This window comes from Rosa chinensis, chromosome 3, assembly GCF_002994745.2.
Source record: "Rosa chinensis cultivar Old Blush chromosome 3, RchiOBHm-V2, whole genome shotgun sequence".
NCBI classification, from domain to species: Eukaryota; Viridiplantae; Streptophyta; class Magnoliopsida; order Rosales; family Rosaceae; genus Rosa; species Rosa chinensis.
Window position 1 is genome coordinate 41,175,313 of NC_037090.1, and position 72,089 is coordinate 41,247,401.

A 72,089-nucleotide genomic window follows, 5' to 3' on the forward strand; every position below is an offset into this window, starting at 1 on the left:
TTCAGTTTAGGAAAGTTTCTATTTTTCATTTTTAGAAAGTTTCTATTTTCAGTATAGTTTCTATTTTCAGGACCTCCGAGCTAAAAAGTGGAAATGAACTCACGAATGGAAAGAGGAGCTTACGAACGTCAAGACGAGCGAATATGAGATGAAAAGGGCCACACAATTGAGCAGAAATGAAGAAATAAGCTTTCCTAGTCCAACCAGGAAATCCTGCGAAATGGAGGAAGGCTTCCCAAGCAAGTTTCCAACGCAACCATGAAAAAGAAATGGAAAAATAATGTGTTTTGACGTTGGAGGGAGACAAGGCTTGAAGTTGAAGCAACAAGGCCCAAGAACCCTACGAATTGAATTGGATTTTCGGCAAAATGGATCAAGGCCCATGAAAGCCCATGAAATTAGGGTTTGTGACGCAAGGATGAAACCCTAGAGATGCTTTTCTGTGAAAACCAAAAGGAGGAGAGAAAAGTGGCGTGAAAAATCAAGAAGAAATAAAAGATTACGCAAGAGATTTTCTAGGGTGAAGTTTATGGAAAGAAAAAGTGTGGACATCAAGAAAAGGACCAAATGGCGTCTAGATTCATTCCTAGTAAGTATATTTTGGCCGAAATAAGAGAAGAAAATCAGAAAATATTCAAGGAATTTCGGCAAGAATATATTAGGGAATCATCTTGGAGTTTTGTGATTGGTTGGATGACACACTAGGGCTTATTTGGCAATTTCTCATTGGTGGAAGCTATGTGGAATTATTAAATTAATTCCTTGGAAAATAAACAGAAAATACACGGCTTGGAGACCAAGTTTGGCCGTCCCCTATATAAGCTCTCTACCCTAGACGTCTCAAGCATCATCTCATCATCCCAAAAATCCGAAATCACTTCAAAAGCTCTCTCCATTCTCTAGTTCATCTTTTGGAGTTTTCAAGCAAGGAAGGAAGAAGCAAGACCAAGCCGTGTTCATCTCTACCATTCCACCTTGAAGCCGTGAAGATTGAAGCTTGCTTTCAAGTTTCATTAGTTCATCCTTCGAGTTATTCATCCACATCTCCATTCACGGTGTAATTCAACCTTCTTTCTTGTAATCACTTTTGATTCTCCTTGTTTGATTTTGTTAAAGATTGTTCTAGTTAACGTTATGTTTGAATAAGGTTTATAATCTGAAATTTTATGATTGAATAAAGGATTTCGAATTCTGTGTTGTGATTCCAAAGTTGCTTATGTGTGATCGTTCAATTGAATTTGCTTTATAGATATCTTTTGTATTTTAATCTTATGTGGTTCGAAACACTTAGGATTTTGATATGAATGGTGCTAGATTTAAGAACATGATTCAACTTTTTGTGTTATGAACTTAAATCAAAAGTAGTAAAGGTTTGGGACAAAAATCGAATTCAATTGAAAAGGATTGCAATTAGATGAACTTATTCATACTAAGTTGTACACTTGAGTTGATAGCCTTTCTATGTGTTTCATGCGTTGAATATGTATGACTGACTAGCTTTCTAGGGCTTGATTACATGTTTGATAGGATTAGTCTTTGTGCTTTCACTTAGATTAATTAGCGTTGAAAGTAAAATATGGGAAATCGTTTGCTTTCTAACGTTTCACATGATCAACTCCTTTCACATGACTTGGAAGAACAATGTAGGGTTAATTCGAATTTAATCATGAACTTGGTTTTAATCTTTGTTTCTTACATTTCATTCTTGTATTTGTGTTTTTGTTTATACTTAAAACCCCCCTAATTTTCGAAAAAACCAAAAACCTAAAACCCCCCTAATTTCGTGAATAGTGTTTATATGTGTAAATATTATACTTTGTTTTTATTTTAATTGTTTAAATTGTCTTACATTGACATGTGTACCCTCAATCCCCGGAATAGAACGATCCTTACTTGCTTATACTACTAATGATATTTCTAGGGTTAAATTATATGCTTGCTTTGAGCGTATCAAGCGTGAGTGGACAAAAATAAACAATTTTAAACCAAATGGATTTTATACTTTCCCACATTTATTTCTTTAAAAATTCCCGATGCATGCAATGATTAACAAAAATAAAATAAGAGGAGTTCCGCTCATGAAAGCCGACTAGCCCCGCTAGTCACAAACGAATAAAAGAAAAGGTTGAAACTCTGATACTCAAGGAAATAAAACCAGCCCCGCTGGCTAAAATAAATCGGACTTGCCCCGCTAGTCGAAAATAGTATAATGAGTAGGGGAAGACGATAGCCATACGAGTGAGCCTCCCAGGCTTGGGTGATAGCCTCCCAGGCTAAAGTACTCTCATTACTCCCGTAATATACCCTAACGCTACTATGTGTAGCGATAGGATACTGGGCTTCAGAATTATTGTCACAGAGACAGTAACCAGTGCCACAAAGGTGGAGGGCTTCGGTGATCCCATCACCTCGCCACAAATGCGGAAGATCAAAGCTAGCAAGGATAAGTCACCCAAAGTATGGCAAAAGAAAATACGAAAACCTCATAAATCCATAAAACTTCCCCAACTCTCGTAAATAAATTTCCAACGACGTGTCCCACACGCCAAGATAATCTCAAGTTCAAAATAAATAGGAGATAAATAAATATAAAGATTTACTCCATCGAAATCTCATTTCGAAAATCTCATAAAAATCTCAAATCGCCGAATATAAATATAATATAAATAGTATAAATCCAGAAATCACATCGGAAATAAATAAATAAATAAAAGAAAATAAGCATAATCCAATGACGTCACCCCGCACGCCATAAAACCTTCAAATAATCAAATATCCAAAACCATTCCTGAAATTAACCGTATGCTCGGGAAATTAATACGATACACAAATTATAACCTCGGAACCAATTAAATAAATGCATGCATCATTCTTTGAAAAATAAAATTCCACTCACAATATATGATCAATCTTGACGTCGCTCGGTATTTTCCTCGTACGAAGACTCCTCTCGTCCTGTACGAATAGCACTCGTAAAAATATATTTACAGGACGGAAATTAACTTTACGATAATTAGAAATTGAAATTCATAACGTCCCCCTTCAAAATTCAACTCCGTAATTCACATCGAATCCATCCATAATACTCCAACAATATTCATTCATCGATATATAAGTTCTAAAGTGAATTCGAAAGAAATTCGGCGATCGAATTCACGTAAATCAATAATTAACCATTTATACTCAATTCGTAATTCCTCCAATTTCCACCAAACTTCATGTATAAAATTCTACAATCATTATAGGATTTATGGAGCCAAAACAGTAATTAAAACTCAGTTCTACGCGCCACCACGCGCCACCCACAGTGGCCGCGAGTGGGGCCCACGCACTGGCAACCACCACCAATGGCCACCAAATTTTGGCAGCACCACCTACTCAACAGACCCAATCTCTTTCTCAACTACAACAAGTTCCAATTTTACCTGGAAGAGCTCCAATTTAGCCGGTGAAAAATTTCCAGAAACATTCAAGAACCCTAGGATCGGGTTTGATTGATTCGACCTCCACACTGCAAATTGGAATGCAATACCTTAGGGGAAATGATCTCCAGCAAAAACCCGACCTTCGACGCCGGTTTGGTGACCGGAGATGGCCGGAATCGCCGGAAATCGGCAAAAATCATGAACTGCTACAGTTACCTTCCCGGCTCAAAATCGAGCTCCTCCGGCCAAATCTTCACAAAATACCACCACAGATGCGTCAAGGGGGAGGAGACGAGCTTGGGGATAGCCAGATTTCGTCGTGGGTCGGCCGGAGGAGGAAGAAATCGAAGGAGAATAAACTCGGGCCGAAGAGGAAGGAGTCGGAGGAGAAGAGAGGGAGAGTTACCGTGGGTTTCCGAAAATGGAAACCTACAGTGGTAACTTTCCATATATATATTTTTATTACCATGAACAGTAACGTCCACATTTTAAGCTATAACTTTCACATACGAACTCCAATTTTTACGTACCACATATGCACGCGCTCGGTTTAACGTCCTTTACAACTTTCATGAAGGAAATTTTCTCAAATTGTTAACCCATAAAAAGTCAACTTCTAGCCACCCCCCCCTAAAAGATAAAACTATAACCGCGAATGGTAAAACATACAGTGATTCGTGTAACTCAGTAAAAGGGGTAAATCGGATGTGGGGTGTAACACATGCGGTGATGATAATAAGAAGCAGATTTGAATATTTGATTTCATCATCTGAGTTGTTGTTCTTTACTAGATTACGATGGATATAATGCTTTAATCACTAACTCTTTCTACCATACAAATGCACATATATAATGGTTGTGTTTTATGAGAAACTGAAGCCTATTACACAACAATCCTCAAACGTTAGCTACAATTAATTCTAATTAGCTTGTACCGCGCATACTACTTCACTAGCTGTGAGGATTCTTTAGTATCTGGCTTTTGTGAGGTTACTTCAATAGATGGTGTGTTCATGACTTCCTCACATTTTAGCTCCTTAGCGAATGCACGGTTGCTTCTTTCCTTACGTCTCTTGTTGATTTTAGAGTCTGTATAACTTGTTAAAGTGTAGTCAAGAAACTTTGGCCCATTTAATTGTCTTTTCTTCTTGTTCAACTTTGTTTGAGAAAGCCAGAAGCTTCATCTGATTACTCTTGTTGTTTCAGAGTTGTCATTGATAATGATTCTTGCGAGGATGTTATACATCATTGTCAGAAGTTAATGCAGTGAGATTGTACTTGGTTTTTCATATTTGCTGAAGTCAGATTGTTTTCCACTTGTTATGAAGTCAGTTGTGAAATTCGACTAAAATTGCCCAACCTAGTCACTTCTGAGCTGCTAGTATCGTATCTAAAACTTCATCGATACCCCTTATGTATTACATTGTAATATATCAATGTTGATACATGTTGCATATACTTTCTTTAATTTACATCATCATTGTACATTGTGGTACTATTACCATACTAGTATATAATTTTCAGTGATTGTCATGCTAATGATCGTCCTTGAAACTACCACCAGAGATGAAGAGCCCAATTTCACAAATGGAAAGCGCTTCATACGCACTTCTTCTGCTCTTTCTAGGTTTGGTTCTCTGTTTCTTTACCTGCATGAAAGCATTCCATTGTATTCTTCACTTCTTTTTTTCATTTTTTTTTTGTCTGCTATGATCATTTCCCATATCACCAGTTTTTGGCTCCAATACACTTTTAATATTAGAGCCGGTGCATGATTCTTTCTGCAGATATTCTAATGCTAATGTCAAGATGGATGTGTGGTTTAATTGAAGACACCATCTTTGTATTAGGCAAACCATTTTCAAAAATAAGGTAAGCCATTAGATCATTTGGTATTATCAATTTCCTTTTCAAAATATGTTGTGATTTGGTAGTCATATCACAAAGCTACATAGATAATGATATAATGAAAAGGGAGGTGATATTCACTCCCTTTTCCTCTAAAAATAGTAAAATACTATTCACATTTAAAACACAAAAGGGAGTGTGAATATCATCTCCATAATGAAAAATAAGACAATAAAGTTTATCAGGATCTGAAATATATTTATATTCCCATATATTCTAGACAACAAGAAAGTTTTACATAGGATTAAAAGACAGAACTTAACAATCCTTGAGTTCAAAATTTGGAGTCTTATGAACTTTAGACCAATTGCCTTAGAGAGTATCTCGTATATACAATGTTCTCGTCTACCTGCTTCATAAGATGTGATTTGATTATTCTTTAGAATTTGGAAATCTTTCTTCTCAGCTAAGAAGCAACTTGAGGAAGTACAACAGGTTTCTCCTCAGTGCAAGAGGCAATTTGATTCAGTATATGATGAAGTGATCAACTACTTAGCCTCTTCTTCAACTTGACTCAGCAGCGAGTTTCAAAATGCGATTTTTCTTATCCAAGATATCCTCTTCATTAGTGTTCATGACTCAGACACAGGTTAAGAATTGAGGATATCTTCTCCGCAAGGAATTGTACAGCCATCCAAATCTTCTCCAGAGGTGCTAAGCAAGTGTTAAGAATTGTGATGCATGTTTACATTACAATGAATTCTGATACTGCCTACGTGATGATCATATCCAAACTCTTCTTTATCCTCATCCCCCCCTCACTATCTTCCCTTTATGCTAAGAATTGTTTTAAATTTCTATTTTCAGTGTTCAATGTGATTGACAGTGATGGCAAAAAAATCAGAGACAAGGATATTGTCAATTATATACAAATTGTAAGTACTTGAACAGATTGTTCTAATGTTTACTGTCAAGTAGTCAGAAGGTTGTAGTATCTTGCTCTTTTGTTAAACCAAATTATTTGAAGGCCAGTTGCGTATTGCTTCTTGGGTTCATTTATATCCCAGGTAAAATTCAATTCACTTGAAAGTTCCGTTAATCATACCCAATGAGTTATGCTTTTGATTTGTTGGAAGATGCATGAATCCTTCAATCATGTTCTAAACCCTGTTTTACAGATTTTGTAGCTATGGATTTTATGATATTTTTGCCTGGAATTTAATCATTGATTTGTTGCTTGATAGTGTGTCTTTTTTCCATTAATATATTCTTCTTTCTGAAATTTATGTTTTGAAGCTTTAATGGATTTTGGCAATATTCTAGTCCCCTGATTGCTTGATAGGGGTTGGGATTGCTGATATTATGTGCTCAAATCCTCTTTGTGGGTACTTAAAGTTATAGCCTTTATGCAATAGCCTTGGGTTTGTCGCTGGGTTTCTGTTTTTGGGATTTGGAAATATTCTGTAGCTGTAATACCATATTCATGTGACTAAACACCACCTATATTTTAGCTCAATATGTGCTGAATGGGTGATCATGGAACATGGATGACACCCAAGACATAATTTTTTTCTTTCCAAATCAATGACTACTGCTTTTGATCTGCACTGCCATTATCTATTGCTTTTGAATGGGAATGGGGATTTGGTACTGTCTACAAGGTGAATTCATATTGTAATTGATAAGCATGTCTGAAATTATTAAGGTGATCTGAATGTCAGAATTAGTTGAGTAATTTTGTTATATTGTAGGCCGGACTTGTGAATAAAACGAGGCGAGTTTAAGTGGAGCTGCCAGCAAAAGATGTAATATGAAACCATTGTACAAGAAGCTGATTATAACTTTATAACCTTCTCTTCTCCAGACTGGCTTGTCTTTTTATTGATCCACTAGGAATTTAGTGTGTTAAAACTATATGTCAACTTGTTCAATTTAATGTAGTATGGCTGAATGGAAGAAAGTTATTATATGTAGATTCGAGGCTTCCTTAGTTTTGAGGCATGGAAGGAACAAATGCCTATAGTGTTTTTATGTATGGATTTGGGAAATACTCCCTATTTTATATCAAATTATTGAATTCATTTTATGTATGGTGGGATTTGAGTTAATTTGGTTGTTCTATATTGTGTAACAATTAGACAACAAGAATAAATGAAAAGCATTGTTCAATATGTTATAGCACAATGCAAAAGCTAAATGTGTCCTCTGAATTCAAAATAGAAAATAGATGCTTTGAAACCAGTTGTGTGAATAAAAGTCACACAACGGTTATAGAAAAAAAAACGACTTCTGAATCGCAATCACACAACGGTTGTTAAAATTGCCTGTTGTCTGAATAACATTCACACAACAGCTAATGCTATCGACAGGCTGCCTATATGCTGTCGATAGGCTACATACATGCTGCCGAGCCATTCACATGACGGTTCCCTACAATCGACCTTCATCAGACGGCGCCTCGATATACGACAGTTTGCCTTCATATCAGACGACGGTTTTTAGCCGTCGTCTGATTCAATTTTTGTAGTAGTGATAGAAGACTACCGATCATACTTCTGTAAAGAGTTTGATAAACAAATTTACTAGTGAGGTCCTCACTAAGTTTGGCACTACTGCTCATGGGATTGGTCACAATTCTAGCAGACTTAAGACCAAACTTTTTGATAAGATTTTCAGCATATTTAGTTTGAGACAGAAACATACTTTCTTTTAGTTGACGAACTTGAAGGCCAAGAAAGTAATTCAGCTCACCACACATGCTCATCTCGAATTTCTTTTCCATGATATTAGTGAATTCTTTAACATATATATCAGAAGTGGAACATAAACTTGTGCAATCATGACATGTTTCTTGTCCCTTTTTGACAAACAAGGTCCTATCAACATACCCTTAATAAATGAGTGGATAGACGCTCATACCAGGCTCTTAGAGCCTGTTTCAGACCGTACAAAACTTTCTTAATCCTGTACACATGATCGGGATTGCAAGGGTCTTTGAATCCTTGAGGCTGTCCAACATAAACTTCCTCTTGCAAAATACCATTCAAAAACACACTTTTCACATCCATTTGGTACAGTTTTAAAGTGAAGATGACAAGTTATTGCAAGAAGAAGTCTAACAGATTTGAGCCCAGCAACAGGGGCAAAGGTCTCATCGAAATCAAGTCCTTCAACTTGTGTGTGTCCTTGTGCAACAAGCCTAGCCTTGTTCCTAGTGATATTACCATGTTCATCACTCTTACTTTGAAAAATCCACTTGGAACCAATTACATTACACTCACAAGGTCTAGGCACAAGATACCACACATCATTCCTAGTAAATTGATTTAACTCATCTTACATGACAATTAACCAATCATCATCAACTAAGGCTGATGCGGCTAAAATAGCCTCACAATTTAACCCTGCAAAATGTAGTTGTTAGTATAGGATAAGCAGGGATCATTCAGTCCGGGGATTGTAGGGTACATCTAAACAAAAAGGTCAATTTAAATTAGTAATTAATAAAACAAGTATTAACAAGTATTTATCTACAAATTTACAATCATAAAAAGGGGGGATTCAACTTTTGGTTTCTAAGTTCCTACGAAATAAAACAAAAAGATAAATATATACATGTGATCGACTTCTTCACACTCAATCAGAATTTCAAACCATATCAACATGCATTGAATTATTTCAATCTAAACAACCTAAAATCGTGCCAACACTAAATATCAAAAATGAATTCGAAGTACAAGTCTGAAGAGATCGAGTACCACTTTAATTCTTCTTTAATCTCCTAAGTTAGGAAAAGTCCATAACTTAAAATATTTCATATAAAACATCACGTTAATACTGAAGAGCATCCGTCAACATTAAATATGAATCATTAAGTGTAGTTAGAATTCTGAATCCAAACATGTATGCATCCATAAGAAGTTACAAACGCACAAACATGTAGCATATAATCTCGACCATTGTACATAGCCTTTACCACTTCAATTTATGCCCCAAAACGATTAGGTGAATCAGAACACAAATTTAGCTTTATTAACCTGCAGATTAACATAGTTATTCAACCAAAATCATATGCTTAAAGATATAAAGGATGGCACAAAATCAGATTATAAAGATATCATAAACAAATCAAGAACATAAAGAAACAAATCTGAAAATTACTAACATAAACTCATTCTCAACAAAAATCCAATTACAATGATAAAGTTCATAAACGAAATCTGAAATTCAATACTAAAGAGTACGAAAACAAAAATAAGGGCCATGGATTACACTTTTTGATCTTCAAGGAAGCTTGGAGAACGTCAAGAGAACACAAGGCTTGGCCTTCAAGAACACAAACAGCCTTGGAGAAGTCCTAAAGCTCTTCACGACAAGAGGATTTTTCTGAATATTTAGAGAGGGTTTTGGAGAGAAGAGAGCTAAGCTAATGAACTGAATTTTGTATGAAGAAGTGGAATTCTCATCTCTTGTGATGAGAAATCACCTCTAAAGTGGAATTTTGGAGTAGAGAATGACTGCTATTTATAGTGGAATTCTCATCTCTTGTGATGCAATCATGGCCAATCATCTTGAGGTGATTTCTCCTCCAAATTTGCATGATTTTCTCATGACAAAGTCTTGATTTTTCTGATCTCCTTTCCCCTTAATGACTCATTGTATATTCCTTGAATAGTGACCAGATACATCCCTTATTCTTCTCCTTTGATTTGCACTAATATCTTCTTCCAATTGTGCACATAATGAACTCCTACAATCAAGAAAAATCAGATTTTAATTGGTGTCTATAATCAATAGGAAATAAGATAATCAAGAATAAATAATGATTATAAACACTCCCTTTGATCTCCTTCAATTCTTCATGATTTTTGTTTTAAGTTTTCCTTGAATTCATCAGTCAAGAGTTCTTAATGTGATGGACTCTCATTAAAATATAAAAATCAGAAATAGAAAAGTTCAAATGAAGAAAGTTTCCTAAAACAAAATAGGAAATATTTCCTAAAATGAAAGAGGAAAGTTTCTAAAATGACTTGTCCTTAATTTATGCTCATTTTCGCTTGTTTTCTCCATTTCAGTCCTTGAAGTACCTAAAAACATAAACTGTGTTATAATTATTAATTTTAAGAGAATAACTTAGCCAAATGAAGGAAAATACATATTAAAAATGTTACACTTTGTGCTCTTATCAAAGGCTTCTTTAAAATTTTTTGTCTCAATGAGTGAAACAAAACCACAATGTAAAATTATGTTAATGTTCACTTTATTATTAGTCAAGAAGCATACAAGTGCAGAATCATTACTTAACCCGGCTGCAGCTTGTCTTCAAGTTTGAATCCCATCATTCACATTACCAATGATGTCTTGAGATAGTGATCTTTTTGGACTTTTTTAAAGCCTATTCTCAAGACTGGTGGAGGGTCATAGATCGAGTCTTCATGTAAGTCATCTTTTTCCTCTTTTACCTCCATAGTTACTTTGCTTATAAAGGGTGGGTCTCCATTTGTATTGATATAAACTGTACTCACAATAAAATCATCAATAGACATATTATAGGATTCCATAACAGACATTGTTCGCTTATTATACAAACCTATTTGTTTTGCCGTTTAATGAGTAACCAAGAAAGATGCCTTTATCACTTTGAGAATCAAATTTAGCAAGATGCTTTCTATATATATCGATAAATGTAGCAAGGACTTCCAATGACACGAAAGTGACTTACATTTGGTTTCTTACCTTTCCATAACTCATATGGAGTTTTGCTACTACCTGCTCTTAAGAATGCATGATTTGAAGTATAGCAAGCAGTGTTAATGGCTTTAGCCCAGCTGAGTGTAGCATCAATCTTCCCATGTCTAGCAGAACCTTGTTCTTTCGCTCAACAACACTATTTTGTTGCGGAGTAATAGGAGTTGAAAACTCATGTGAAATACCATGTCTATGGAAAAACTCAGGAAAAGAAGCATTCTTAAATTCAGTACCATTATTGGTTCTAACTCTAACAATGCATAAATTTGAAGATTGTTTTTCAGTTGAAATTCTTTTGCATAGTCCTTTAGAACTTTCAAAGGTATCACATTTTTCTCTAATAAATTTACCTATGTAAAACGAGAAAAATCATCAACCACAACCAAAATGTACCTTTTTCCACCCATACTTTCAGTTTGTGAAGGTCCAACAATATCCATGTGTATAAGCTCCAAAGGATGAGTAGTTGTAGCAGAGTTTATTGCACTATGTGATGCTCGAATTTGTTTTCCCACTTTGCAACCTTCACATATCTTATCTAGTTTGCCACTCAAGGTAGGCATTCCTCTTACAGTTTCTTTGCTTGAAAGTTTTAGCAAATCCTGAAAATTTACATGCCCCAAAGACCTATGCCAAATCTCAAAAACATCATTTGATGTCCTGGTTTTCAAACAAGTTTGTGCATCAATAGATTCATTAGTAAACACATGATAATAGTTATCTTTTGATCTTAAACCTTCCATGATACTCTTGCCATTGTTATCAACAACCGCACATCTCTTTTTGTTGAAATAAACATCCTCATAGTCATCAGCCAACTGACTAACACTTATGAGATTGGCTTGTAGACCCTCAACATAAAGAACATTATGGAGATTCGAGATACCTAGAGTGTTTATAATCCCTTTACCAATAACCTTGGCTTTTCAACCATCTCCAAAAGTTACTGACCCGTTGGTGAATTCATCTGAAAATGATATGAACCAGCTCTTATCTCCACTCATATGCCTTGAGCAGCCACTATCTACATACCATGTATCACCTCTTCTGCTTGATAAAGTGGCCGGTTAGAGCTACAAGGCAAGTAGATTCCACATGTTCAACAACCTGACTCGAACTGAAAGAGGACAGTAAGCAAGTAGCATCAATAGTTTTAGGAGCATTAAAATGATCTAAATGAGCAGAAATACAATTATTAGAACCTTTTCTATCCAGATTTTGCTTCTGCCTCAAATTTCGTTCTTTGGAGATTGCAACAAGCTCTATAATCCTAATTATCAACTTCAGATGTTCTTTCAGCTCAGCTTGCAAAGAAGCTGTAGATCTGAGTTCATTCTCTTTCCTGAGTTTTTGAGATTCCTTGCCGAGCAGATTACATCTATGATGAATGTGTCCTATTTACCACAGTGATGACACATTGGTAAAAAAAAATTTGAGAGTTTATCATACCTGGGCTGACTCATAGAGATGGGTATGTCAGAACTTACCTGAGTTTTCCTTTGATGAGGTAGAGGTGCTAAATCAAATTTTGGCTTTTGAGGAAGAGTCAGAGCAGGAACTTCTTGGTCCTTTTGATGAAATTGAATGCACATTTGAGCTCACACCTTTCACAGAGCCAGAATGGTTGATTTTTACACTACTATTTTTGAATCTTTATACCCCAACCCTTTCTTGTTATTGTGTGGTTTTCCAATCCCAATCATTTTGGAAACCAAATCTGATCCTATCAAGAATGTTTTGAACTTTTCTTGAGACTTTTTAAGTTTAACCTGCAAATTCTCAATTTTTAAGCAAATTCTCAATTTGATTGAGCTTTGATTTCAACTTAAAGGGTTTTAATCCAGTCAATCAATTCAGCACGCTCCACCTCCTAATTTTAGGATTCATCTCAACTTGCAAAACATCAACTTTTTCATTGTAAGAAATCCGTTCACCTTCCCATTCTTTCTTGCATGATTCAAGATTTAGCTCGGCCTTTTCCTTTGCTTTTCTGATGTGCTCATTCTCATTCTCTAGCTTGAGATGACAAGACCCGCTCCAGATTTCACCCTGAAAATCCGAAGTGGCCCAGTGGGGCCCACCTTAGAAATTTGGCCAAACTTCCCCTAAAAGCGGACTACTCAAAACTTATAGAAAGACAATACACTTCTAATATCAAACACCATCGTCAACTCCTGGAGTCGCCATCCTCCATAAATCACAACATCTCCCAATTCACATTACACAAGTCTCAATAACATTAACCCCACAGGTTATTAGAGCAATCTAATACACAAGGTATACAAGAAAATAAAATAGAAAGGTAAAGGATCGATAAATCCTACAATGCGGAAGCAGTGACGGCTGTGTCTCAACTCCATGTACACCCGACCTCAAATAATCTAACCTGCAAACTGATCATTTGAAACTGAAAGGCCCAGGGGAAAAGCATTTAAAAATCTGTGAGAGTGAGTGGATGAAAAATAAGCAATCTTGAAGGAAAACAAATATAAAATTTAATGCTTTCCCAAATTATTCTCTTAAAAACCAAGCATGTAGTAAATCTCGTAGAAATACTCTTAACTAATCTCTGTACTCAAATCTCGAAATCGTATTATAAATCTCATTCAAAAATCTCAAATCATTTTGTAATCTCAACTCATAATACACGAATATCTCATAAACGTCTAGAAAACTCAGAAATATCAAAGATTATGTAAATAACTCAAAATACTGAAACTTGTCTCTTGGAAATAAGCAATGAGAAGAGGGAACTGCTGATCAGATGAGGAGGTGATGGCTAGAGGGGAATGCCGACTAACCGTACATAGATAGAGGGTATTGCCGGCTAACTATCTCATGCCATTTGCATGGGACTGCCGACCAGATGACGTATCGGAGCGGACTATTGACCGGAATATTCTGGTGGGTATTGCCAACCAGACTATTACCTGGAGGGGACTGCCGACCAGGTAATATGATTACACGTATTTCTATGCATGTAATTGTATCTAAAACACTAATAAAAGTTAATCTTCAAGTCAATTATTATGTAATTAATCTATTTTGTAGAAAATAAGCGGAGTTTGGGAAATGAGAGAAAATTGGATGAAATTAGAGCAATTCGAAACTTTCGACAAAAGGACAAAATTGTGGATGGCTTAGTTAAGTAATTAAGCTTAATTGGTTAATTACAAACATACAATGCATGCAGCACGCTAGGAATTATGGGTTGGTTGCCTAAGTTTATGTTGAGGCCATGTATCTTGACACGTGGCCTCCCTTTCTTACCAAAGCCATCAGAACACGTGGTCCTCATCTAATTAACCACCAACCCTAATCTTTTCTTGCTCTCACAAACAGATGGAGACTACTCGTATATATATGACCACATTCTGTTAGAGAGACTCAACGCCACAACTCAAAAGGGAAGGGCTTTGCCCTTTCCCATGCATCAGACCCATTCCTTCCGTTCTTCCCACAACAGACCACCACCATTCTCTCCCTTCTCCTATACCCACCTATACCACAACCTCAAATCCCATCAATTTTCATCATCTTCTCCAAGGATTTGGGATTAGGTATAGAGAAAGTATAATTCCAAGCTAGTCATGCTCACTCTCTAGTGTTGTTGTGACTAGTGTTGGTTTCTCTCTCTCTTCTCAATTCTATACTCTCCAAATTTCTCTCTCTTTTCTCAATTCTATACTCTCCTAATTTATTGTAATTTGATGGATTTTATTGTGGGTTTGTTGATGGGTAGTAAGCAGTTTCTTTGGAAAACTAGGGTTTGAACCTTAGCATGGATTTAATGTAATAAATATGTTTCGATTTAATGGTTTTCAATTTCGTGTTTGATATATGTTCTATTCTATAATATTTTGCTTAGACGCATGCTTAGGAGCTTGATTAACTCTTGAATGTGTAGATAAGCATATCTAGAACAAATTAGGGGACCTAATCACTTCTCTAATTTATGGCTAGGACATAAGTTTAGAACATGGTTAGTTACGATACTAATTTCGATTGCCGTATTGGCTAGCTTAGGAACCTTGATTCTAGGACTCTTCGCCTTTTGGTGCAAGTAGAGGCCCTACCAAGGCTCTAGATTGTCCCAACTAAGTTTCTACGGCCCTTGATCCAGAGTAGGAATACCCTTTAAGGAATCTATTGACCCATGAGCCTTGAAAAGCCTTGGGTACAGTTCTTGATGTCATTATGAATTGAATGACCATTATCAGAATATATTTGTGGATTGAATTTGGCTAGGATGATACCATATTTCGACAATGGTCAAACAATTCATAATGGCATCAAGAACCTTACTCAAGACTTTTCAAGGCTCATGGGTCATTAGATTTCTTATATGGTATTCCTACTCCAGATCAAGGATCGTAGAAACTTAATTGGGACAATCTAGAGCCATGTTAGGGCCTCTAGTTGCACCAAATGGCGAAAAGTCCTAGAATCAAGGTTCCTAAGTTAGCCAATACGGCAATCAAAATTGGTATTGTAACTGTACATACCAGCAACTATTTAACTACCACAAGGTTTGACACCATCACTAGACCCCGCTGGACTACCCAAATACCATACTGGGGGTCGGGTCCAGCTGTCACACCCCGAATTTTGAATAACCAATTCAAATCCGAAACATGAATAATAATAACAATTTCAAATAAACGTTCTGAATTTTTTTTTTTTTTTTTCTGTTTAGAATTTAAACACACCTCACATCACTCAATAATACATAAACCAAATCCTCAAGAGTTTAATATTACAGCACACTCTCTCCAAAATTAAATGTAAGCTCAAAAGAGCATAGCAACCTCACAACAATGCTGTAACACAAATACCACTACTCTAAGCAGCCTGATCACCTTCTCGACTCTTCTGACCTGTAGGATTTCCCGCTACACAATTTGAATAGTGCACCGGGATTGCAACAACACCAAACCCGGTAAGCTTTACAGCTCGTATGAGTAAATAAGAATGAACTGTTCATTTATTAAATTTCAACTCCTTTAACTCAAGTAACAACCAACAATCTCAACACTCACCACTCGACACACTTTAAATAATAATTATGTGTTCATGTTCACGAGTAATTCAACTCGCTACTTTCAAGTCATACGTCAAATTTCAAAAGTGTATTCATGATCACGAGTAATCCCAACTCGCTCTTTCATGTCATACTGTATTCATGATCACGAGTAATCCCCAGCTCGCTCTTTCATGTCATTCTATGGCAGACAGACTAGAGCTCTAACTGAATCTTCGTAATGTGTCACCTTGGCCAGGGTTCACGCTTACGAAGACCTTGCCTCAAAACATTTTAAAGGTCATCCTATATGACTCAAATGTTACACCTTGACTCACTTATACTTTCTCACAATAAAATCAACAATAACATGGTATATTGTATTTCCATACACATTTTTACTTCAATCACAATATAAACAAGGTAATTAAAGACATTTGGTTCGTAATATGAACCATGTGAGATTTACTCACCTCTTATCCAGCTGCGTCTTCTAAGCAGTTCAAAATACGATTCACAATCGTCCACCAACTCAAACCTTCAGTCATCTAATCAAACATGACCTTAACTTAGCCAATAACTCAAAACATACTCAAACGACAATCCAACAGTCGGATTGAAATTAAATGATGATCCAACGGTCGGATCCTCACGGATCGCCCTTAGGATCATCCTCCAAAATCATCACAAAGATCCAACGGTCGGATCCTCCTGAATCATCCTTACAATCATCTTCATAAATTTATACGAAAATCTGACGGTCGGATTCTCACGAATCGCCCTTCAAACCACTATTTCACAATTATACGAAGATCCAACGGTCGGATCTTCGCCCTTGACCACACAAAGTCACTGGGACAATCATACGATCAACGTATCAAAACTACAAGTCCATCGAACGGTTAGATCTTCACATATCATAATTCGAACGATTCGAAATCGATCGAAACGTAAAAATTTATAACTTAATCATACGATATCCAAAAATTGCGTATAATATATCAAAATGATCGTCTTAACATGTAGAACATAAAAATGGGCAGAAACTGCCCTTAAGGTCCCCGGGGGTGGCCGGAAAAGGCCGCCGGAGTTTGTGGCAGAGCCGCCGCCGACCACCACCAATGGTGTCGGGGCTGGGCTGTTCTTCTTCCTCTTATCATGCTTAACCAAAAGTTCTAAAGGCATGTTATCAGAAAACATCAAGAAGAGGTCGGGAATTACCGAAATCAGTCACAGTGGCCGGAATTTTTCCAGAATCCGGCGAGTGTTCCGATCCACGTGAAAATGTCAACAACTCGATTCGATCCCTTCTGGAATTTGTTCAGAAACTCAAGGCGAGCTCACCAGTTCAATAATCACAAGAAATGGTGGTCTGTAGCTCAAGATATCAGGATCGATAGCTCGGTTTTTCGATTTGGATCGTTTCTGGCCTCCAGCCGCCACCACGCGCTGCGTCGCCATGCAAGGACACTTCTGGAAGCTTCAGGAGGTTGAGGCGAGCTTGAGGATGAAGTTTGGTGAGGATTGGTGGCCGGAAACACGAGGAGGATGAGTTGGTTCGGTTTCGGGTGTAACTGGATCGAGTTGGTTTGCCGGAATTTGAGGTTGTGTCGGACGGAACGACGACGTCCAACTGGTAGAGCAGACCGAGGCGAAACCAAGGGGAGTGGTCCGACGTCTGGAGGTGGACGATGAAGGGAGAACAAGGCTGGAGAAGTTTGCTCTGTGTTGGTGGCTTCGGACGAGAGAGAGAGAGAGATACATATAAAGAGAGCCTTTGCTCTTGTCGACCGAGTGTCGGTCGATCATAATCGCAATCAACTCAATTAGTAAACCCACTAATTAAGCATAATCATGAAAGTTAAAGTAGTGTAATCATAAAAAGTAAAGCAATGCCATAATTATGTTTTTGCTTGATTAAAGAAAACAACCGGGTATTACACCAGCACACTCCCTACTGGTGCTCCCAATGGGCGATACTTTGGGTGACAAAGGTCCCGGACCTGCCCAGTAGTGCTCAGCAAAGTACATACTAGAAACTGATGTAACTATGAAGGGATAAGCTGCATCCCACATCAAAGAAAAGGGAAACGCCTTCCCCATGCTCAAGTATAAAAGATTAACACAACCACCTTCAGCAGGGTAATAACTTCTTTCCCTTACTATTACTCTGCTAAAATATATATAGAACCTCACTCAAGCATCGGAGAGGCATAAACCGTCCGGTACAGTTTATACCTCTGACATTATGTGTTCTAATTGATAGGGTCTTGGAGTTATCTTGATACCCGTTAGCGGTATAGCATTTTGTGTGAGGTACTTGGAGAAATCCACCAGAAACATTAGCGCGTCAGGTAGGGGACTTCGTATCAGCACTACTTGCTCGGTATCATGGTTGAGCTAGAGAAGGTAGCAAGTGCGGGTAGAAATGTCGCCCGAGCACTGGTGTTCACTCCCGGCACTTCTGCGCTTGAGTCACCTGGCGTTGGAATCGAAACTCATGGCCTAGGAGCCCTGGACCCAGTGGCAACAAATAACTCACCAGCCCCAGTTTTAGAGTTGGAGGCCATGCAAAGGAGATTGCAACCTTCCGTGAGCAAGGTCGGATCAACTGGGAACAGTAGAGGATCGATCAAGAGACCGATCTCCTCTAACAGCAGAGGCTACAAGAGTTTGAGGATGAGAACACAACGCTCACTCGGGCGTTGGACTGTCGGTACCAACAGAATGAGGCCCTTACCCAAGCCCTCACCGAAGTGATAGGAGCAAAAAGTGTGACGATATTACTGAATATGTGCCCTATTTTAGCCTTGTTTCTCCCTTAGTTTAATGTTTTGAGTCATTAAGTCATTTTGAGAGTCTTATTGAGTGTTCAGAGTGAAATAGGCTGAAAAAGTAAAATTCATGAAAAATCCTTGCTGGATCAGGATTCCTTACTGTCAACTGTTTTTGCAGTCTTTACATTTTAATTTCCTTTATTTTCTCTAGAAAATTCTGATATTCTTCTGCTTGTTGTAGGAAACCTTACCAGGTGGAACTTGGAAACAGCAATGATGGAGTCATAAAATAAAGCATTTAAGACATTTGACCAAGCAATGAAGATGGAAAATAAAGGAGAAAGACGTTTTTCAGTTGGAGAATAAAGGAGAAAGATGTTTCAACTAGAAATAAATAAGAGAAAGATATTTTAGCTTGTTAAAAGACCCCATTATAAGAGCAATTAAGGCCATAAAGGAGACGTTTCAGTTGGGAAATTAAAGGAATTATGATGCAATCCCATCCGTCCAATGATGAAGGGTATGATCGACAAAAGCCAACCAATGCTCCCCTATAAATAGGCAACGTCCAGAATAGAATTGGCATCACTTCCGGACAAAGATCACTTCCTGGCCAAAAACTTTTCCGAGACTCTGCCCAATTCACTCCTTAAACTTCCATGACCTACAAGACCGTGACACCATCCATCCATCAATCTACAAAGCTCTAAGGCGCTAAGTCAAGGACGCTCCACCACCATAGCAGAGACGAGTTCATCACCTTGTTGCCAAGCCGCTAAGGAAAACGCTTCAAAGTGTAACTATGACTCTACTGATAGGAGCATTTTAATGCGACATTTTAACTGCTATTCCCTACATTTCCTGCATTATTTCCTTAAAGAAACCCTGTTTAGGAAAGTTTCCATTCTTCGATTGGGAAAGTTCCTAATTGTAGAAAGTTTCCGTTTTGTAGTTTCTATTTTTCATTTTTAGAAAGTTTCCCATTTTAGTTTAGGAAAGTTTCCGTTTTTCATTTTAGGAAAGTTTCTATTTTTGTTAACAGTTTCTATTTTCAGGTCCTTGGAATAAATGAGCTGAAATTAGCTCATGGATGGAAAGAGGAGCTAACCAACGTTGGAGGGAGACAAGATGAGATACAAAGGGTTGCAGAAATGAAGTTTTCCTGTTTCAACCAGGAAACCTGTCCAAAAGAGGAAACCCTGCCAAAACAAGACTCTTGGGCCAACCAAGAATGGAAATCGAAAAGATGAAGTGTCATAGCACGAGAGAAGCTTCTTGAAGACCTTAGAAGATGACATGGCAAGATGGTGACGCAAGAAGGCCCAAGAACTCTCTAGAATGAATTGAATTTTCGGCAAATGGATCAAGGCCCATGGAATTAGGGTTTGTGACGCATAAGAGAAGAATAATATGTGTTTGCCGTGAAATCCTATGTGGTGGAGAGAAAGTTGTCGTAAAACATAAAGAGGAGAATAAAAGATTACACAAGAGATTTTCTAGGGAGATTTTTATGGAAGGAAAATATTCTTGGAGGACTATTTTGTGTAATTGCCGTGATATGCTAAGAGAGAAAGGAGGAACCAACGTGAAAAATCAGAAAATATAAAAGAGATGACGCCAAGAGAGATTCAAGGGAGGTTTTTAAGGAAAGAGAATATGTGGACACCAAGAAAAGCTCTCAAAGACGTCTAGATTCATCCCTAAAATCCCTAAAGGAAGTTTGGCCGAAATAAAAGAGAAAAATCAGAAAAATTCCAAGGAATTTCGGCAACTAAATATTAGGGAGGTATTTTAAAGAGTTTTGATTGGTTGGACCACATCACATGGTTTACTTGGCGAATTCTCATTGGTGGAAGCTATGTGGAAAATTCTGATTATTTCTTGAAAATTAAAAGAAGAATCAAGAAGTTTTGACAACCCTAGCCATGCTCCTATATATACTCCCTATTCTTTGACGTAAAAGGAGGTTCCACACTCCATAATTTTCAGAAATCACTCTCCCATAACGTCCTCCTCTCTCCATTCTCTAGTCATCTTTGGCATTTCAAGCAAGGCAAGGAAGAAGGAAGAAGAAGCCGTGAGAAACCCTCCACCATCCACCTTGGAGCAGTGAAGCTTGAAGATTTGCTTTCAAAGTTCAAGTTCAACGTTCAAGTCCTTCATTCCCATCTCCATTCACGGTGTAATTCAACCTTGGCCCTTGTAATCTTTTGATTTTCCTTGCTTGAATTCGTTGATTATGTTCTAGTTAACCTTAACGTTTGAATAAAGTTTTAATTCCAGATTTTTATGATTGAATAAATTTCAGATTCTTATTATTGTGATTCTTAAGTTGCTTATGTGAGAATGTTTAATTAAATGTGTTTGATCGAAATCTTTTATGTATTTTTCTTATGTGGTTCGAAACATATATGATTGATATATAATTGTTGGTAGATTTAAGAACATGATTCAACTTATTGTTTTGTGAACTTGAAATCAAAAGTAGTGAAGGTTTTGGACAAAAACCGAATTTAATTAAAAAGGATTGCAATTAGGTGGACTTTTTCATACTAAGTTGCACAGTTGAGTTGATAGCCTTTCTATGTGTTTCATGTGTTAAACGTGTTATGATTGTCTAGCTTTCTAGAGCTTGAATGCATGTTTGATAGGATTAGCCTTTGTGCTTTCACTTAGGTTAATTAGCATTGAAAAGTAAAATATGGGAAATTATTTGCTTTGAATATTTCACATGATCAACTCCTTTCTCATGACTTAAGATGAACAATAATAGGGATGAGTCGAATTTGATTATGAATTTGGTTTTGATCTTTGTTTCATATGTTCCATTCTTGTATAAGTGTTTGTATAGTTTTCTTTATTTCGTTTCTTTCAATTTTCGAAACCAAAAATCCAAAAATCCCCCTTAATTGGTAAATATGTTTATACTTTGTTTTATTTTTGTAAATAATTTACTTTGTACTTATTTTAATTCTTTATTTGTCCTACAATGACAGGTGTACCCTCAATCCTCGGAATAGAACGATCCCTACTTGCTTATACTACTAATGATATTTATAGGGTTAAATTATACGCTTTCTAAGATCGTATCATCTACTTACAATTTTTGTTTCGGTTTTGTGTGTTTGGATTTGCGAGTTGTGTAATTGGAGACATGAAATTTTCAGAATATTTTTATTAATATTTTTGAGATTTTCAGTTTATTATTGAATTAATTTCTAGAATTCTTTTATAATGTATGTTACAATCTTGTGCCCTTTTACGTGTTTAGGTAATGTTCAAAGTTAAGTTCATCAGTTTGCATGCTAGAATAACGGTGACAGTTCTTGTGTGTTTGCTTAATTTTCCAAGAGTAATTTTTATTTGTTAAGGCATTGAGTTAAACAAGTAGTAATTAGTTGTAACGAGTCGTAAAAATCATATTTCGATGATTAAACGATTCTAGAAATTACGTGTTAAATTCTATGTGTAATGGTTAATTTGCACATGTGAGTTGATTCGAAGGTTAGATAATACTACTAGTTAAGAGAATTACGCTGAGTGTTTTCAAAAATTAGTAGTATTAAGCTTGGTAAGGACTTTTCCGATCCAAGCCTACATTAGAACGAATCAGATAAATGGATTGATCCGCTGAGGTTTTTCATTTGGGCTCTTATCTAGGCATTTAAGATGGGCACATTTTTGTAGCATGTTGAAATGGATTTTCTGTTTTTACACTTAGTAATTTCCAAGTGGTATTGGTCTAGGTTAGGGAAGTCGATCATTGTAGATATATAGTTTTATTTGTTTCGTTTTTATTTTGAGTAGATTAGGAACCAACTTTCAAAACACCCATTTTATTCTTTTATTTGTTAATTGACCTTTTTATGTAGGTGTACCCTACAATCCCCGGACTGAACGATCCCTGCTTATCCTCTACTGACAACTACATTTTGCAGGGTTAAATTGTGAGGCTATATCAGCCGCATCAATTTTTTGGCCAGGAAGTGATAGGCAAGGAAGTGATCGGCCAGGGAAGTAAAACTATACAATTGATGCCAAAAAATAATCCCCGGCAACGGCGCCAAAAATTGATGCGGCTGAAATAGCCTCACAATTTAACCCTGCAAAATGTAGTTGTCAGTACAGGATAAGCAGGGATCGTTCAGTACGGGGATTGTAGGGTACACCTACACAAAAAGGTCAATTAACAAATAAAAGAATAAAATGGGGGTTTTGAAAGTTGGTTCCTAAACTACTCAAAATAAAAACAAAACAAATAAAATTATCTACAATGATTGACTTCCCTAACCTAGACCAATACCACTCGGAAATTACTAAGTGTAAAAACAGAAAATCAATTTCAACATGCCACAAAAATGTGCCCATCTTAAATGCCTAGATAAGAGCCCAAATGAAAAACCTCAGCGGATCAATCCATTTATCTGATTCATTCTAATGTAGGCTTGGATCGGAAAAGTTCTTACCAAGCCTAATACTACTAATTTTCGAAAACACTCAGCGTAATTCTCTTAACTAGTAGTATTATCTAACCCTCGAATCAACTCACACGTGCAAATCAACCATTAGACATAGAATTTAACACGTAATTTCCAGAATCGTTTAATCATTGAAGTATGATTTTTACCACTCATTAGAACTAATTACTACTTGTTTAACTCATCGCCTTAACAAATAAAAATTACTCTTGGAAAATTAAGCAAACACACAAGAACTCTCACCGTTATTCTAGCATGCAAACTTATGAACCTAACTCTGAAAATTACATAAACACGTAAAAGGGCACAAGATTGTAACATGCATCATAAAAGAATTCTCGAAATTAACTCAATAATAAACTGAAAATCTCAAAAATATTAATAAAAATATTCTGAAAATTTTGTGTCTCCAATTACACAACTCGCAAATCCAAACACACAAAATCGAAACAAAAATTTTAAGTAGAGTCATAGTTACACTTTGAAGCGTTTTCCTTAGCGGCTTGGTAACAAGGTGATGAACTCATCTCTACTATGGTGGTGGAGCGTCCTTGACTTAGCGCCTTAGAGCTTTGTAGATTGATGGATGGATGGTGTCACGGTCTTGTAGGTGATAGAAGTTTAAGGAGTGAATTGGGCAGAGTCTCGGAAAAGTTTTTGGCCAGGAAGTGATCTTGGTTCGGAAGTGATGCCAATTCTATTCTGGACGTTGCCTATTTATAGGGGATCATTGGTTGGCTTTTGTCAATCATAGCCTTCACCATTGGACGGATGGGATTGCATCATAATTCCTTTAATTTTCCAACTGAAACGTCTCCTTTATGGCCTTAATTCCTCTCATGATAGGGTCTTTTAACAAGCTAAAACGTCTTTCTCTTATTTATTTTCCAGTTGAAACATCTTTCCCCTTTATTCTCCAACTGAAAACGTCTTTCTCCTTAATTTCCCATCTTCATTGCTTGGTCAATTGTCTTAAATGCTTTATTTTATGACTCCATCATTGCTGTTTCCAAGAATTCCACCAGCCAAGGTTTCCTACAACAAGCAGGAGAATATCAGAATTTTCTAGAGAAAATAAAGGGAATTAAAATGTAAAGACCGCACAAACAGTCGACAGTAAGGAATCCTGATCCAGCAAGGATTTTTCATAAATTTTACTTTTTCCGCTTATTTCACTCCGAACACTCAATAAGACTCTCAAAATGACTTAATGACTCAAAACACTAAACTAAGGGAGAAACAGGGCTAAAATGGGGCACATATTCAATAATATCGTCACACTTTTTGCTCCTATCACGAAGCTTCACAAGTCACGATCCAAGAGGTAAACGCAGCCTCGATGTTCCAACCGGTAAGTGCTATAGGAAGGGACCCTCCATTATTAGCCCTACAGGTCAACGTACTATCACTACACCAATTTTGGAATCAGACAACACATATCAAACGACAGCAAACATTTTAACTGTCGTCTAAAATAATCAGACGACAGCAAGAAATATTATGTCGTCTAAGTTTTCGAATCCAACAACAGTTTTATGTTGTCTGAATGAGTCAATTCTGACAATTGTTATTACGTGATGTTGTCCAAGGTTCTTTTATACAATGGTTGATAAAAGATGTTGTCTGATTGTTTTTAATCAGACAACAGTTATTATTTCTCTGTTGTGCAATTACCATTAATACAATGGTTGAAAAAGATGTTGTCTGATTGTTTTGATTTACACAACAGTTTTTTCAGTTGTCTATTGTGCAACTCTCTTTCAGACAATATACTGAAATTGCTGTTGTCTGAGTTTTAGGGTTCAATAGATGCTTGGCGCCCTTCTTAATTGACTTGGCCAAATTTTCAATTTTTCACTTCCCACCATTTGGCCAAAACCCGAGCTCGCGGTTCTCTCTCTCAAAATCACTCTTCATCTCCCCGATCTCACCAGTCATCTATCTCTCCCACTCTCCCTCTCAGCTTTCTCTCTCTTCCACTCAACAAAACTACCTCTCTCTTCTCACAGCTCCCATCTTTCTCCATCACCTTTACAAAATCAGAGAAAGTGGCCGGGAAGAAGAAAACATGTAGCGCCAAATAGATGATGATTGAGAAATCGAAACCCAAATTTCTCTTACTCCTTCTCTCCGTCCCTTTCTGCAAAACCCTGGCTTTCTCTCTCCGCCACCCCATCAATTTATGTTTCAGATGAGAGGGTCAAATACAGAAGCCCACCGAATTGGGTGAAGATCTGTACTCCCGATGTAAGTAAATCTCCGAACCCTAGATTTCTAATGTGGGTTTTGTAATTTGGGGGTTTTTAATTGGGATACCCAGAATTTCATATCGAAGACCAGCTAGAACACGAGCTTGGTTTTGCACTCTTGCCAAGTCAAATTGGAGGAGTTCAGCAACTGCTTCTCCGTGGCAAGTGGTCGAACACCTTATATGCACTTTTTTGGAGCTACTTTGCAGCGATCAGGGGAATAAACCCAGTAGTTCAGCCATTGATAGATTTGAATATGAATGTTCTTGTTTATAATGGTGTGTATTTGTTTTTGAATTTTGGGTGTTTTGGACTGGTTTGCTTGGTTTTGTGTGTTGGTTTTTGATTTAGTGTGGTGTCTTTATGGAAAGGTGAGATCTTTGGGGGGATTGAGTTTGCTAGTGAGGAGAATGATGGTGAAGTTCTAATGGGATTGCTGGGAGGGTGTGAAAGTTGTGTGCCGAATGTGGTTTCTAGGATCAAGGGGCCTTGGGCTATCATCTATTGGCAGGTAACTTTTGAGTGGTAAGTTTCGATAATCAGGCAGAACTTGTTGATGAAAGCATAAAACATGCCAAGGAAGCTATAACTTTGGATGTCAAGGATGGGAATTCATGGTGTAAGATCTCGATCATAACCCTGATCATGAAAAATAGTTTATTCTTGGGCCTTGAGTAAGACTTATATTTGATATTGTTTGTCGAATAGCATTTCACTTTACTTGCTTTGCAATACCATTTATTTTGAATCTCTGCTAGCCTTTTCTGGTTGGATTAGTCTTACTTCAACGGGTAGATGATAAGCCATTTCTCTCTGGCTGCATATTGTATATTGTATATTGTATATTGTATTTAAGGATTTACGCACACATAAGCCCGTGTTTGACTTTATTTGCTATACCTGAGAAATTCATAAATTCTGTTCATCTGAAATGATTCAACCTTTACTGTCAGACAATCTTGGAAATGCATGTCTTATAAGTTTTTTTGTGACCGGAGCCTGGGACCACGCCAAACTTCTGCAGTCTCTAAAGGCATACCAAAATGTTGTAAGTGCACAAACAGTTCCTAAAGATCAGTTTATTGTGGATAAATAATTTATGGTTATTGGTCTTTCCTTGTATGTCAGGGAAACTATATACTTACTAATAAGTTCTAATTTTTGATAATTTCAGGAAAAAGATGAAAGGATGAAATCTAATCCAGACCTATACTTTAACTGTGCTACTGTAAGTTAGTTTTCTTTTAGACATAAACTACTCATTAGTTGCTCAATCTTTTTAACTAGATTATATTTGATGATTCCTTAAACTTTAGTTTCTGGTATCTGGCTCTTGTTTGACATTCTGCTAATAGAGGTGGACAGAAATAAGGAAACATTAATTATGCACCACTTTCTTTTAAAGTAATTTGTATGGGGTTTACATAAAAAGATGATGGCGATGATGTATACCAGTCACAGAAGTTGTATGACCTGACTTAAGTTGGCTGCCACCTCTTTTGTAGATATGTTTAACCTATTGAGCTGTATCTCATGCTACAGACATGTTAACATTGAGTTTTTTATTTCAGGTAAACAAATATCTAGAAAACTATGAAATGGCCCTTACTGGATTTGATGCTGCTGCTTTAAAGGATCCTGGTCTCAATGCTACCAAAGAGGTTCAAAAGATTGTTAACCTTCTTGACAAGCTAGATAATTTGTTAAGGGTAATGCATTTTTCATTCGTAAATGTGGTATCTTGAGGTCTTGAGTATGTGTTTCCCCCAATTTTAGTAGTACCATGGTTTACCAGTTGCAAGCCACCATTTTGCGGACTGCATTTGATGAGATTGAGAAACTGGAGAATAAAACAAGGACACTAAGAACTTGTATTAATATTGATCACAATCAAGTAAAGAAGCACCAGGTTAAGGGCAATTGACAGTCATATATTTTTTATAATCTCATATGATCCCATTAAATTTCCCTGTTTGTCTTACCCATATATATTCTTGAAATGTGGCTGATTTTATAAGATTTTGTGCTATAGGGACATGCCAGATCTAAACGACTTGCATCTTTAGCATCATCTCTGGCTGTGGTAAATTGTATGCCACCTTACTCTTTCATGTAGTGTAGCTTATGGTGATTTATGAACTTGAGTGAGCATGGCCATTATCCTTTTTATTTGTGGGAAATATACTAATTTTTGTCATTTGCGTTGTTTGTAAGTGAATTCGTCATATAAAAGGGCTACTATAAATCTTTTATCAGAGGGTCTGAACAAAGCAGTAGCATTAGGCCATTAGTTGGGAAAGTGCTATTCTTCATTAAGCATGAAAATGTTACTCCACTGTAAAAAGAAGTCATTCTTCCTTATCAAATTACTTTGCCCTCTTCAGTTGCAATGGTGGAACTTTTTCATGGATCTTTTTATATCCCTCAATTTCAGGTTACATGTATTGCAAGTCTATTCAAGTTGCTCAAAACGTGAAGCTTCCCAGAGATGCCACTGGATGCAATTGCAAAGGAAGTTGTGTAGATTCCAAGACCTGCCAATGTGCCAAACTTAACGGCTCTGACTTCCCATATGTGCACCGTGATGGTGGCAGGTGAGAATTGCATCAAACATGCTATCCTAGAAATGCTACTTAAACATCTAATATTAAGTGGTTTATAGCATTTCATTTTCTAATACTGTACTTGTTTCTGTTTTACCTTCTAGATTAATTGAAGCCAAGGATGTAGTGTTTGAATGTGGGCCAAAATGTGGTTGTGGACCTTCTATGTCAACCGTACTTCTCAGACGGAGCTCAAGTACCGATTTGAGGTTGTGTTTCACTACAGCTATTTTGGATGTCTTGCAAATACTAATGTTAAGAGGTATGACTAGTATAATATATCATGCACTTCAGTTTCTTTTGTAATTAATATACTTCTCATTTTGTGGTGAAATAAACTTATCTCTGAATATTATGCTTAGTATAATGTAATGAAATGTGTATATGTACTTAAAGTTTTGAAAGTAGATAATTAATCATGCGCAAAGAATTTTTAACATTCAAGATATCTTAGGTATTATTGACGCGCGCCTTGATATATAGTAAAGAATCTAGTCTAAATCCAACTTCTACTGTTAAGGCCATTGGTCACAGTCTTTCAATTGTATCTCTTCTCAATATGCTCCAGCAATATATGAGCTATGAAGGAAGTTCTATTTGTACAAAGGAAGAGATTTCTTATTTGTAACAGAACTGAGATCAAACTCTTTTATTGACAACCAATATGTTGCTCTAATGTCAGAGTGGTAATTCATGATTAAAATGTAAGTTTCTGTTAGGTACTGGACTCTTCTTCACTGCATTTGCGCTTCATTTCAAGTGTGATTCATGGTGGGTTCTATCTAGTTTGATCATGATTGATAGAGTTCATTAATTGGATCAATAAGGAAAAACTTGCCAAGTTCATTTTAGACTGTCAGGTTTTACATAACCTATTTGTACATTTGGAATATTCTTTAGGAATTTCCAAAGTAAAATGCTAATCATGTGACTGAGTTTTTATGAGTTCTTGTGGTTAATTATTAAAACTTGCAGGACGTTGAAAATGAAGGAAGACAGACCAGATGATGTCTGTGATGCCTACCATACATATTTTGGTGTAGTAGGTATAATAGTAGATGCCCAATTGGAGCCTCTGCTTTTACATAAGATGCATATAACATGAAATGTTTACATAAGAAGATTTAAATTCCACCTGTACTTTTCCTTCTATAAGTATCTCTTGGCAAGATGAGATTGGATCGAAGTAAAAGAATAACTTCCCATACCACACACACACACACACACACATATTTATCTTTGGTATTTGTTGTTTGTATGTCACAGTTTGCATCACATAACTGAGGTTGATGCGTTTTGATGTAGGACCTTCCCTCCTTGAATATCAAATGGTGAAACCCACAAGTCCAGCTTATGCTTTGCCAGTTGATGTTGTAAATATGGTTATCTTAGCAAGCATAAAAGAGTTAAGGCTTAAACCTGCTGGTGCATTGTTTTCACTTATTTGTGAGGTTTAGGACGTTAATGCGCATCACATTTATGGACAAGTATAAGTTTATGATTAGTGTTTTATGGTTCGGGTTAATGTTGGGATGGAATAACTTTGTTGAATATATGGATGAATGTAACGGATTTTTACATAAATGAATTTGTTTTAAATGTGTTGTCATTTGGATTTCATATATGCAGAATGTCGGTCTTTTGAATGTCTCTCAGACCATTCTATTCCAGCTAAAAACTACTGTCTAATAATTATTCATCATAAAATGCCTAGCAAAAACTGTTGTATGAGCTATCTATCTATAATACATTAAGGACTAAAAGAATGAGAAAGGCATTGTCTAGCAAAAAAACAGACAACGGTTTTTCGGAGAAACCTATAATATCAATAATGGATAGAAAATGGGAATTTCAGCTACATGTTGTCTGACCCAATGATAGGAGCATAAAATGCGACGTTTATAATGTTTAAACCCTATATTTTGCTAAGTTATTTCCTTTAACTTGATCAATTTAACTTAGTTAGTCTTTTTCAGGTGAAAATGGAGTCTCAAGGTCCAAAAATGGCCAAGCAATGCACAAGTGGCGCAGAAATGGAAAGAAATGAAGAAATGGAAGTTCTCCCAGTTTGACTAGGAAAAGGAATCCTAGTTGGAGTAGGAATCAGAAGCTGACTTGGATTCAAACTCTTAAGTCGCGGAAATTAGAAGTTCTACTTGGACAAGGAGACCCAATTCGACTCAGATAAGGAATCCTAGTGTGACAAGGAGTCCCTGTTGGATAAGGATTACTCAAGAAGGTTCCGGAAGAGTGTAGAAGAATCGCAGAAAAGAAGTTTGTATTCAACTAGGAAACCAACTTGCATATGGAGTTCTACTCATACTAGGAGAGCTATGGAACGTTCATGAAGCATCTAGAAGTCTCAAGAAGGTCATATGCCGTGCACATGGAAGAGGAAGTCACAAGAGATTCGAATTACAAAGCAATGTGGAATTTGGACTTCTTGTTGAGTAAGGATTGAATTGCCGTGAGATTCTTGAGGATTCTTGAAGGTTCTTGACGTTTCTACTTCAGAATAGGCGTGGAAGACATGTGAGAGGAATGTGATGTGAAGGAAAACCGAATTGGACTCAACTTGTGCATTAAAAGTCGAAACCAATACAGATTCGGAAATCTGCCTGTGCAGATCAGTCAACTTCAACGGAGTGTCAAAAATCGCTCAGAGCTCATAAAATTATGATCTTTATATGGTTGGAAAGCTACAGATGTCTAGTTTCCAAAGCTTTTTACGGTTCGTCAATAGCTATTTTCTAGAGGAAGTTATGGCCGTTTTAGTGGACTGAGGTCAATCCTGCCGGAAATCTGTTTCGTGAGAAAGAAGTCCTAAATCAACATAAACTAAGAGAAACCAAGTAGAAACGAATTGGGAGTGCCTTGAGACGTTCTCCTATATATACCTTGTGTATTAGACATTTCAAGGTTCAGAATGTTCTCCACAATTTCGTATTCTCACTTGTTCTCTCTAGTTTTCAGGTTTTCGCAATCTTCAAGGAGCAAGGCCGTAACCATCCATCTTCCTAGCCGTGATCTTCACTTGTGCACCATCTTGGAGCTGATTTGGACCTTGGGACGTGATCAAGGGTTGTCCACACCATCATCTTCTCATGTATTCTTACGGTTTTGGCTTTCTTGTAGTTAGAATTTCTGCTTTGGAATTTCTGTTGTGTGAACTGAAACTATGATGTGACAAACTGAATTTTGGATGCGATTTAGATGGTTCTTTTCATGTTTGATGTGTTTATGTGCTCTTGATCTTGTTTAGTTGCCGAAATTAAAGAATAATAATCTGGTTTTATGCTTCATTACATGTTAACGATTCTCTAAGTCTGACAAACAATTAGGATGACTTGCATGTAATTTGCTAGTAATTAGGGTTGATGCTTTGTGAACCTTAATTCGAAATAAGTAGTAAAGGCTTGCTTTGAGTCGAAATCAGATTATGCATGTGATGATAAGTTTTGACTTGCTTTGAGTGCTTGGATTTGCATGTTCATCAATTCTTTCTTGAACTTAATGATTTGAAAACGGATTTTCAACGTATGTGTGATGTCTACTTTTCGAAATAAATTGGTCTAGTGCTTTGCTATTTCGATTAACATAAGAAAGAAAGTTAAAAGGGACATTGGTTGCTTTGATCTTTGTGTCTTGATTGATGGTGTTCTTGGTAATTAATAAAGGTTAAGGGATGCATGAATATGTTGTTCTTGATGGTTCTTGATGAATTGTTTTCCAAAAACTCTTCTTTTCCCAACTTTGTAAATAAAAACAATTTAATCTTTTATTGTTTTCTGAAATTTATGTTTTCAATCTTTAAAACCCCCCTATCTTTTATGTTTTCTTGTTTGTGTATATGTGTAAATTGGTTTTAGGATTTAGTATGCATGTAAATCGTAAATAATATGTTAATAATCTGAAAATATATTTTAATTCCGTGAATAGTGTTTTCGTGAATAGTAATATGTGTTTGTGTTATACATGGATTTTTGTAGTAGAGTTTAACTAGGATTTGTTGTTTGTATTTGTGTTGTATATGGATTTCTAATTCAATTCTAACTTAACTTGTATATATTCTTATAATTTCGTGTGAATTTGTATATTCTTTCTTTTAATTTGTTTCTCACATGTGAGCACCCTCAATCCCCGGCTTGAACGATCCCTGCTTATTCTATACTAACAACTACATTTTTCAGGGTTTAAATTGGCGATTGCTTTTGCACGTATCAATTTTTGCCTTCAGACAACAGCAAGCATATCAGCCCCTGTTGTCTGACATAACCTTCAGACAACAGTAAGCATATAACCCATTGTTGTTCTTTCTGGTATTCAGACAATAGTCATGCAAGCCGCTGATGTTGTGTAAAATTTTCTCATACAACAGTTACTTGGTATTTTCTGAATAACCCATCAGACGGCATTGAGATAGACAACAGCAAAGGGCCTTATCAGACGACAGTGAAAAATTGTCGTCTGATTGAAAAATTGGTGTAGTGTATACACATGCCCATCAATCAGTACCCGGAGAGTCTCAGACATATGCCACCCCCACCTTTACTGAGAATATAGCAAGTTGAACCACCGATAACTGACCCAAACACAGCACTGCCCATATAGATGAGCAATTCACTCACAGGCCTCCAAGCAAGAGTAGAGGCCGCGGAGAACTGCGACACATGGCATCCTATAAGAACTTTTGAGGACCGACCGGGACCATTCACCCACGCAATCCGAGGTGCTGTACTTTCGAATGCTTCGAAACCATTGAAAATTGATTACATAAGAATTGGGGACCCGTATCAGCACTTGCAGGCTTTTCACTCACAAACAAGTGCCAAAGGGTATACGGATGAAGTTTGTTGCAACATGTTCTAGGAAACATTGTCTGGTGAGGCCTTGAGTTGGTTCTTGTTAGGTCCACAATTACCTAGTAATTATTCCCCTAATCTTGCACTTTTGCTTGGAAATGCACTAAAAAGTCAATCTTAGCGCATTTTCCTACTCTGTCTAGGAGAAACCGAGCTAGGCAAGGAAGGAGGACCGACAGACTAACCAAATGAACTCCAAATGAGTTAAAACTATCTAAATTCATTCTAGACATCCTGAGGATTATTTTTTATGCAGAGTTCAAGAGTTATTTCGGAATGGAAGGCCTTCAAAAGATCGGTGCAACTTTCTATACTAGAAGACAAAAACTCTAAAACCGGACCTGTATGGATTCCGGCAGCATTTTCTACCACAAAATGTTGAACTAAGCTCTGAAATTTTACCAAGATGATTTACACTCGTGGATGAACATTTGGTGTAACTAAAGGCTAATTCTGAAGTCTTGGTGGAGATTAAATTGAAGGAAGAAAGGGGAAGAAAGTGCGAAAAAATGACGAAATGGGGGTCAACGCCAGATTCCAACCAAGTTGGCCGGCCAAGAACATGAGTGAAGAACAAGAAAGAGCTGAATAGGATTAGAGACTTTAGGGGGGAAGACTTTAGGTCTAGGTTATTTTGAAATTCAAAATTTAAAAATGTCAAGTGGTCTCATTCTTACACCTTACTCTCCAATTTATTACCTTGTTCCCTTACACAATGACCCTTCTATCTATAGGCTTTCTAGGTTATTTTTATCTAGAGTTAAAGACTAGATCCACATTTTATGCTTATACATTTGTCAATCACATCTAGCCCTTCATTTCTTTTTATCTCCACCCTCCATTCATCACTTTTGGCCTATATATAGACCCTCCCCTCATTTTGGATGTATTCCTTCATCTATTTCATCTCCTTTCTCTCTCCATTTCCTCTTTATTTTCCATAGTTCTTCATCAAGTAGTGCATAGTTCTCGATTTTGTGTAAGAGAAAGGTGTGTAGACCCTTAGGTTTCACCAAAATCGAAGTTTCTACAGACTCTGATCAATTACTTCTCTTGTTTCTCATACATTCAAGCCTTATTCTTACTTTGTTCTTGAGATTTTGTGGATTTGTATTGTGACTTGGGTTGTAGAAACCGAAATCCCTATACTTTGAAGGATTTCTCTTCTCATATAGCATCTAGGAGGCAAGGGAGACATCTTGTGCTTTTGGTTTGATTCCAAAAATAGTCAAACTCTTGGGTATATCACTTGTTCTCCACTCTTTGCTCTCTTTTATTTGTTATTTATGATGTTTATGGTTTTTAGTTGTGTAAATATAAGTTGTGAATAGTTGAATTTAAGCCCTAGCCAGTGCACAAAACAATGCAGTCTTTATGTTCTTTGATATTTATGCATGTTTTGAGTCTTTTGGCTACTATACTTTAATGTATCCTAAGTGTGTTTATAGATTTATCACCTAGACGCAATGCTTTAGGAAATTAATGAATTGGAAATATGACACTACACCAAAAAACAAAACAGACAACGGGTTTTTTTCGTAGTGTGATTTGGAAGCTCACCGTTGTGTATCGGAGCATTGTCTGATTAAATTTTGCACAACGGTGGTGCACCGTTGTATGATATACAAACACACGACATATTTTTGTTATCAGCGTTGTGTCATCTCTCGACAAATGCCAAGCACAGCCGCCGCACAGAATAACATGCATCTTTCATACAACAGCACTTGTTTCCAAGCTATTGTTGGAAACCCTTTGATGCGGCTTAAATAGCCTCACAATTTAACCCTGCAAAATGTAGTTGTCAGTATAGGATAAGCAGGGATCGTTCAGTCCGGGGATTGTAGGGTACACCTACACAAAAAGGTCAATTAACAAATAAAAGAATAAAATGGGGGGTTTTGAAAGTTGGTTTCTAATCTACTTAAAATAAAAACAAAACAAATAAAACTATATACAATGATCAACTTCCCTAACCTAGACCAATACCACTCAGAAATTACTAAGTGTAAAAACAGAAAATCCATTTCAACATGCTACAAAAATGTGCCCATCTTTAATGCCTAGATAAGAGCTCAAATGAAAAGCCTCAGCGGATCAATCCACTTATCTGATTCGTTCTAATGTAGGCTTGGATCGGAAAAGTCCTTACCAAGCCTAATACTACTAATTTTCGAAAACACTCAGCGTAATTCTCTTAACTAGTAGTATTATCTAACCCTCGAATCAACTCACACGTGCAAATTAACCATTAGACATAGAATTTAACACGTAATTTCCAGAATCGTTTAACCATTGAACATAGTTTTTACCACTTTTTAGAACTAATTGCTACTTGTTTAACTCAGCGCCTTAACAAATAACAATTACTCTTGGCAAATTAAGAAAACACACAAGAACTCTCACCATTATTCTAGCATGCAAACTTATTAACCTAACTCTGAAAATTACCTAAACACGTAAAAGGGCACAAGATTGTAACATGCATCATAAAAGAATTCTCGAAATTAACTCAATAATAAACTGAAAATCTCAAAATATTAATAAAACTATTCTGAAAATTCCATGTCTCCAATTACACAACTCGCAAATTGAAACACACAAAACCGAAACAAAAATTATAAGTAGAGTCATAGTTACACTTTGAAGCTTTCCTCAGCGGCTTAGCAACAAGGTGATGAACTTGTCTCTACTATGGTGGTGGAGCGTCCTTGACTCAGCGCCTAAGAGCTTTGTAGATTGATGGATGGATGGTGTCACGGTCTTGTAAGATATGGAGGTTTGAGGAGTGAATTGGGTAGTCTTGGAATGATCTTGGCTGGGAAGTGATCTTTGGCTGGGAAGTGATGCAAATTCAGTTCTGGACGTTGCCTATTTATAGGGGAGCATTGGTTGGCTTTACCAACTGAAACGTCTCCTTTATGGCCTTAACTCCTCTCATAATGGGGCAATTCCTTTAATTTCCAAGCTGAAACATCTTTCTCTTATTTATTTTTCCAGCTGAAACATCTTTTTCTTTTATTCCTCAACTGAAAACGTCTTTTCTCCTTTATTCCCCAACTGAAAACGTCTTTCTCTTATTTATTTTCCAGCTGAAACGTCTTTCTCTTTTATTCCTCAACTGAAAACGTCTTTTCTTCTTTATTTCCCTTCTTCATTGCTTGGTCAAATATCTTAATGCTTTATTTTATGACTCCATCATTACTGTTTCCAAGAGTTCAACCAGGCAACGTTTCCTACAACAAGCAGGAGAATATCTGAATTTTCTAGAGAAAATAAAGGGAATTAAAATGTTAAAGACCGCAAAAACAGTTGACAGTTAGGAATCCTGATCCAGCTAGGATTTTTCATGAATTTTACTTTTTTCGCCTATTTCACTCCAAACACTCAACAAGACTCTCAAAATGACTTCCTGACTCAAGACACTAAACTTAAGGGAGAAACAAAGCTAAAATGGGGCACATATTCAATAATATTGACACACTTTTTGCTCCTATCAACTACCCCACACTTAGCTTTTGCTAGTCCCTTAGCAAAAATACAAAACAAAACAACGACTCAACAAAAAACAAGTAAATGACTCTACTTCCCTTAACTGTTGTCTCAGAGACTCCAAACTCATGGCTTTCACGTTAAACACTTAATCAAAATTGCATAGATAATTCCATGGTTAATAAACCTGTGACATTCATATGACTAAGCAAGATATGGAGAACTTAAGTTATAAAGTGAATGATAGCATGTTTCGAACAAGTCCAATCCAAACTCACAGGGCATACTCTCGATTTTTCTCTCAGAAATGGCTATGCTTAAAAGCTTCACTCTCAAGTATATGCAAGAGAATAAATTGTAAGGCAACAAACAGCTTGCATATTTCATCAATAAACGCATTTTGTGAAGAATTTTTAAAGACCTCATGAAATGACTAAGTGCACAAATGGACCTAAACCATAAGCTCGACTGCGTACCTGACTCCACTAACCAAAGACTGCCCATCTCAAGGATCAAGTCAGCATTTAAAACAGGTTGTAATGGGGCTAAGCTAGGGTTTTTGAAATGAAGATTAAGGATACAAAAATCCTAAGGACCTAGCAGAGCATATAAGGACCACCTTATGTCATCATTTTTGTAGGCCAAATATCATTGTTTTTGGCCAAACCTTCACTCTAACCAACATGGGAATGGACAAAGGCATAATTTTCAACTTTGAGCCTTCTACAAATTTGAAATTCCAAAACCACACTTCAACAATTTCCCAAGAGTTTTCTTTTCAATTTGTCTCCTCTTTTCTTTCTTTTTCATTTTCTTTCTTTTTTTTTTTTACGGAATTTTTTTTTTCTTTCTCTTTCTCTTCTTTTTTTCTTGGATTTTCCCCACCCCACACTTGTCTTTCATCGTCACCCCTACATACTATGTCATGCTCTACTAAGTCCCTAAGACAAGGGTAGAGATATCCTGTACTAAGCTCATGGTAGGGTAGTGAGGGTGATGAAACAAAGGTTTTCAACGTAGGCTTAAAGGGGTTCATTCTAAGGAGTCCCACGACGGGCACAGTTGGGGACACATGCTTGTTTGGCTATGGTGGTTACCCTAATGCCTTCTATCCTATCCAGGATCAGTGCATATTATGGCATACAAGTTTTGACAGTCACAACAGCCGAGTTCTAGTACTCTCTAGTCCATTAAAATCTATAGCACATGATCATTGGATTTCAAAGAATGATGAGGTTTTGCAAATACAGCCACGAAATTTTAGAATTATCAATTAAGCACTCGAAAAGAAAGTATTTTAGCTCAACAACTCACTTAGGGTCAAATGAATCAGACTTAATCCTAGCATGCTTAATGAACTAAGTTACAATCCTATCTCAAATCTTCATACAAGTATCACAATGTCGATTAACCACAGAATTCAATTAAGTCCTATTTCGATTGTGAAAACCTTCAGCCATGAATTCAGAGACATGTTCATCCTAGACGTTAGGGGCATCCTAAGACTCAAGCAAACAAAACAAAAAAAAAAAGACACAAAAAAAAAACATAGAATTTTTTTTTTTTTTTTTTTTTTTAGGGAAGGGCAAAATAAACAAACAATAAACAAAGACACAAGTACAATTCAACCTAAGCAAGTGAAGGGATAGAAATGTCAAACTCTCGTTGATGGCTCCTTCACAGCTTCGTTTGAAATGGGTTGCCTCCCATGCAGCGCTTAATATTTATAGTCCTTCAGCCTGGACTTTTCTCCTTCACACGTGCTCATTCCTTGGTCAAGTGTTAGTAACATATACAAGGTTAGGAATACAAACATTATGCCTTTCCTACTATCTAAGTTACTTTTACATTTACATACTTAGGTACTGGAACAGAGGACCTCGTTTGTGCAATGGAACTATAGAACAGCTACCCTCGACGAGGTCATGTTTAATCCAATATACCTTAAGCATGTCACACAACATTTTGTTAGTTTGTTATAAACATAGTTAATAACTCAATTGATTCCAAGTTGTAAGTCGAGCCCAATAGAAACCACTACTATTGGTGAGATACGATATAGGGATAGTCGCCCAGACATAAGTCTCTTTCCTTTGTTTCAGAAGGCCGAATGGCCAGATTAAGAAGTAAGTGAGAGGGAGGACTCATTTTAGTGATACTACGGAGGCTACTCCCTCATTGAGGTTTAGGCCCCTATCGGCTACTCCCACATAGTGGTTTAGGCTCATTCTATAGTATCTCTGAGATCCAATTGAACCCATCACCCAGGGTCTCAACCTAAGACACCATCCGTATGCGCCCCTTACTCAGCTGGGAAATTAACTTATGTGTTAGACCGTTCTCCAAGTGCTAATAAAGGCCGCCCTCAACCTCAAGAGACCTTAGTAAGGTACTAATGAAGGGTTTAGGCCAATATTAACAAAAGGACCCTTGTCTACTCATACTATTTTACACACTTACAACAATTAAGTATTTAGCTAACTTCATAACCTAAGTATATTAATCTAAGTGAAACACATACAATTTACAACATGCTAAAAAAAAAAAACTCATTCTACAATTTACAATATACAATTTACAACATGCTGAAAAAAAAAAAAATCTAAGTGAAACACATTACAATATGGTTAAAAAAATAACTTCTACAAATTGTACAACAATGATAAAAGACATGCTTAATTTCGTAACACTCATAAAACTTAAACTAAATCACAATTAAAGCTTGGCCTAACCGAAATCGCAATTTGTCACCATTCCACAAGTGTAGTACAAAAATTAGCATGCATTCTATATACAACAAAATCGATGACACTTTAAGTGCAAGGGATTTTAACAATCCCCGGCAACGGCGCCAAAAATTGATGCGGCTTAAATAGCCTCACAATTTAACCCTGCAAAATGTAGTTGTCAGTATAGGATAAGCAGGGATCGTTCAGTCCGGGGATTGTAGGGTACACCTACACAAAAAGGTCAATTAACAAATAAAAGAATAAAATGGGGGGTTTTGAAAGTTGGTTTCTAATCTACTTAAAATAAAAACAAAACAAATAAAACTATATACAATGATCAACTTCCCTAACCTAGACCAATACCACTCAGAAATTACTAAGTGTAAAAACAGAAAATCCATTTCAACATGCTACAAAAATGTGCCCATCTTTAATGCCTAGATAAGAGCTCAAATGAAAAGCCTCAGCGGATCAATCCACTTATCTGATTCGTTCTAATGTAGGCTTGGATCGGAAAAGTCCTTACCAAGCCTAATACTACTAATTTTCGAAAACACTCAGCGTAATTCTCTTAACTAGTAGTATTATCTAACCCTCGAATCAACTCACACGTGCAAATTAACCATTAGACATAGAATTTAACACGTAATTTCCAGAATCGTTTAACCATTGAACATAGTTTTTACCACTTTTTAGAACTAATTGCTACTTGTTTAACTCAGCGCCTTAACAAATAACAATTACTCTTGGCAAATTAAGAAAACACACAAGAACTCTCACCATTATTCTAGCATGCAAACTTATTAACCTAACTCTGAAAATTACCTAAACACGTAAAAGGGCACAAGATTGTAACATGCATCATAAAAGAATTCTCGAAATTAACTCAATAATAAACTGAAAATCTCAAAAATATTAATAAAACTATTCTGAAAATTCCATGTCTCCAATTACACAACTCGCAAATTGAAACACACAAAACCGAAACAAAAATTATAAGTAGAGTCATAGTTACACTTTGAAGCTTTCCTCAGCGGCTTAGCAACAAGGTGATGAACTTGTCTCTACTATGGTGGTGGAGCGTCCTTGACTCAGCGCCTAAGAGCTTTGTAGATTGATGGATGGATGGTGTCACGGTCTTGTAAGATATGGAGGTTTGAGGAGTGAATTGGGTAGTCTTGGAATGATCTTGGCTGGGAAGTGATCTTTGGCTGGGAAGTGATGCAAATTCAGTTCTGGACGTTGCCTATTTATAGGGGAGCATTGGTTGGCTTTACCAACTGAAACGTCTCCTTTATGGCCTTAACTCCTCTCATAATGGGGCAATTCCTTTAATTTCCAAGCTGAAACATCTTTCTCTTATTTATTTTTCCAGCTGAAACATCTTTTTCTTTTATTCCTCAACTGAAAACGTCTTTTCTCCTTTATTCCCCAACTGAAAACGTCTTTCTCTTATTTATTTTCCAGCTGAAACGTCTTTCTCTTTTATTCCTCAACTGAAAACGTCTTTTCTTCTTTATTTCCCTTCTTCATTGCTTGGTCAAATATCTTAATGCTTTATTTTATGACTCCATCATTACTGTTTCCAAGAGTTCAACCAGGCAACGTTTCCTACAACAAGCAGGAGAATATCTGAATTTTCTAGAGAAAATAAAGGGAATTAAAATGTTAAAGACCGCAAAAACAGTTGACAGTTAGGAATCCTGATCCAGCTAGGATTTTTCATGAATTTTACTTTTTTCGCCTATTTCACTCCAAACACTCAACAAGACTCTCAAAATGACTTCCTGACTCAAGACACTAAACTTAAGGGAGAAACAAAGCTAAAATGGGGCACATATTCAATAATATTGACACACTTTTTGCTCCTATCACCCTTGTCAGACAATATTTTTTTCATTTCACCGTCGTTTGATATACCATCACACTTCAGTTGTACACTATGGTTGTTGGGTGAATTGGTCTTGGACAACATAATTCAGTTCTTGTCGTTGTGTGATTGTAAAATCGGAAGACATAGTTTTTTTACAACCATTGTGCGATATGTAAAGAGTGCATTGAGTAAATGACCCAATTTTTGTATTCAGACAACGTTGGATTGCCACACTATAAAACTGTTGTACAATCATTTTCATTTGCTATATTTTGTGCATATATAGCTCCATTTTACCTAATGAACATTGATAAATTGGAAAGAAAACACATTGCAAATGCTCAAATGAGTAATCAAACCCATTCCATATATCTCTAATGTTAAAAGGGAGTATTTCCCAATCATCCAAGCAACCATTAATAGAAGAAAAGTATTCAAATGCATGGCCATCTACTTGGGACATCAAAAGCTGATACAACTACGTTGTTCCAAATTAAACATGCCACATATAGTGTGTGCAGGAACTTGGTTTCTACAGCCAACATATTGATACAAACTCTTGTCTTCCCACTATTCCCGGAACTTAGTCTGTGCAGCCATGGTGTCAAACCTATAAAGTCGAAACGATTCTTGGTGAGTTAAATTTTGATTTGTTTAGCCATGGAATCAAATCTAGTTCCCCACCTGTCTTTATCCAATATCAACTACATGCACCGTCCTTTACTTGAACAACATGATCTGCAAGCCATCAATGAAAGAAAAAATGAAGATACTTTGGCAAGGAAATCATAAAAAATCAACAAGACTTTTGTATAAACTGAGATTGTGAAATAATCATGATTCATGCAGTTATATATCATAAATTATAAAGGCAGATATAGCAATTAGAAATAGCAGAACTCTTAAGCAAAAATCACAGCTCAATTAATTATCATCTTCTGGTGTAATCATTTTATGGTTCCTAATTCCTAAAACCTCTACAGTTTCTAGAACCAAAGAGTTCAATATTTGAAATTTCACTAAACAAGTCAGACTTATTAACGCACTGGACACACTCAAACAAGACCAAATTAATCTGATAAAAGCACTAAAGTACCAAACTCATCAAGCATTGGCCATTACAAAAACTCAGGTAACTAAACCTCACATCATAAACCATGAACACATCTAGAATCATAAACATGGATATTCAACTACAAAAGCAAGAATCAAAGTCCTATTACATGACAAAAGTGAAGAAGTCATGGAAGCAGCAAACCATGAGTATAATCATCGTTTATCTGCTAAAAATTGAGTGTGCAAATGTTCTAAGACTCTAAATCACTACCAAGTTTCACAAACTTAGAGGGACCTAAATAGAGGATTAACCAAAGCATCACAGACCCTGTCACAGAAGGAGAACTATAGCTTAGAACAACAATAGAACAGAAGGTTACCATCCCTTTTGACATAAACCATACTGCCATTTTTTTTCTTACTTTGTTTTTTGCAAAATTGAAACTTAAAAATGTCATTTCAATGCACAAAATTGGGATAGAAAACATTGGGCTGTGTCAAATACTTGAATTTCCTATCGTGGCATTGCTTCTAAGATATAGACATGAGAAGCCACTACTAACAGAGAACTGAGGCAAGATTCTCCAATCCATTTCTGTACACATTTACCAAAAACCACTCAACAAAAAAGACATAAACAAAAAGCTTCCATTAAATCGTTTGAGCATTTTATGGTTCCATATTTTGTTGATTGTTTTGCTTATTGCAAGTATCCTAATTAAGAAGACAATGATTACACAATCAAAACACTATAGAAATAAAAAGCACATAGATGAAGAATTCATTTTTTTATTAAGAAATCACTGTAAAAAGCACGTATGGAGTTCCTGTTTTAATATGGGATTTCAAAACCTCATACCAAAGTTGTTGGGAAGATACAACTCTTTTGGCCTTACCTTGTGTAGCAATCAAGAATAAATATAAAGCTATTCATAACAAAAAAAAAATGCTGAATGTTAATATCGAACCTGGTATTAGTCACTTTCATAATGAGTGCAAAGTTGTTCGAAGCTTTCATCCTAGCAATCTCCCAGACCTGGACACTATTAGGACAAACCACTTTTCATTATTTCCAACCCTTTTCATGAATAGATTAGGCACCCAAAGAGCATAGAAAAGATTACGAGCTCTGAGCTCTTCCTACAAGATAATAAATTCCAGGTAAATAGTCTGAAGCCTACGTTGTTCATCTTAAGAGAAAATCGGGCATTCATTTTATTACGGCAAGTATTGTTTTTGATGATTTCTTAAACTGATGCCTCATGCAAATAATTCTTAAAAACAAAAATGGGGCAAATCCATTACAGGAAAACGTGTAATCACAATGTACCCAATTCCAATTTCAACCATCAGTCAAACCCCAAAGCAATTCTTACTTTATAATAACCAAATTTTAACTCGATAAAACCTTGATGATTCTGTGGAATTTAACATTGTTGTAGTAGCCTCTGTGAGAGAGCTTGATGAAGTTCCTGCAAGTCCTGGGTGCAGTCATATCTTAATGAATTTCGTAACAGTTATATATGCCTCCTCCCTTCCTAAAACACAACCAAACCAATCAAAACACAAATTCATGACAAATTGAACAAAACCATACCCTAAAGATTAGATTTTGAAATTCATGAAATTGAACAGATTAGGGGAAATCAAGAATTGAGAGAAAGATGAAGAAGATAACCTGGTCGGAGACCTCGGAGTGCACCTCTGTATCGAGAGTGTTGCATTCTTGAATCAGGACTAGAATCGCTTAGGTTTCAAAGCTTGTAAAACATGTTTTGTTAAATGCTGGCAGTTCTAAATTGAACCATATGCTAAGGAAAACACCACTTGTGTTCCAGTCTAGTTACATGCTATAGCAAGTGAAACCAACTAAAAAGAGTTATGTCTAAAACCTCATATATATCTAATGGGTTTAACTGAAGTCCACAATTGACACAGAAGCCATAAGAAAAAAAATTGACAGGAAAATGCAAAGAGATGAAGGATATTGTAGATGGGTACCTCTCAATATCAGCATAACATTGGGTCTTCTTCTGCCTTGTCTCAATGTCTTGTCAAGTACCCACATACACAAACCCAGCCATAATTCAGAATTCGTAAACAAAAATTCACAACACGGTAAATTAACAGAGAAAAAGAGATGGAGGCATTTGGACACTACTAGAAAAAAGGGATTTAAGGACATCAAACAAGGACACATATTTTATGTGGAGTCCTTGAAGGTTTTTAAGGACACACAATGTTAAATTGCAAATTTTGAATGGGTGGAGAGTCTTTCAAGGACACTCGATTTAGGGGACGCCGTGTCCTAATATTGGGCTCCAACTGAAAAATTAAAATATTGAAATTAGAAAATGCGCGGCGCTGCAGCTATACTTTGCATTTTCGTTTCCCTCCCCCAATTTCACTTCCCTCCTCCCCCAATTTTCGATTTCCCTCTTCAATTGAAACCCTCCCCAAAGGCCCAAATAGAGAAAGATGATTCACTCACTCCATTTCCAGTTCTTAGTTGTGATAGAAAAAAAGAAGAAAGAAACTCGAGCCGAAAGCAGATTCGATCTGATTCGACTCGGCGGAGGAGACGACGACGACTCATAACAAGGGTTCAAGTCATAGTGAGGTTACTCGGTGTGAGACATACTCTGGGTTGACAGATTCTGGGAAGAATTTCAGTACAAGGTGAGATTACTCGATCCCAATTTTTTTGGTGGGTTGAATGTTCTGGTGTGTTACAAAGTTTGGAGAAGCTTTGTGAGAGAATGAACTAATATTTGATTGTCAGGAGTGAATTTTAATCCCAGCAGCAAAGAGTATACGTATGGAGTAGCTATCAGATTTCGATCATGTATACGCCGAATAATTCAAAGCCTGAGAATCTGAGATGGTTGAAGCTGAAGACGAAGGGCCTGGTGTAAGAGCTCTCGGATCTCTGTTGAAGCTCACCGAAGTCTTCCTCTGGTGCAATTCTTCGCCTCTGTTTCTCTTCCACCGAATACTTGGGTTTTATGAGGCAGTAAGGCTCTGTGATTGTTCGGTTTTACCGAGTTTTTGTGTGCTTGACAGGGACGATGGCATAAGAAATGACTGGTTGTTTTCTCTGGGACAGACTGTAAGTGATTGCTTTCTTGAGCTCAGTTTCAATTTTTTCTTGCTGGAAGTTTGAGACATATTATTGAATGAATGCTATGAATTTTGCCTATGATTACAGAAAGCAGCTAAGGATGACGGAGACAATGGCTCAAACGCCCTTTCCTCAGGCTAGTGGATTCATTTTCATGCTTTCTTTGTTGTGTTTAACTATCTCTTTTAATTTTCTAGAGCTCGCTGTGTGTTTAGTAATTTCGTTTTATAATTATGTGCCTGTAGTTGTCTTAAACGTTTTAGTTGGAATTTTTGGGTTTCAGAATGTGGAATTATGTGTGTGTAGTTGTCTTATATGGAGACTATAGATCTAGTCTCTAAACAAACAGGTTCATAGTATAATATGGATATTATCTACAATGAGATGGATTTCATATTCTCTCGTTATAAAACAATATTGCACTCCCACTCTTCTTACTTATCTCCTTCTGATGCACAGAGAAGCCATAGAAGAGGGGCTACTAGCTCTATCAGGGTCAAAATCCAATATCAATAGAGCTTCAGGTGTTGTGGTTCGGAGTACATTGGTCGCTCTCTGTGGTTCCTTCAGCTATGGATGTGCTGTAAGTCATTCTCATTCACATTTCAAATTCTACATTTTTCTGCCAAATATTACCATATTTTAGGATGAAAGGAGAGTTAGTGTACTGATAAGTATGTTCTGCTGCATCAAGTTGTTGGTCTAGGTTAAATGTGCCATACACAAAGAAAGGAGATACAATAGTAAACATTACTTCTTTGTTTATGCATTGGTCCTAAAGCGCTATAAATTTAGTTTGTAGATAGGATACTCATCATCTGCTAGATCAAGATTTGTGGAAGACTTGGGCCTTACTGTTGCAGCAGTAAGTACTAGAATTTTCAGATTTTTTGTTTCTTTTGTTCTTTTGCATTTGATGGACTTTCTTGTGATCGTTTTAGTACTCAATTTTCGGTTTAACAATGATGATTGGAGGAATGATTGGTGCATTAGTAAATGGGACGCTAAAAGAGATGTAGTGGTTATTGTCTAATAATCCAGGTTGTCGGTTTTTACCACTTTCAAAGAAATTCATTTCCATTATCAAGCCAAGGAAGTCATGCACACCACCTGTTTGATGAAAGTTCCAGGTGACTGAAAAAAGTGCAAGTTTTTTAACAATTATTTTGTAATATACCGAAGGCTACCATATAGTCAGATGACTCAGAACATTGATTTTATATATTGCTGCCTTATCAGTAGTAGCTCTTCGAGATATTTACAAGACCCTGAACCAACTGCCACAATTGAGGCACTGGAGCATAATTGTCGTCTCTTCTGCTGTTTTGAAATCATGGTAGCAGAAATGTAGTAACTATTTTAATATTCACAAAGCTCATTAGTTGTGATATCTTTGGTTCTGATGTAGACCTCTTACTATGTGGCAGAATGATGAATTTGATTTACAGAGCATGAAAATGTTGAAAGTAAGAGTTGCCCTTGAGGAAAAATTGAAGTAGAAGGGTATTTTCAATTCCATCACTCCAAGAACTGAACCCAGAAACATCTGAAACCATTAAATGGATTTGACTTTACTCTTATACTTTGTAATTTAACTCATTCCTCCATTGTGCGAACTAATTCAACCAACTTAGAATTTAACAGGAAGCTGAATCGTATGATGATTTTGATGATGACCCTGTAAATGTTGAAGGCGCTAACTAGGCTCATGCAAGTTCATTGAGTGCAAGTAAAGTTTCCCAAGTTGTTGCTGCTAATCGACATAAGTCAAAGGTATGAACCTCATGATTCATAAATGGCAAAACCTAGTTTTCTTAACTGTTCTTTCTCTGAACATGCACCTTAATGAAATTTATATAATTCATTGAATTTATTTCCTCTTGTTTTGCGTGAGAGATTCCTATAGAAAATAGATCTTTTCTTAATTACAAGCCCCAACTTTATATGTTTGGTATCTAGGTTTTTTGTAGAATGCAATTTGAACATTAGTTTCCTAATTATACGCCAGCATGTGAACTTGTTAATCAGGATTCACATGATTCAGAAAACATGAATGTGGTGATTCAGAAAACATGAATGTGGTATTTTAGAGAACATGACCTTGAAACTTAATGGCGGCGGCAAACATGAACTGCATGAGAGAACATTAGTATTGAAGGATTGAAGGTACAATATTGAAACATTGCTCATATTTGCATAAGAGGTTAGTAGATAACACATATTGATACTGTGGACAATATATATATATATATATATATATATAAAATATCCTCTGCTGGAAGTTATACACCATCTTGATATGCTAAATGTTTCTGACCAGGACAGTCTATTACATCTTAGCCCAAGTCAATGTATCTTGCAGTTGGATTTGAGGTCAGCTCACATCCTTTATTGCGATTGCCATTTCATTTTTGAGTTACAAGTTTTGTGTATCTATCCTCTTCAGAGCTTTCATTTATATACGTGTTTGTATTTTTCTCTCAAGTTTACCTTGTATATTTTGATATGTTTTATAGTGTTTATGACTACATAAAGTAGGTAGTAAAAGAAACAAGAATTATGCTATTCTACTCTATTGAATTGTTCTTTTTTTTTTTTTTTTTTTTTTTGTGGCAGAACGCGTGCTCTACTTGAAGATTTTATAATAGGTAAAGTAAGGAATGTTTGTATTTGATTATGGCTTATTGATTTATGCTATAAGTGTACCAAGTCATCAAGCCTGGTTACCTCTGAGCCTTGAGGCTTGATGGGATAAATTGTAATCTCAAGTTCAGTTTTCTCTGGTCCCTTCCTGTTATTTATCAACTACTGATTTGCACAGGACAGGGTTATACCAGTGGTTGCTTTGAATATAGCTATTTGTTCAGATTCCATGGCTCATGGTTAGTATCACTAATCCTTAATGAGTTTATGTTTTTGAGATTATGTAAATGAACTAAGGATCAATGCTGAATGCAGTTACCTTTTTTCGTTTACATATGTGCCTGCAGGAAATAAAAGATCAAGGCTTTTGAGTAGCAGATGATTAGATACTTAAAGCCATGAAGGTCTGCTTCCATCTCTTTTTTTTCCCCTTTGAATGATTAAGTAGTTAGTTCTCCTTATTATGTATGGTTGCATAAGAGGTTCGTTGATAACACAACGTTGTGTTTTTAATTTTTATCTTGATTAATATGATGAAAGGTGCTTTAACAAAAACATAATATAAAATAGTTGATGCATGCAATTGTTAACAATATATTCTTATTGACAAACAATAAAAGAACCCAAGCAATCTGCAGGTTTAGCTTGTCACCATCAAACACTAGAGAAAAACCACCAGTTTGATAGTTGGCAAGCAATATGCTTGCAAGACCCTGAACCAACCACCACAACTAAGCAATATGCATGCAACTCCATTTGAGCTCTCATTCTGCCTTCAGTTTGATAGTTGGTAACATTTCATTCCCCTCATGTCTTCATTCATTTATTGCTTAGCTTAGTCTACCTGGCAATGTGTTGCTGGTGCTTCTTTTCTTTGGTTTCTTTAATCTTTTTTTTTTTTTTCTTTGATATTTATCAGGTTGTGATTGAAGATATTGGGAATTAGATTAAGCAACTATAAACCTACAAGGTGCAGTTCGTTGGATTACTTGACTAGAATTGTGGAATTGTAATTTTTTACACTTTAGAAACTTGTTTGTATATGTACGGATATTTAATATTGGTTCAGTTAATAATGCATTTGGTGGTGTATAATTGGAGGAAGATTGCTTTTATTACTTTTTTTTTTTTTTGGATTCTTTGGAAGTTTTAAGGACACTTTTTCAATGACCTGTATCATATTCAAGGACATGGTGTTTTTTTATACATGACTCTTTTTAAGTGTCCTGCTTTAGTTTTAAGGACACATATGAATGTATTTTTTTGTGTCCTCTCATGGATTTAAGGACTCCATTTCTAGAGTTTTTAGGGCATGCTTTGTGTGTCCTAGTAGAGAAAAGAGGACACATATTAGATAATATGAGGATGCGATTTAGGTGTCCTCTTATAGATTTAAGGACACCACGTCCAGAGTTTTTAGGACACACAAACTGTGTCCTCGTATAGAAAAGAGGACACGTTTCCAGTGTCCTTGTTTGAGACTTACAATGACTCCTAGATAGAGGACTCTTTTTTAGAGAGTCCTTGTATGCATTTAAGGACACTGTTTCAATGTCCTTAAATCATGTTTTTGTAGTAGTGGGAATACATACAGAGATTGGGCGATGGGACTTGGCGAGAACTGTGGGAGAGAATAGCAAAGACAATACTAAGAGGATTTGGATTCTGAGTGGAAGAAAGCACAAAAATTGCAATTACCAATTGTTGAAAGTAGTGATGAAGAGGCCTTGGAATGGTTGGAGAAGATGGTCTGCTGCAGATTCTCTGCAAATAAGGCAAACCAGCTGTGCATAGAACAAAGTAAGATTCTTTCTATCAATGAAAGCAAATAAGCAAAGCAAGATGAGATTTTGAAGCTACTAAGCCAAAGACTAGCCAACAAAACGTGGTTATAATCGAGATTAAAAACCAAACAAAACGTAGTTCTTCACCAAAACAAATCAAAATTTGACTCACCAAGAATCGCCGGGAAACCCACAAATCCCCAAATCGAGTAGCCCATAAATCCACAAATCGAATGACCCACAAATGGAACCCTAATCTTAGCAGATTGAAACCCCATTTTCCTCCTCCTCCTTTCCAGTGCGAAGAATCCACAAATGGAACTTTAATCAATGAGGACAATGATGGATGAGTAGAACGCTGCAGGAACTGAGTCGAACCCTAATCGATGAGTAATAGAACCCCTACTCGAACTAAGTCGACCCCTAAGAGCAACTCCAACAGCTTCCCTATAATTTTTGTATTATAGAGAAGCAAAAGTCAAACCTTTTGCCTATTTTTCTTCTCCAACTCCAAACAGATTCCCTAGTTTACAATAATCTATAAAATCTCCATATTCTTCTTTAAAATTTTGGAGTTTGCTGTAAATATAGGGAATTTGGTTTTCTCTCTCCTCACTTTCCCTAAAATAGAGATAGTTATAAGGAATCTATTGGAGAAAAAGAGGCTCATTTTTTCTTAAAGTAGAGAAAAATCAAAATATAGGGAATCTGTTGGAGTTGCTCTAATAGAGCTGTGTTTTGATGAGAGATCAACGGTGTTTTGATGGTGTTTTCAGGAGAAAAGAGTTGTTTTGAGGATCTGCTCGAAGAAAAGAGCTGGGAGACTTATTTTGTTGAGTGTTGACAAAACAGCTACTTTGACAAAGTGTTGAGGAGACAAAGTCAATCAATAGCCCTAGTTATGTTTTCAAAGCAAAGAGAGTCTTTGCTTTTGTATTTATGAATCAAACAACACATGGACCAAGTTATGTTGTCTGATTGTGTACAAATTAAACTTGAGCTGAGGTTTTGAAGAGGGAAAGTTCCCGCTATGCAATCAAAGTAAAAATTTTGGCGCTAGGTTTAGATATTACTCATTCAGACAACATAAATAAATAATTTAGTTGTGGGATCATACAATCACTAGATATATCTCAATCAAAATTAGTAGGTCTTGGGGGGAATGACTGCCTTTTTGGAGCAAATTTAGGCACATCCAAAACTTCCCCATATATATTCCTTGATCATACAACACAAAGTTAAAAATGTTTGTATGATATTTTGCATGCTACTCTCATACAATAGATATAACTATCATGTTGTACTTTGGAGTATCAATTTGGAGCCAAATTTGAGTCAAGCTAGAAGGGAAATCTGCTGCTATTTTTTTTTTTTTTTTGCATTCACACGACAAACAATTCTTATAACTGTTGTGCAATGAACTTCTAGCTAAAAGTTTAGAATTTTAACCACCTTATACAATGTAAGTTTTGTAAATGTGTTGTATGATTCACTTTTTCTCATCACACAACAATTTTTTTTTTTTTTCGTTGTGCAAAAAGTGTCGTGTGTTTAAGTTATTGGTGTAGCACTTGATAAACTCTTGATTCTGTGAGCATGTGCAGCTAAATAGGTAGTGGCTTAGCTTATTCCTACTGGAAGAACTAAGTTGCTTGAATTTCTTACATTGAAATTAAAGCATGATGTTGTGAGTTTAGGTTCCGGAAGAATTTAGACTTACGGCACCATAGGCCATTTAGGATCTAGAAGGCTTGAATGGTATAAAGGTTGTGTAATTTAGCTTTGCTTCGGAAGAGATTGTTAAATTGCATGACTAGTTGGTTTCTTGGTAGCTTCACCAAAGCACTAAGGGGAAATTTATCAAAGCATGTTGTTACATTAATTTGGGGTTACATTATGTGCATGAGTAAGGTTAGGTGTGATGTCTAAGTCTCTCTTTCTCTCTTATACCAAAGTCTCTATTTTTATTTGTTTAGTTTATTTTTGTGCAACTTAATTTACTTCATAATAATTAAAATCAACCAAAGCCGTTCACTACCACAATTATTAATACCATCCTCATGATCTTTGGCTTCGAAAGGGTTAAAGTTGTGACCTTGTAAAAGGGTAGACTTTACATGTTTTTTCTAGGTTTCTTTTCATGATAATCTAGCTAGGGTAGAGTTACTCAATCCCTTGGGTATGATACTCTCACTTTCCCTTTACTAAAACTTGACCTCACTACTACAAAAATTAAAACACACAACACTCATCACACAACAGAACTAAAATTTGTTGTTGTGTGTTAACTCGAACTCTATCATACAACGGTACAAATATGTTTCTGTTGTGTGAATGTAAGCAAATTGAAAACTCTTTTTTTAGAAAGATATTGCACAGCTGAGTTAAGAAGTTTCCGTTGTGTGAATGTGAGGCCTACATGAAGGGAAATGAGCGCATAATTCCCTCCCAGAAAGAGCTCAATTTGAACTATCCACACACCAGTTTTTGTTATATCTGTTGTATAAGAATGTTGTATGAAATTTGAGAAATCCTCTAGGTACACATAGTGTAAGATGCACAAATTTGTACAACAGATTGTCATAGTTCTGTTGTTTGAGCATGGAAGCAATCAGCAAGACGTTGCATGCGCGGTAAAGTTTGAATTTGATGAAACCTATGTAGGCATAGGCGGAAAATTTTCCCTCCCAACCTGCTTTGTTATCATACACTCACACAACGGTCCTTTATTTGTCTGTTGTTGGAGAAACTTGAGAAAAATTGAAGTTTCTCACCAAACAACTTAATTGATCTAATTGCCATGCCACATCGTGTCCAAAAGGGAAAAGAAAGAAAACAAAACCTAGCTATCCTCTCAACCCTCTCTCTCAACAGAAGGCATCTCAACCTTTCTTAGTTTTTGAACCCTCTCGACCCCCTCTCTCTCTCTCAATTAGATTTAGATTGTTGTCCTTCACCGTCCTCCTCCGCCTAAAATTGTCTGCGGTGCCCCTAATTCACCTTTTCTCTCCTTCATCTCTCTCTGAAAAATTGGGATTATTTTTTTACTGAATCCTTAAATTGTGCTGAAGAGATTGGCGTTGGTTTGGGTTCGGCAAACTAAAGACCATCTCGCTTCAATTTGTCATCAGTCCCTTCAATTTCAAGTCCTTCATCTCCATATATCAGTCCATCGTTTCCTTCTCTCTTTCATCGGTTATTCTCTTAGCTGAGCCTTCCTCTCGCAAAGTTTCACTCCCATTTCCTGATCATATTTCTATTAGACTCATAAAATTCTTCAATCTCTGAAAACCTAATTTTTTTATTTCAATTTTCTCAGGAGGCTAACAATCTTAGACACGCTCTCAAATGCTCTTCGAGTTCCGAATCTCGAAGCTCTCTCCCTTACTCCTCTGTTCTGTTTGAGAATCATGATGGGTCGAGCCCTGAATTCTGACCACCTTGGACAGCCCATATGAGCCAATGACCTCAATTTGCTAGACAGAGATCCCAGAGTTAGCCGTTGTGTTATGGGCTTCGAGTTGAGCAAATTACAATTCGGTTTCAATATCCTGGATGACAGGACCCACCCCGAATTTCACCCTGAAATCCGAGGTGGCCTTGTGGGGCCCACCTTAGGAATAGCTCTACCAAAAATTCGGCAGAGTCACCCCTAAAATGGACTACCCAAAAACCTGTAAAACACACAAACACTTCGGGCAAACTAACCTTATACTCCTGGAGCCACCCTGCTTTCAATTACCATCAACTCCACTTTCACAAAACTCAACAATACTAATCCCAAAGGTTATCAGAGCAATACTAATAGACAAAGATATATAAAGAAGAGTAAAGGATCAAGGAATCCTACAATGCGGAAGTAGTGACAATTATGCCTCATATGCCATGTACGCCCGACCTCCACTAATTCACCTGCAAGTTGGGCATTTGAAACCGAAGGGCCCAGGGGAAAGTAACTTAAAACACGTTAGAGTGAGTGGACAAAAATAAATAAGTAAGAAATTCAAATGAAAGTAAAGCTTTAATACTTTCCCATATTTATTCCTTTAAAAACTCGATGCATGCAACGTGAATAAAACATATTTGTGATGCCCCGGAAATTCGTAATTATTTTCTGAGGATTTTTCGGGAATCTAATTTTTGGTTGTTGGATGGTTTTGTGGCTCGTGGATGGAGCGGAAGTGTTTCGGATGAATTTTTATTCGGAAAGTATGACTTTAGGGGGGTAGCAAAGGTTGACTTTTGAAACGTTGGGATTCTTCGAAAACTTCCTTCACGAAAGTTGTAGAGCGCGTCGATACGAGTTCGTGGACATGTGGAACACGTAAATTGGAGTTCGTATGAAGAAGTTATGGCTATGGGAAGAAGTTTCCATTTTAGTATAAATAGAGAAAAATCAGAAATTATTTCATTATTCCACTTTCCTTTTCCGGAAGTTCTTTTTTTTCACTCTCTTTTCTCTCTCGGTCGATACCTTCAGTATCAAAGATTTTCGACTGACCCGACCCGGCTTTTCCGGCGAACTGCGGCGGTCTCTGGCCGTGAAACTTGGTCAGCTGGTTCGCCTCCTCCGTCTGGTCGTCCCTGTGGTGTTCTCTAGTGACGAGATCCACCGGGTGCGGCGTTGCAAGGCGGTGCAGTTAGAGTTTTCGGACCCGGCCGGAAAACACAACTTCGGCGACTTCGTGGCTTCTTGTTTCCTTGGTTGAGTTCAGAATAGGCTTGCTAATCGATCTATGGTGTTTGTTTTGATCGGTTTACGTGGAAATCGGTTCAACTCAGTTGGGATTACTGTTCACGTCTTGTGAGGTAGTTTTCGATCCCTTAAGCTTGTTTTCTGACTTCGATCCAGTTATGAAAGTTCACAAGCATGCTTAGAAGAAGCTTTTTGATGTTGGGAGTTTTGTGAAATAATGAGTTTTTGGTCGGCGGCGGTGCACCACCGTCTGTGGTGGCGTTCCGGCGGTGTTCCGGCCACTTAAGGAACTGTTTTTGGTATTATATATGTTCTACTCGTTGATACGAGCGTTTCGATATATAATATGCAAATTTTGGAGTTCGTATGGAATTGTTATGATTTTTGCAGTTTCAGACCGATCGATTATTCTATCCGTGAGGATTTGAGCGTCCGATCGACTTGTGGTTTGGTCACATCGATCGTGGACGTATTCCAGAGACTTTAGAAGGTCTCGGATGTGGTTTCGCCTCGATTGGCGACACTTTGGGGGATTTTAGTTCAAAATAGGGGTTTCGGACTTAAATTGGTTGTGAATCGTTACTGATTTGAGATCATTGGTGAATAGGTGCTTCTAAAAGGTGAATTGGACGAGTTCTTGGTGATAGTGTTAGTTTGGTTCTGTATAGAAGACGCAGCGGGATTCTGAGGTGAGTAATCTCACGAAGTTCATTCACGAATGGGAATACCCTTATTGTTTTGAGAGTTATTTATTAACTGCAAACTATAGATGGTATTAGTGGCATTTCTGAGTAGATGACTATGTGTGTGTATATATATATTATGGGATGTGTATATATACATACGTATTCAAGTATTAGTAGGCATTCCTGAGCGGATAACTACATATAGATATATATTTACGTGAAATATATATGTTTGGTGGTTTGTGGATTTATGAAAACAATATGCATGAAATGATGCTTTTTATTGTTTTGGGGTGTGGCTTTTGGAAAACAAATTATTTGTGGAAATGATTTATTTCGATTTGTTTTGAAAAGCGTTGAGATTTGAGAAAAGCGTTGAGATTTGGGTATGAAAACAATATGCATGAAACGATGCTTTTTATTGTTTTGGTGTTATGGCTTTTTCGGAAAACAATGATTACGGAAATGTTGATTTCGATTGTTTTCAAAAGCGTTGTGTTTTGTGTAACATTTTGGGTCCAGTGTGACTCCTTTGATGTTTTGCTCCAAGGGACAGTGCGGCCCGAGGATCGAAGGTCTAAGACCTTGGGCAGAATCTCAGGTGACCACGTCTTTGGCCGGACGAGTGGTTACGTTTTCAGTTAGAGCTCTAATCTGTCTGCCATATAGGTAATTCATGGGGTAATGGGAATTGGTTATTGACAACTCATGACATTACGTATTTTTAGGGAACAAGGTGTGAGTTGCTTCCTTATTAATGGTTTTTAAGGGGACAAGGTGTGAGTTGTTTTCCTTATTAACGTTTTGATAGAAATCAAGGTGTGAGTTGTTTTCTATATTTTACTGATAGAAATCAAGGTGTGAGTTGCTTTCTATGGTACGATTATGGTACATTTGATAGGAAACAAGGTGTGAGTTGTTTTCTATGTTTTACTGATAGAAATCAAGGTGTGAGTTGCTTTCTATGGTACGATTATGGTACATTTGATAGGAAACAAGGTGTGAGTTGTTTTCTATGTTTTACTCATAGAAATCAAGGTGTGAGTTGCTTTCTATGGTACGCTTATGGTACAATTGATAGAATTCAAGGTGTGAGTTGTTTTCTATGTTTTATTGATAGAATTCATGGTGTGAGTTGTTTTCTATGTTTCATTTTAAAAGGAAACAAGGTGTGAGTTGCTTTCTTTTATTTCGATTTGAAAGGAAATTAAAGTGTGAGTTGTTCTCCTCTTTTGGCATGAGTTGTGTATGTGTGTTTTGAGTTACTCATACGGGCTTGCAAAAGCTTACCGGGTTTGTTGTGTGGCAACCCGGTACACTATTCAAACGGTGTAGGGGTTTATCCTGCATGTTAGGAAAATCGAGGTTGAGGCAGCGAGCTAGCAGCTTTACGGTAGGAAACCATCTTTGTGACTTCACCGTTATTTGGACTTTCGTTGTAGTGAGCTCTGAGGAGCATTTACGTTTTATCTTGTTTTTGACAATTTAATTCGTAAGCTTGTGTAATATATAACTCTATGGAGCGAGTGTATATTAACTTTGAGGGTTTAGGGCATCAATATCTGTGTAAGTTAAAGGGAAAAAGATTCCAGGTATTTTGTATTGATGTGTGACGTCCCGAACCCAAATTTACCAGTTTACAAGTCTTTTGATGGGTAAACGACATTTACATTTACTTTTTGGCTCCGTTTCGACATTTTAGGGGGCCCTAAAAGTGGACTTTTTGTTCGGGTCAAAATTTGAGAAAATTTCCTTCATGAAAGTTATAGAGGACGTTAAACCTAGCGCGTGCATATGTGGTACGTAAAAATCGGAGTTCGTATACAAAAGTTATAAGCGAAATGGTAAAGTTACTGTTCATAGTAACTTTCTATAAATAGGACGAGTTACTGTGGTAACTCGTCATTTTCTCTCTCCCCGATTTTCTCCCCCTCTTCCCCCGCGTCGCCCTCTCTCCTTCTTTTTCCGATTTCTTCACTGTCCGGCGTCCGATTGACTTGATTCCAGTTGTCCTTGGACCGTCTCTTCCTCCTCTACACGATGGTACCTGTGGGTATCGGCGATTTGGCCGGAAAACCCCGAATTTATGCAAGCATTGTTACTGTAGCAGTTTGCTTCCCCGGCGAAATTCCCCAGTTTCCGGCTATCTTCGGCGGTGAAATTAGCTCTATTAGGAGCGCCTCGAGTCACTGATCATCTCCCCTCAAGACTTCTAGTTGGAATTTCCACGTTTGGAAGGTGAATTTGAAGGATTTCCAAATTGGTGGGTTTGGAGATTTCTGGGTTTGTGTTCATCGGCAAAATTGGAGCATTTCAAGGTATTTTCTCACTTGGTCACAGTTATGAAAAGTGCTTAGAATGTTGAGATGATTCTGTGGTTGAAATTTGGTGGCCGGAGGAGGAGTTGGCCGCCGCATGAACAGTGTAGCCGTATGAATAGTGCGACGGTGAATAGTGCGGTGTATGAACAGTGATTTATATTATGTTTTTTTTTAGCTAGTTAAATCCTATATTTGTTGTAGAGTTTGTAAATGGGATTTTTGGTGGATTTTGGAGTGATTTGATATGGATTAGGAATTTCTGAACTTTAGTGAGACGGGTGTCGATTATGGGAATCCGACTTTCGTATTTTTCCCTTATTTCCGCTTTGGAATACTTAATCGATAAATTGGTAATGGTGGTAAAGTTTGGATTGAATCCAAGAAGAAGTGGATAGGTGATTTATGAGGATATGATGTGGGAATGGTATTTAATTTCCGGATTGTTATTCATGAATTATACTTGTGTACAGGACGACGTACCGAGCTACTACTCGACGAAGGAAACCGTTTGTGTGGTCGCCTAAATAGTACAGTGAGTGGACATTTGTTTTTAAATTAATTCCGCATGCAGTATTATTATTTTCTTCCAATTGAGATTTAATTATGTTTTGAATATTTGAGTGTTGATTTATCGAGATTTATTTATGGATTACGAGATTAGTATTGAAATTCCTTCCCGAGGGCTTTTAGTAGATTTTTGAGATAGTCATTCATAAGTTATTGAGTTGAGGAATGATTTTCGGGAAGTGACTGATTTAGCAAATATTATGAGAATTATGGATTTCGAATATCGGTTTTTATGAGGATTCACGAGTACGAATGTTTCATCGAATTTTGAGCATGATTGAATTATCGAGATTTATTGAGCTTTAAGCTCCGTACTTATCAGCCTTGAAGTTAGATTGAGTTTTCTTTCCGAAAGAAGTTATTGATTTACAGAGTATTTGATTTTATGCTTTCGAGGATTTATTGAGATATTGAGGTTTGATTTAGTGAGTTAATCCAGAGTTATGCTTTCGGTGAATTATTATTGATTTATTGAAGTAATACCGAGTTTATTTCCGAAAGCAAGTAATTGAAAGAGGTTATTTTCAGTTTCTTGAGGAGGCTATTCAGTTTATTAAGGAGGCCAGTTTTGGCGCATGCGTATCTTACCTAGTTGGCAGTCCCTTCTAGGTAATAGTCTGGTTGGCAGTCCCTTCCAGACTACAGCCCGGTTGGCAGTCCCATCCGATGCGTCACCTGGTTGGCAGTCCCTTCCAGATGACATGAGGTAGTTAGTCGGCAGTCCCGTCTACTACATGTGGTTAGTCGGCAGTCCCGTCTACTACATGTGGCTAGTTGGCAGTCCCATCTATCCACCGCCTCCTATTCCGGTTGGCAGTCCCTTCCGATGCGTCATCTGGGTGGCAGTCCCTCCTAGATGGCATGAGATTTCAAGATGTTCTTGTTACGTGATTGAGATTTCAGTAAAGAGGATGATTAAGAGTGTTTTCAAGATTGTTACTGCATGCGAGATTTTAGAGAATAACTTGGGAAAGCATTAAGTTTTACTTATACATTTGAAAGTACTTATTTTTCGTCCACTCATTCTAACGGATTTTAAATGTTTTCCCCTGGGCCCTTCAGTTTTAAATGCCCAGTTTGCAGGCCAGTTTAGCTTGAGGTCGAGCGTACTTGGGGTTGAGGCATAGCTGTCATAGCTTCCGCATTATAAAAGTATTGGTCGTTTATCTTGTATTCTACCTTCTTGTACGCCTGAGAAATAGATTGCTCTGATAACTCTTGAGATTAATATTCTTAAGTTTCAGAATTGTTTTGTGATATGGGAGATGTTGTAATATAGGGAGCAAGGTGGCTCCAGGAGAATAAGGATGGATGATTTAGAAGTGTAAATGTTTTTTACAGGTTTTGGGTTGTCCATTTTTAGGGGAAGTTTTGTCAAATTTTTGGTAGAATTTCTTCTAAGGTGGGCCCCGCAGGGCCTCTTCGGATTTCAGGGTGAAATCCGGGGCGGGTCCTGTCATGATGACTGGACGTTCACGCATATATAATTATGGGGTTATATATATATCGATTTTCATGTGTGTAAAATCAGGGGCGTGACAGTTTGGTATCAGAGCATAAGGTGCATATTTGGTGACAATCAATACTCCTCGAGTGATGGCCCATCTGCAGCGGATCCCCATCTGATGCTCTTCGGTATTGATATAGTCATTGGGTATGCAATGAGTATTGGAATGTGAGTCTTCAGGGTAGTGTTGGCTCAGTGAATGAAGTGTAGGAGCTTAAAGTCACTTCTAGGAGTTATAATCTTTTTAGGAATGAGGACCTTTAGATTTAACTCGAGATTTACGTAGGGGATAGAATTGTATCTTCTGACGTAGTAAGGCGGTTGATTTAGTCATGTTGTTGACTTATACTTGTAGTTGGAAGTTGTACAAGTATTAATCACAGGTTGTGATGGATTCACAAGGAGGCCGAGCTAGGGGTCGAGGTAGACCCAGAGGCAGGGGAGGAGCCAGAGGTAGGGGCAGGATTCCTCCTCCTGTTGAGGAGATGTTTGAGAATGATATCGAGGCATCGAATGTTGAGCTGCCTGTTCCACCTGTTGTGGAGGTTGCGAATGCTGCTGATCGCACTCGTTTGTCGAAGTTGGCAAAGGAGATTTCGAGGTTGGGAGGAGTTCCATTCCAGGGAGGTACGGATCACATGTTGGCAGATCAATGGATCGAGAACATGAAGACCTACTTCGAGATGGTCGTCTGTGACGACGTTGAGAAGAGGAAGATTGCGGCGTTTATGCTCCAAGGCGATGCACGGGTATGGTGGAGCGGCACACAGAGGGTTATGGACGTGTCCACCATGACCTGGGATGAGTTTGTGGAACTATTCAGGAAGAAGTACTTTCCGCCTTCAGTGAGGGAGCAGTTGGAAAGGGAATTTGTCTCGTTAGTCTAAGGGACTAAGAGTGTGAGGGATTATGAGGCTGAGTTCTCAAGGTTGTATCGCTTTGTGAGACAGATGGATGCTGAGAGCTTAGCTATGAAGTTTCAGTGGGGAGTGAATGCTTCAATCCGGCGTGATGTCACCGTTCTGGAACTGAAGGTGATGGAGCTCATTTTTGCTAATGCTATGGCCATTGAGCAGGAGAACCTGATTTTCAAGGAGCAGGAATCGGCTGAGAGGGACTCCCGAAGGAAGGGAAAGGCAACTGCTGAGAGCAATGAAGGGACAGATGCTCAGGGTGGGTTCTGGAAGAGGCGTAGGACTCATCAGCAGGCGCCAGCTAGGGAAGCGGCTGCACCTGCTAGGGTTGCACCTGTTGGGCAGGGAGCACCTCTGAGATGTTACAACTGTAAGGAGATTGGCCATACTGCTAAGGCTTGCACAAAACCGAAGAACTTGGCGTGTTTTACTTGTGGCCAGACAGGGCATTTCTCAAGGGATTGTACCCAGCAGCAGGGCAGGGGACAAGGAAATCAGCGAGGACAGCAGCCTTTGGGGCATGTCTGAGTGGATGCTAATTTCAGCAAAGTATGGGGAATGGGGGTGTCTTATCGGCCTTAAGACTTTTCTTGCTAAGGCGAAGTATGATAGTGGGGAACCTAATTCCTTTGTGTGTTGTAACAGGCTTTGCCTGATGTCTATAGTTAGACTTTTGCATGTGACTTCCTTTTGTAAAGTACTGTTTTAGGTGGTATGTTGCATGATGCATTTTTCATTGTTGTAACAGATGAGTCTTTTACAACTTTGTTTGTATGTACGATACTATGTGACAATTGATGGGTAGTTCGGCCGAGGCTGAATCTCATCTTACTATGTTCGGAGATAGTTGGAATGCTTATTGTGATTTTGCAAATAGTTGACTGTGGCAAAAACCTAGAGTTTTATCGATTGATTTGAAATGAAATGTCATTTTGAATTTAGCAATGAGAGTGTTGCAATAATTGGTATATCGATGCAGATACTGTGAGGACAGGACTATGGACTCTTAGGTGGTTGTGCATAGTGTTGTAGTTGTGCATAATTGTTGTTGCATTGGTACGTGATTGAAACAGGTGAGATGTTTAGATTATCTCCAAGTGGGATGGTAAGATGCATTTGAATTGCGATATTAGGTAAGGTACCTATATCGATTGTTGAGCGAGATGCATGTGGTTGATCGTAGTGTTGTTGAAATAGAAGGTGTGGCGATCATCGTTAGTGTCTGGATTGTTTTTTTGTATGGATTACAAAGAAACTTTGATCGGGGATCATTGACTAGTTCAATACCCTGTGGAGGCTTCAGAATGAGTGTTTTCTTGCAGGAGAATCAGAATTGGATTTTTGGAGATGAGTTTATGCGTACTTGTGGGTGTAGTACGCGTAAATTTCGGGACGAAATTTCTTTAAGGGGGGTGGAATGTGATGCCCCGGAAATTCGTAATTATTTTCTGAGGATTTTTCCGGAATCTAATTTTTGGTTGTTGGATGGTTTTGTGGCTCGTGGATGGAGCGGAAGTGTTTCGGATGAATTTTTATTCGGAAAGCATGACTTTAGGGGGGTAGCAAAGGTTGACTTTTGAAACGTTGGGATTCTCCGAAAACTTCCTTCACGAAAGTTGTAGAGCGCGTCGATACGAGTTCGTGGACATGTGGAACTCGTAAATTGGAGTTCGTATGAAGAAGTTATGGCTATGGGAAGAAGTTTCCATTTTAGTATAAATAGAGAAAAATCAGAAATTATTTCATTATTCCACTTTCCTTTTCCGGAAGTTCTTTTTTTTCTCTCTCTTTTCTCTCTCGGTCGATACCTTCAGTATCAAAGATTTTCGATTGACCCGACCCGGCTTTTCCGGCTAACTGCGGCGGTCTCTGGCCGTGAAACTTGGTCAGCTGGTTCGCCTCCTCCGTTCGGTAGTCCTTGTGGTGTTCTCTAGCGACGAGATCCACCGAGTGCGGCGCTGCAAGGCGGTGCAGTTAGAGTTTTCAGACCCGGCCGGAAAACACAACTCCGGCGACTTCGTGGCTTCTTGTTTCCTTGGCTGAGTTCAGAATAGGCTTGCTGATCGATCTACGGTGTTTGTTTTGATCGGTTTACGTGGAAATCGGTTCAACTCAGTTGGGATTACTGTTCACGGCTTGTGAGGTAGTTTTCGATCCCTTAAGCTTGTTTTCTGACTTCGATCCAGTTATGAAAGTTCACAAGCATGCTTAGATGAAGCTTTTTGATGTTGGGAGTTTTGTGAAATAATAAGTTTTTGGCCGGCGGCGGTGCACCACCGTCTGTGGTGGCGTTCCGGCGGTGTTCCGGCCACTTAAGGAACTATTTTTGGTATTATATATGTTCTACTCGTTGATACAAGCGTTTCGATATATAATATGCAAATTTTGGAGTTCGTATGGAATTGTTATGATTTTTGCAGTTTCATACCGATCGATTATTCTATCCGTGAGGATTTGAGCGTCCGATCGACTTGTGGTTTGGTCACATCGATCGACGTATTCCAGAGACTTTGGGAGGTCTCGGATGTGGTTTCGCCTCGATTGGCGCCACTTTGGGGGATTTTAGTTCAAAACAGGGGTTTCGGACTTAAATTGGTTGTGAATCGTTACTGATTTGAGATCATTGGTGAATAGGTGCTTCTAAAAGGTGAATTGGACGAGTTCTTGGTGATAGTGTTAGTTCGGTTCTATATAGAAGACGCAGCGGGATTCTGAGGTGAGTAATCTCACGAAGTTCATTCACGAACGGGAATACCCTTATTGTTTTGAGAGTTATTTATTAACTGCAAACTATAGATGGTATTAGTGGCATTTCTGAGTAGATGACTATGTGTGTACATATATATATTATGGGATGTATATATATACATACGTATTCATGTATTAGTAGGCATTCCTGAGCGGATGACTACATATAGATATATATTTACGTGAAATATATATGTTTGGTGGTTTGTGGATTTATGAAAACAATATGCATGAAATGATGCTTTTTATTGTTTTGGGGTGTGGCTTTTGGAAAACAATTGATTTGTGGAAATGATTGATTTCGATTTGTTTTGAAAAGCGTTGAGATTTGGGTATGAAAACAATATGCATGAAACGATGCTTTTTATTGTTTTGGTGTTATGGCTTTTTCGGAAAACAATGATTACGGAAATGTTGATTTCGATTGTTTTCAAAAGCGTTGTGTTTTGTGTAACATTTTGGGTCCAGTGTGACTCCTTTGATGTTTTGCTCCAAGGGACAGTGCGGCCCGAGGATCGAAGGTCTAAGACCTTGGGCAGAATCTCAGGTGACCACGTCTTTGGCCGGACGAGTGGTTACGTTTTCAGTTAGAGCTCTAATCTGTCTGCCATATAGGTAATTCATGGGGTAACGGGAATTGGTTATCGACAACTCATGACATTACGTATTTTTAGGGAACAAGGTGTGAGTTGCTTCCTTATTAATGGTTTTTAAGGGGACAAGGTGTGAGTTGTTTTCCTTATTAACGTTTTGATAGAAATCAAGGTGTGAGTTGTTTTCTATGTTTTACTGATAGAAATCAAGGTGTGAGTTGCTTTCTATGGTACGATTATGGTACATTTGATAGGAAACAAGGTGTGAGTTGTTTTCTATGTTTTACTGATAGAAATCAAGGTGTGAGTTGCTTTCTATGGTACGATTATGGTACATTTGATAGGAAACAAGGTGTGAGTTGTTTTCTATGTTTTACTCATAGAAATCAAGGTGTGAGTTGCTTTCTATGGTACGCTTATGGTACAAATGATAGAATTCAAGGTGTGAGTTGTTTTCTATGTTTTATTGATAGAATTCATGGTGTGAGTTGTTTTCTATGTTTCATTTTAAAAGGAAACAAGGTGTGAGTTGCTTTCTTTTATTTCGATTTGAAAGGAAATTAAAGTGTGAGTTGTTCTCCTCTTTTGGCATGAGTTGTGTATGTGTGTTTTGAGTTACTCATACGGGCTTGCAAAAGCTTACCGGGTTTGTTGTGTGGCAACCCGGTACACTATTCAAACGGTGTAGGGGTTTATCCTGCATGTTAGGAAAATCGAGGTTGAGGCAGCGAGCTAGCAGCTTTACGGTAGGAAACCATCTTTGTGACTTCACCGTTATTTGGACTTTCGTTGTAGTGAGCTCTGAGGAGCATTTACGTTTTATCTTGTTTTTGACAATTTAATTCGTAAGCTTGTGTAATATATAACTCTATGGAGCGAGTGTATATTAACTTTGAGGGTTCAGGGCATCAATATCTGTGTAAGTTAAAGGGAAAAAGATTCCAGGTATTTTGCACAAAACATCGATAGTAACCAGCAAGACCCAAGAAACTACGAATCTCCGTTACATTGGTAGGTCTTTCCCAATTCAACACTGCTTCTACTTTTTGCGGATCCACACTAACACCAGCAGCTGTAATGATGTGACCCAAGAATGTCACTTGGTCAAGCCAAAACTCACACTTACTGAATTTAGCATACAATTGGTGTAGTCGTAGAGTCTCCAACACAATATTCAAGTGCTCAGCATGTAACTCCTCACTTTTAGAATAAACCAGTATGTCATCAATGAACACAATCACAAAGCGGTCAAGATACGGGCGAAACACCCTGTTCATGAGATCCATGAAAGCAGCGGGTGCATTAGTCAACCCAAAAGGCATAACAAGGAACTCATAATGACCATAACGTGATCGAAAAGCAGTTTTGGCTACATCCTCCTCTTTAATCCGTAACTGATGATAACCAGACCTCAAATCAATCTTTGAGAAAACTTTAGCACCCCTCAACTGGTCAAACAAATCATCAATGCGGGGCAAGGGATATTTATTCCTTATAGTCACCCTGTTTAGTTTCCGGTAATCAATACAAAGCCTCAAAGTACCATCTTTCTTCTTCACAAACAACACAAGTGCACCCCAGGGAGATACACTAGGTCGTATAAATCCCTTATCCGTTAACTCCTGCAACTGTACATACAACTCCTTCAGTTCCGCCGGTGCCATTCTATAAGGTGCTTGAGAGATGGGTGTTGTACCTGGAAGTAAATCAATGGTAAAGTCTATCTCTCGCACCGGGGGCAATCCAGGCAATTCTTCTGGAAATACATCTGGATAGTCACCAACAACAGGAATTTGGCTAAGATCCATAACTTCGGCATTTGAATTCACCACATGTGCCAAATAAGCTTGGCAACCCTTACTCAACATCTTCTTAGCAGTTAAAGCTGAGATTATGCAAGATGGGAGAACCTCCCGTTCACCATAAAAGGTGACAACTGGCTTACCCAGACTCCGAAATAATACAGTACTACAAAAGAAATCCACTAAGGCATGATGCATCCGTAGGAAATCCATCCCTAGGATTACATCAAACTCCACTAACTCAAATGGAATCAAGTCCGCCTCTAAGCAAACTCCTTCTACAAACACTCCACAAAAACGATGTACCCATTCAATTCTATGTCTTTCCCCCGATGGTAGAACAACATGCCACTCTCCGAGTAGGAGAGATGGGGGCACATTAGCAAAGAAAGAAAACCTCTTAGACATAAAGGAGTGAGAGGCTCCAGGATCAATCAAAATGAAAGCTGGTTGACCAAAAACAATTAACATACCCATAATGACGTTCGGTGCAGTGCGACCCTCCTGCTGGGTCATAGCATGAAGACGGGCCTGGGTCACTGGACGCCCTCTCTGTCCACGACCCGGCTGAGTGCTGCTCCTGCCTGTCAAACTGCCATGAGAACCCGAACTAGTAGCACCCACAGATGTCTGACCCATACTCTGACCAGTAGTAGTGAAGACTCCCTGGGTCAACTGAGGGCATTCTCTCCTGTAGTGACCCCACTGGCCACACTGGTAACAAGTCCCCACACCTGCCTGACACGGGCCTGCATGGTGTCTACCACAAGTAGCACACTGGGGATAGTCTATCGGAATCGCCTGTCTACCAAAGCCTCCACTGGAACTAGCAGTGCCCCCCCTGGACTGTCTCTTACCTGTCTGCCCAGGCCTCCTGAAGCGTCCCCTGAAGCGCTGACGAGAGCTAGAATCTGAACTGCTCGGTCTACTGCCTGATGACGATGCAGAACCCGAACTAGAGGCAATTCTCTTAGATGGCCCCTGACTGGGACCGCCAATCTCCAAAGGTCGGGAACCGTCCAGATATCTAGCCTCACACCTCATAGCAGCCTCCACAGCTAACTTAAAAGTCGGATAATTGTGAGGCGCCAACCAATCTCGATACATAGGTAGGAGGCCATTGATAAACTGATCAACCTTCAACTTTTCTGTCGCCACCAACTCAGGGGCAAACCAAGACAAATCAATGAAACGCTCCTCATACTGTAACACAGTCATCTCTTCAGTCTGCTTCAACTGCATGTACTCAAATCGGAGGCGGTGCTGGGATGCCTGATTATAGTACCGATTTGAAAACTCCGTTTTGAACTCTTCCCAAGTCATGGTAGTTGGGTCAAAACCCATATTCCTGGTACCCTGCCACCAAAGCCATGCATCCCCGTCTAGGAGGTCAATAGCCAAAGGAACCCTCCTAGCAGCTGGACAACCCAAGGACTCAAATACTTTCTCCATGCGGGTAATCCAGTCTCCTGCTAAGGACTCCGTAGGAGCACTAGAGAAAGTATACGCCCCATGGCGTCTGGCACGCTCCACAGTATAATCAGTCCTAGGATTGGGGAGAGCCGCTGCAAAACGCTCAAACAACCGCTCCACGGTCCGTAACAACCCACGAGGAACATGCTCATCATCACCCTCACCAGCGGGTGAATGGTTCCTGCCAGCACGAGATCTGCGTCCGGGTCTCATTCCACCTGAAATTCCCATAACTGAGTTACACCAAGATATTTATACCAACAACAACTATCTTACATACTTGATTGGTACGTCAGCACCGAAGAGTATACGATGGGGAACCGCTGCAGTCGGGCCATCACTCGGGAGGTACTGAATACTATCAAGCATGTAAGACAACTATAAGAAGATATCGGCCACAAAATCTAATAACCTAGTGCTCTGATACCAACTGACAGGACCCGACCCAGGAATCACCCCAATTACCTGGATACAAGCCTGCGGGGCCCACGTTAAGCGAAATCCTACCGAAAATTCGGCAGAACCTCCCCTAAATATGGGCTACCCAAAAATTTCACAAACCTGGATATGATTACAACATTAACTTCTACTCAACCTACAATATCATATTTACAATCCAAGCACATATATTACATCCGGAAAGTTCAAATCCCAACATAACCTCCGTAAGCAACCACAATCCGAACAACAACATCCATCAAATTCAAAAGAAAAGGCTTATCAGAGCAACACTAAAACTAAGCCGATATCATACAAGGTAGGTTAAGTAATAACCTACGGACAAAAATGGAAGCGCTGATTTCCAAAGTCCTTGAGCCTGGACGCAATCTCGGCTAATCTGAAATCTGGGCATTTGAAAACGAAGGGCCCAGGGGAAAACATATAAAATCCATTAGAGTGAGTGGACAAAACCGAAATTAGAATCAAAACAATTTATGGTATGCTTCCCCAATTCTCTTTTTAACAAAACCATCATGCAGCTAACCCTATGAAGTTCCAACTCAATCCTTTTCCAAGAAACTCATTTGATGACTAGGAAGGACTGCTTCCTAGGCATCTCATGCCATCGGGGAGGGACTGCCACCCGATGACGCATCGGAAGGGACTGCCAACCGGAGTAGGAGGCGGTGATTAGTTGGGACTGCCAACTAGCCACAGGTAGTAGACGGGACTGCCGACTAACTACCTCAAGTCATCTGGAAGGGACTGCCAACCAGATGACGCATCGGATGGGACTGCCAACCGAGCTGTAGTCTGGACGGGACTGCCGACGCATCGGACGGGACTGCCAACTAGGTAAGATACGCATGCACCAAACTGGCCTCCTTGTCAACTGTTTCCTTTTTAATCCTTTTCTTTCCATAGAGTCACATTTTCTCAAATAATTAATCAACTGAAAACTTATTTCCAAGCTGCATGCATTATTTTAACAAAATAAAACTCCACTCACAAGTGAGTCCCGCAGCTGACCCTGCTGCCTGCCTGTGTCCTCCTCGCTCGAGGGCTCAGTACGTCCTGTCACAATAGAATAGGATATAATTAACCATATAATGAAATACTCTCAAAAACAACTCATTCCCCTCGGAATAAGCATCCGTTGTTCACAAATTGTCATAAAACTCCCATCCTTTAATTTGGGATTAAATTCTGTCATTCCTTTACAACCTCGATGCCCTCCAACTCATAACCACTCAATCGATTCTTAAATCGATTCCTTAACCATTCCATGACCTCGCTTAATCTAAACCTTCACAAAGACCGTTCGATAACTTAACAAATTTTTAATTCACTTCCTTCAACACAATTTACCACCAATTTATAATATAAATCCTTTTCCAACAATTCCACATTCTTTCTTAATTTTTCTCCTTTGCAAAAAAAAAAAAAATCACAATTTCAACTCTAACAATCTCAAATTCTCTCTAAATTTTCTTTTCCAAACCACAATTTCAACACCAAAATTCCTCAACAATATAGACCAATCCCACAATAACATTGATAGTAAATTATCAAGAGGTTAAGTCAAAAGATTCATCAACTAAAACATTTAAAACATCCAAAAATTCCAAATTTCTCATTGACATTCCAAAGCCAATATACTTCTTCAACCTCTCAACACTCTCAACTCAACACCAAAAACATGACAACAAATTCTCAACCCAAGATAATAATCTTAACCACCTTAGAACCACAACCAACATCAAACTCCAAGGAAACTCATTAACCAACAACCTTAAATCTAACACAACAATTCATAGACTACAACTAACAGTTCCTATACCTGCAACAACAACCAAATTCAAGTAGAAATAACCAGAAAAATCAAACAAGAACCCAAGAATTCGAGAGTTACTGTTCACAGTACTGTTCACAGTCTCAAACACCCTCAAATCTTCTTCCACCGATCAAAACGAGCTGCAACAAGGTTAGGAATACGTTCAGTACTTCCCCAACAACCAAAACCCCCAAAGAATCCAGCCGGTAATCGCCGGAAACCGGACATCAAAGCAAAAATCCATTTTTTTTCCATTTCTGCAATTCTCCTCATATCTCCAAAACCAAAGCTACCCAAGGTGAAATACTTACATGGCTAGAAGGAGAAGGGAGCGAGGATCACGCCGTGCCCAAGCTTTCGTCCTGGGGTGGCCGGACGGCGACGGAATCGCCGGAGAGAGGGAGAGCAGCGACGGAAGAAAAAAAAAGAAAAGGGGGGGGGTGACTCGGGTTCTACCCGTGCTCTCTCTTTTTTTTCTTTCTTTGATTCTCTTACCTTCTCTCTCTTCCCATCTGATTTTTAACCCTTCCTTCCACAAATAGAAGCTCACAAAAAAAGAAAACCATGCCAAAAATAGAAATTTCTATTTTTGGTCATAACTTTTCCGATACAAATCCAATTTAAACAAACTACGTGTCCACGAACTCGATTTTTCGTATTCTACGACAATCTCAAATAAATTTCCTAATTTACCAAACTAAATAAAAAGTCAATCCTCGGTCAACCACGGTAAAAAGTAACTAGTAGGTACGGGGCATTACAACAAGTCATTCGATTGGAATAGAAGTATCCATAACCTTTTCGTATAAGTCGCACAATGAAGATCCACCCTATTCACCAACAACATTGTGGTAATATATTAATCCATACTTAAAACATTTTGTCTCCGTGCGTGCATTTATGGGGTAACCCAACCGCTACTAACACGCCAGAAGATAGTTACTATTAACCAACAAGTCCAAAACAAGTAATTTCCTTAGCTACCCCAAAACAACACTTCCTCTTTTGCCTGTTTGTGCACAGATTATTGATCAAATATCATTCACATAAAGGTTCCACAATTGTCAAGTATAACAAAGGTAGCTCCGAACAACCTATTAGTTCTTAATCATGTAAGTTATGGGGCGGCTACTACACTTCCACTGCGCTACTCTGATACCCGACAAAAAAAATCATTGGTCCAGCCTTGAAATGTCGTTCCGAGTCGACTAGGAAAACTCATTTGATAGTTGCCCTGCTGGCCACACTTATAGTATCTCAAACTGGCTAACTAGCATTGTCCCTCAATCAAAACTGCTAAAATTCCTCACATGATAGTGTTTACTTAACGGTACGCAACAAGTACCATGTCGTTCTAAACCCTGTGTAAAGCAAGAATCGTAACTACTCACACTACTCCAGCCAAAAGACTCAAATCTAGGAGGAGATACATCACACTAAAACTGTTCTTAGCTGAGGCTACACTTCTTTAATAATCATAGGTCTAAAATATGGCTGAATCCATGTCATTCTCGCTGGCCTCTAATGCCACAATTGATAATTCTACTTCATACGCCAATGTAATTCTCACAACCGAAAGCACCGTTATCTGTATTATTAGATACTTGATTGGAATTCTGATCAAACTCAAATAAAATAGCTTCCTTAGATAACTAGAGAAACTCTCTCTCATAACCGCTCTGCCAGTCCCAAGTAGAACATTTCCAATCATCTGTCCGACATCACCTCATAACAATTCTACTACAGGTATGACATTATAGAAAAGTTCTAAATTCTATATGTGTCAAATCCTCTAATTGACACATACCTCTAATGGACTATGATGCATCCAACAACAATAGAAATTGCTCCAAATCTGATTCAAAATTTGACCAACAGGAAAAGAAATTCAACATTTGAGATGAAAAAAATCCTCAAGCTGGAATCTGGTCAGAGACAACAATCCCAACAAAATTCACAGCATTCCTTGTTGACTCAACAGTTCTAAAGTATAGATATGCCCTCAAGCATTACCGAAAAGTCTTATCCACTACTAAGCAAAAATTTGCAAAAACTCTTTTGCTCATAACAACCTGGAGAGAAAGTAGAATAAGAGCCCAAATGGAAAAGTTCAAAGTCGATTAATTAAACAAATAACACCTTGCATACCACAGAAACAGAGTCTACTTCCCAAGACAGGAAAATAAGATATCGAAGAAGTTCATTATTTAATGTTACAAGAATCACTAGAAATCAGTCATGTCAAACAACGTTAAACTTGCAAGTACTAGAATATAGCCAGCTCTTCTTATTTAACTTAAGGCCAATGCTGATAAAGGACGACGGTCCTTACCGTAAAAGGATAAGATAGCCACAAATCCACTCCTCGATCGACACTTAACTCATAAGATTTCAACTACAACAAAGATCCCTATGACTTCCTGTGCTAACCAAAATTGTACCAAAAACCTTTCCAAATCTCCTCACTAAGAATCAATCCTAAGCATTAATCCAATAACATAACTCAACCATAGCAGCTCAACAATTAGTACTTAAATATCTGTTGAAGCCTTAATAGAACATAAGTCCAATCAATTAATTCCAACCCAACTCCTACTTCATGTTTAAGCTGTCTTACCGTTAGACAAGTGGTGACCGGATTTCACTCGTACCAACAATTTCCTATACATGTCTAATTAAGGGTCACCAGGGTGGTAAAACTCGCTCAATTCCTCCAAAGATATCCATTACATGTATTCAATTCAAGCAATAACCAATTCCTCGAGATAGCTAACACAATTCACAAGATATTTCCTGGAC

General features: G+C 37.8%; 4 protein-coding genes and 2 long non-coding RNA genes across 8 annotated transcripts; 4 read left to right on the plus strand and 2 right to left on the minus strand.

Moving 5' to 3' along the window:
• The first annotated feature begins 26,679 nt into the window (after window positions 1-26,679).
• On the plus strand, window positions 26,680-27,822 carry LOC112194590 (tetratricopeptide repeat protein 5). Of its 2 annotated transcripts, XM_040515843.1 has the most exons (4): window positions 26,680-26,773; window positions 27,117-27,254; window positions 27,578-27,628; window positions 27,760-27,819. In XM_040515843.1, exons 1-4 carry the CDS (start codon window positions 26,735-26,737, stop codon window positions 27,760-27,762), a joined length of 231 nt encoding a protein of 76 aa, XP_040371777.1. In that variant the 5' UTR covers window positions 26,680-26,734; the 3' UTR covers window positions 27,763-27,819. The 2 variants fall into 2 exon arrangements, with proteins under 2 accessions (XP_040371777.1, XP_040371776.1); XM_040515842.1 differs by having other exon boundaries at window positions 27,578-27,822.
• A 14,589-nt stretch (window positions 27,823-42,411) lies between these two features.
• LOC121052320 lies at window positions 42,412-50,059 on the minus strand. The gene is made up of 6 exons (XM_040517058.1): window positions 49,881-50,059; window positions 49,623-49,708; window positions 44,162-44,211; window positions 43,129-43,203; window positions 42,724-42,755; window positions 42,412-42,488 (listed from the first exon to the last, which is right to left on the minus strand). Exons 1-6 carry the CDS (start codon window positions 49,984-49,986, stop codon window positions 42,412-42,414), a joined length of 426 nt encoding a protein of 141 aa, XP_040372992.1. The 5' UTR covers window positions 49,987-50,059.
• Window positions 45,843-46,549, plus strand: LOC121052351. The gene is made up of 3 exons (XR_005808792.1): window positions 45,843-45,864; window positions 46,077-46,411; window positions 46,527-46,549. It is a non-coding gene; the product is annotated as an uncharacterized LOC121052351 (long non-coding RNA).
• On the plus strand, window positions 46,919-48,901 carry LOC112195349. Of its 2 annotated transcripts, XR_002934477.2 has the most exons (7): window positions 46,919-47,054; window positions 47,372-47,447; window positions 47,898-47,929; window positions 48,103-48,163; window positions 48,272-48,328; window positions 48,563-48,714; window positions 48,844-48,901. It is a non-coding gene; the product is annotated as an uncharacterized LOC112195349 (long non-coding RNA). The 2 variants fall into 2 exon arrangements; XR_002934478.2 differs by lacking the exons at window positions 46,919-47,054; window positions 47,372-47,447 and having other exon boundaries at window positions 47,900-47,929; window positions 48,108-48,163.
• A 10,397-nt stretch (window positions 50,060-60,456) lies between the features above and the next one.
• LOC112194591 (cold shock domain-containing protein 3-like) lies at window positions 60,457-60,927 on the plus strand. The gene has a single exon (XM_024334811.1). The coding sequence runs from the start codon at window positions 60,457-60,459 to the stop codon at window positions 60,925-60,927; it is 471 nt and encodes a 156-aa protein (XP_024190579.1).
• Window positions 60,928-64,432: 3,505 nt separating this feature from the next.
• LOC112194592 lies at window positions 64,433-67,246 on the minus strand. The gene is made up of 3 exons (XM_024334812.1): window positions 66,043-67,246; window positions 64,714-65,757; window positions 64,433-64,437 (listed from the first exon to the last, which is right to left on the minus strand). The coding sequence occupies exons 1-3, from the start codon at window positions 67,244-67,246 to the stop codon at window positions 64,433-64,435; spliced, it is 2,253 nt and encodes a 750-aa protein (XP_024190580.1).
• Between the last annotated feature and the right edge of the window lie 4,843 nt (window positions 67,247-72,089).

Bases quoted from the DNA above. Each gene is read 5' to 3' on its own strand.
- LOC112194590 (XM_040515842.1), top strand. From the start codon at position 26,735: ATGAAATCTAATCCAGACCTATACTTTAACTGTGCTACT. The intron at 26,774-27,116 runs GTAAGTTAGTTT...TTTTTATTTCAG, and splicing joins TATACTTTAACTGTGCTACT to GTAAACAAATATCTAGAAAA. The intron at 27,255-27,577 runs GTAATGCATTTT...TTTGTGCTATAG, and splicing joins AGCTAGATAATTTGTTAAGG to GGACATGCCAGATCTAAACG.
- LOC121052320 (XM_040517058.1), bottom strand. From the start codon at position 49,986: ATGGGGTTTCAATCTGCTAAGATTAGGGTTCCATTTGTGGGTCATTCG. The intron at 49,709-49,880 runs GTGAGTCAAATT...TTCTATGCACAG, and splicing joins GGGTTTCCCGGCGATTCTTG to CTGGTTTGCCTTATTTGCAG. The intron at 42,489-42,723 runs GTTAGTAGTGGC...CTTCTGTGACAG, and splicing joins GAATCTTGCCTCAGTTCTCT to GGTCTGTGATGCTTTGGTTA.
- LOC112194591 (XM_024334811.1), top strand. From the start codon at position 60,457: ATGAAGTTTCAGTGGGGAGTGAATGCTTCAATCCGGCGTGATGTCACC.
- LOC112194592 (XM_024334812.1), bottom strand. From the start codon at position 67,246: ATGGGAATTTCAGGTGGAATGAGACCCGGACGCAGATCTCGTGCTGGC. The intron at 65,758-66,042 runs GTCGCACTGCAC...ATGTAATCCTAG, and splicing joins TGCTATGACCCAGCAGGAGG to GGATGGATTTCCTACGGATG.